Source organism: Cryptomeria japonica, chromosome 3 (assembly GCF_030272615.1).
Source record: "Cryptomeria japonica chromosome 3, Sugi_1.0, whole genome shotgun sequence".
Taxonomy (NCBI): domain Eukaryota; kingdom Viridiplantae; phylum Streptophyta; class Pinopsida; order Cupressales; family Cupressaceae; genus Cryptomeria; species Cryptomeria japonica.
This window is the reverse complement of record NC_081407.1, coordinates 344,254,724-344,326,812: the sequence shown is the minus strand read 5'-3', so window position 1 is coordinate 344,326,812 and position 72,089 is coordinate 344,254,724.

The window sequence follows — 72,089 nt, the reverse complement described above, 5'->3', positions numbered from 1 at the left end:
TGACTCTCCCTTCTCCCTCCTCGGAGTTGGGGAGGGGAGAACGACTAGGGTTCGATTTTTCCGCTTTACAGTGTCTATGCAAGTATAGTAGCAATGCTCAAAATGCTTCCTCCTTTGCTTGAGGAATGAGGCTCTATTTATAGGGAAAATAGAGGATTGGATGGTCAGGATCGAAAGGGCTTATGAAGGGTTAAGATTGAATGATTCATGATACATGTGATGGATTTCAACCCAATCCCATGATGACAAGTGTCACTATGAGATGGTTTGAGAGGAGAGGGAAAGAACATTTAAAGCCTGAGAAGACATGAGGGTAACCTCATGTGGGTTGGGTTATTGGATAAAGCTATTATCCAAGGGTAAGGTTATTATCCAATGGGTAAACTCTTGTGCAAAGTTTACCCATGGTTAAGCCTTGACCAAAGGGTCAAGACCCATGTGGGTTGGAGTGTTGGAGAAGGGAAGTATTTATGGCTCTGTAAGAGTCTTAAATGGGAGAGATGATGGGTTGAGGGTTAATCTTGGATTAGGATTTATGCAAATATTTAGAAGAGGGATTAGGCTAAATTAGAAGGGGTTAGAAGAGTCTAGAAGGGGTTTAGAGAAATCTAGAAGAATCTAGAAAGAGGTGGGTGTGGGTAAATAGGATTTTATTTAAATAAAAATCTATTTAAATGTGCAACTTGCACTTGTAGAAGATTGCAAGTGGATGAGTTGTTTTTAAATATTGATTTATTTAAAAAGGGGATTTGATTTTTAAATAAATGCTAAATTTATTTAAATAGGAAGAAGTGGGGGTGGGGGGTGAATTAAATAAATTATATATATTTAATAACTTGGGCTATAGTTAGTAATTAAATAAATTGATTAAATTTATTTAACTAGACTAACAAAATAGGCTAAGGTGAATTAATCAAATGTCAATTTAATTAACAGAGGAATATTTAGTCATTAAATAAATATTTAATATTCATTTAGTTAATAGACAAATTTATGTGTCTACATTTGCCCCTCTTTGAGACGATGTGGTTTATCGCACCATTTCAAAGAAAAACAAATAGGCACGAGAAAAATGCCCCAGAGATGTTAGTTTTGTGGGTTGGTATTCCCCCTCGAGAGATGGGCTGAAAATTTTGGAAAATCGGGCGATCTCTCGAAAAATAGAAAGAAATTATGGGATGATAGAGGAGATGAATTTGGAGTAAATGGTGAAAGAATGGATGAAAATGGGGTCAAAACGGAGAAATGGCAAGCCTCAGAAGTTCCTGAGGTCCACGACGGTTAGTGGGGCGAAGCAGGGGTAGGGTTGGGTAGGGTATATTTAGGTTAGAAGGGGTAAAATGGTCCTCATTTTCACACTCTCCTATAGCGTTCCAGAGCTCTTGACAGTGACATTTGCAACAGATTGGTTGAGCGAAAATGGTGTTCCCACTCCCAGATCATCGATTCGAGCAAATCTAGAGGTACCAACGGCTAGCCGACTACGGACCCCCAGTATGTCCAATTCTAACCTTTTCCTTTAAAGCTCATTTATCGCACTTAATAGCTAGGGGAAAAATTTAGACGACAAAGGTGTTTTAGCGCTTTTGTCGCCCAAAATAGCGCATGTGTGTCGCAATGGTGCTTTTGTGCATTTGTTTTAGCGCTATCGTCAAAGTGTTCTAGTGTTACTATTTTCAATGTTTTGGTGCTATTGTCTGGATAGGTTGAGTCATATAGTTTTAGCGCAATTCTAGTGCATTGTAGCACATGTGTGTTTTTGTAGCACTTGTTTATAGGTAAAGTAGTGCCATTGATGTGTTGTAGCGTTGTTGTAGTTCTTGCTTAGCACTATTGGTATTTTGTAGCGCTTATGTCATTGTTGTAGCACCTTTGAGTCTGCCAATAGGATAGTCAATGTTGATGCCCCAATCTGATTGGTAAGTTGATAGTTGATGTCAATGTGGTCGTTGCACGCATGTTTGTGACTGGTGTGAGACTTAGTGTAACTATTGAGACTAGGAAATTGATGTAAATGCTTGTTGTTAGTCTAGGTGTTTGTGAGTCATGTTACCTGATGAGACTTAGATACTTGAAAAATAATCTAATGAAGTCTAGGTAATAGTTGATTTTGCATAGCAAGGAGATTGACAGTGTTGTTTGATTGTGTTTGTAGGAGGATCACCTAGGTGTCCTGCAGATGTGAGAGAGGCATCCTACCACACAACGTCTGCGTGATCATTTGATAGACCTCAAGATTGATTGCATATGCACTGCAAGTTTATTTGATATGATGCATCTACCTATGATTCACACGAATCATGGATTACTGACTGCACTAGCCGAGCAGTGGCACAATGAGACATGCTCCTTCCACCTAGCGATGGGAGAGATGTCAGTGACACTAGAGGACGTTTCGAGGATTCTTCACATTCCCATCACTGGTGAGCTGGTTACCTATGACAGGGCGATGGGCGAGGCAACACTACGATGAGTGTTTCCCTATCCAAAGCTAGAGGTGTATGAGGGATCCATCCCATGGGAGGATATAGCCGATTTATATGAGCCACTATCGACAGTACTATCAAGCATCGTTGGAGGGCTCCTATGCTTTGATCAGAGGTCACATGGTCTTTTTGTTGGTTTGGGACAAGTTATTGAGCAGATGGCCAACGAGGGCACTCGGTATGCATGGGGACCATGTGTGTTGGCCCATTTATACAAGGATTTACATGAGGTGGTGTACTATGGTATTACCTCGTTGGGAGTAGGGATCACATTGCTACATATCAGGGAATGGGAGCACTTGCCCACCATGAGACATGTGTGTATGAGGTTTAGGGTGATTGACCAGCCCTATGTATATATGTATGGAGGTATGATGATATAGCCCCAACTGGGGAAGCTGGAGTACTAGCAATGGGTGTTGGATGATATAGATATAGTGATATGGCACCCCTACCCTAATTGTGAGCAGTGGGAGGATGATGCAGACGTGAAGCCCTATGTATATATAGTTTAGTTTCTCATTGGGCAGACATCTTATGTGATTGAGAGACATCTGCCAGGCCGAGTGATGAGGTAGTTTGGTCGAACACAGGGTATGCCATGAGGTTCCAGAGAGTATGCCCGAGTTGTTCTTACTTGCTTGCTCTCCACCAGAGGGTTTGTCCTTAGAAAATTTTAATGCTTTCGTACCCTTCGAATTTATCTCCTTCACATCTTCATCAGATTCAGTCTCTTCATCATCAGGAAAAATGATATACACCCTCGTGCCCTTATCTCTCTTCCTCTTCCCTTCTCTACTAGATGATTTGGCTTCAGATTTTACAAAGCTAGTTGGATTTTGAGAATCAGAGGAGGGTGCAGAGCTTCTGGATTGTCTTGATTTTGTGGAGGAGGCTTCCAGATTAGTTTTCTTAACCTTGACTGGCTCCTCTACAACTGGCATATTCATTTTCCTAGCCTCTCAAAGTGCTTCAACTGTAATGCCAATGCTTTGTGCATAATGTTGCCCTTCCTTCCTCACCTTCCTTACAATTTTTGGCTTCGTAAACTAAGCATGCAACTGTAAATCCTTCTCAGCAAAAGTGCCAAATCTCTCCTTAGAGGCATCAAGGGGCTTTCTCAATGAATGTTGAACATACATCTCCAAAATCTTCTCTACCTCATACCCCATGGGCATGATCCATACTATCCTAGGCTCAACTGCTTCCATTAAACATTGATCAATTTCAAACATGAAACAAATTGTATCTTGGTATTTCTCCACAACTGATTTAGGGATCCTTTCTCTAGCTCGCATCATACTTTGGAAATTCTTGAAGTATCCCCAAAGTGTAGTTCTTCGGGCCTTGCTATCTCCAATGCTATACACAAGATCTTTGATTTGAACTGCTACTGATCTGTCACTAGCCCATTGAACATTATCAATACCCAAAATCTCATTTATAAAATAGAAGAATAAGCATAAGATCAAAGTACCATATTTGAATGCATTTTTCTTATCCTTCTTGATTGAAGTGAGATTCTCCATCAGCTAGCTCCGGAGTAGCTCACACATATCATACTCCTTGTTCTCCTTCACCATTGGGTATGCATCATAGATTGCAGTACCATATATTGAATTCTCCCTGTTGGAGTGATAAACCTTGTACCCATTAACCATAGAAGCAAACATCACATTTATCTCAATAATATCATTGATTTCCATAGCCCTTTTGTCAAATTTGGAACCGGTTTCATCGGTAACCATTTGATTCTTCATAGACCAAAGTGCAAGCAAACCGCTAGATGAGCTAAAACCTATTACAGTTCTAATTACATCCTTAGTGATTTTGAATGGTTGATTCAACCACATGAATTCATCATGAATTTGGCTCAAAACATGTCGAACCCATTCATTCTTGTCAAACATTGGGAACCTAACGACCTGTGTAAAGTTTTTCTCCTTCAAAGCATTGAATTTGGGCTTGAGCTTGAAATTATCTCCCAAATTATGATTGGAGTACATATTTAGCAATTGGGATCCTTCCAACTCCTCAATATTTACATGAATATATACCCTAATATCCTCAACATGAAGAACACAATACATAACCGATGAAAATGCACCTAGCAGATCATCTTCTACCAATTTGTATGGGTGCTTCTTGAACTTCGGGTGGGATCTCTTAGTAATATCAACTACCAATAGAGTATCTATTTCCAAGTATATCAAATTCACAAGCTCTTTAGAAAAATACCTTACTTTGTTGGACTAGGGTTTCACACAGAAATCTTCTTCACACTTTGATCACTGGGAAATCTGCTTGTTATGCACTCTAAACCTCTTTCTCTTTGAATGCAAAGTGACATATGAGAGGGTTAAGTTTCTTTTTATCATTTGCATATCTAAATTTTTGGTGTAATAAATGTGCTTTCCCTAAACCTTCTGGATACACTGCTTTCACATACTTATCACAAAAATTCTCTTGCAGATCATCAATAACACTCAATCTCCCAAAAATTCTTTGAAAACATCTGCAATACCATTATACAACTACTGACAATCTGTCGATCTTTTGGCACCAACTGTTGAGAGAGGAGAATAAGGTTTTCTTGAAAACTCCCCCTAGGCTAGAGGCCTTAAACCAATTCCTAGAGGAATTTATAGCACCGGATTTAGGTGCGGATTCATTTCCTGCATTAGAATCACTCTTCTTTAGCCATGTCTTCTTCATTTGATCATTGATCTCATCCACTTTTGCTTTTCCTTTATCATTTGTTTACACATTTTTGTTCTTGTCCGTCGGACCATTCCTGTCTACAATCTTGCTTGTACAAAATCTTGTAATGTGACCGGATTTGTTGCAGTTATAACACACAATGTTTCTCTATCCTGATATGTTGTTTCCTTGATTTCCTCTTGATTTGCACTGATTTGCAATTTGACCAAACCTACCACATGCATCTAGCATTTAACATTCCTTTTAGTTGCATTTGAAACACTGATCAGAGAAAGATGGACCATTTTGATTCATTTTACTTCTACATTAACTAGCTTTATGAAAAAAAAATATTGCAAACAAAACAATTGCCATTTAACTTTTGAGCGTTAGGTTGCCTTACCAGAGACCTTTTAGTTTTGTTCTTTTGATTTTCTAACTTGGACTGCTTTGACTAGATCCAGAGCTTTCACCTTTCTCAAATCCAAGACCTCGCTTGTCATCCTCATTCTTTTGACTTTGCAGCATCACATCAAGTTTAGCTAAGCTAATCTTGAACTTTTCATTGTACTCATTTATAGTAGCAAGTTCATCCCTAAGAATGACAATATACCTTTCAAGCTCTTTGTCATCGTTTTTATATTGTTGCAGTTCAAGCTTCAACTGATCATTCTCACAATTTAGTCTACAACATTCATCAGATCTATCATTCAAGGATTGAGTAAGATTCTCTTCATTTTTATTTCTTCCCTCAATCTCCTTGGTCAACCCCATCACTATATATTCCATCTCATGCTTCAATAGTGCATTGTCTTTTGCAAATTTCTCACATTATTTTGTCTTCTCTTTCAAGGCTTGACTCAAGTGATCATCATCCATTCTTTTGTTGTCTTTTTGCTTTAGTTGATCATAGAGTTCCTTTCTCTTCTCCCTAAACTTGTTTAGTTTCTCTTTCAGTGACTGAGTGAAATTCTTAGCATCCTTAAGATTTGCTTTTAATTCTCAGACTTCAACTTTGGACTGATCAAGATAATCTAGTGCAACTAGAAGTTGTTGTTGAAGACCACCAAAATTCATTGAATCACTTTCTCGGATCCTCCTCAAGCTGTTAGACTTCTTCTGAGGAACTAGGCTCTGATACTAATTGTTGGAATCAAGGAATACTAAGAGGGGGGTTAATTAGTGTTCTGCAAACTTTAATTTTAACTTTGTTAATTTGTTCCTTCAACTATTTAATATATTAAATCAAAAGAAAGATGCAAGAACACAAAGCAATAAACTGGAACACCATAACAAAAAGATTTTATATGTGTAAAACCCGGTCAAGGGAAAAACCATGGTGGGAGTGAGACCCACAAATGAGTATACTCAATATAAAGTTTTACAATGAGAATGCACATGCATTTAGGCACATTGCCTAGAGCTCACTGCTCAAGAAAGAGAGGCTCGCTGCCTACAAATGAAATACAACAGATCATTGAGGTACATGAATTAAATAATAGCATCTACAAATGCCTAATTATAATTTCAGTTAAGCATATATTACAAACATTTCATACTCTGCCTTATACTACTCTAATTCATTGTTCTGCAATAATTTGGAGGACAAATCTCTAACTTGCGCACGTGAAACTGTGCACAAATGATCACCAACACCTTCTGCATATTGACCAATATCCAAAATTATCATAACAATCGATCTTATATATCCGCAACAAGAAATCATATCCATCACTAGTTGGCTCAAGAACACTTAAAACATTATTGAAATGTGTCCACATAGTCGGCTCAATCCGAACTCAAATACCAATGTGGACCAAAATAATTGTCCACATGCTATCACAACCCTTAGACAAAATACCTAGATCATAAAAACCATCACCAAAATCGATCCACATAATCCATATAGGATTATCAACACAAGATTGTCATTCTGCACTACCAAACTGAAAATCGATACATAGAGGTTTCTAACTCACAAACCAATCACTATCGGAGGCTAAAACTCTGGAATAGGGCAATCTAGACATCAATCTACCTTCCATGAAATCTACAATACAAAATGATAACCCAAAAATATGTACCAATAAAAATATTGAGCTTTGCCAGATACTCTATTCAAGCTTGCCGGACTTCAACCAATCTCCAATCTGACTTCCGATAGGATCAAATCACACAGTGCGGATGGGATAACTAACTTGGGTTGTCATCAATGACAACATCAGATGAACTATATAGTGTCTCTTACGAACTGTAATTAGATAATTAATTGTGTGAATATCCTAATTTACTCTAACATGATAAAGTATAGAGAAGTCAAAATATTATTTTTTGACATTGGAGAGATAGGACGACTCTAAACTAAGAGGTGTGATAGCCCTTAGACTTATGATGCTATCAATCCACAAAGCCTAGATAAAAATGGATCACACATGCATAAGACGTATATAGAAAAAGGGTACATAAACATAAACTAGAACATAAACATGGTTAGCAACATATATAAAAACCCATATACATGGGACATACAGGAAGCATACACTAAATATATATGGAGCATACACGAAAAACAAAAGCATACAAGGTATGACATATTTTAAACTACTAGGATCCTCATATACTAACTAGGATCCATATCCACAAAATACCTAAGGTATGACATCTTGGACTAGAAAGATGTGTAAATATTGAATAGGAACCCTATCCACAACAATGTCCCTAAGTCATAAGCTAGAAAAAACCACTATTTGCTAGGTGGCTAATGAACAAGTTAAGACATCATGGGCTAGAAAGCTTCATTATCCTATGTGATCTCCATAAATAGAAAATGAATTAACACAAAGTATTAAAATTTGTTGTTTACTAGGTGATTTCCATGCCGATTATATAAAAAAAAATCAAGCTAAGAAAAGTACATTCTTTATTGGATAACTTTGATAAAAGTGCTACAAAGATGATCAATAAGTGCTACAAGTACACAATCAACTTTGTGGTGTGTGGAAAAAGTGAAACACATAGGGAAAGTATGCCCGCACCTTAAATTAATTGCTAATGCCAACCATGAGCAATTACCTTTAAGGTAGAAAGACCAATATGAGCATGCCACACAAACAAGTTGCCCTCAAAATAGGAAAATCAAGGCAATGCAAAATACAATCAAACAAGATCACACAAGAGCACTTATTAATCATACAAAAGGGATCCAAAGATATAGGGTCAATATTAATATGTGATAATTAATGTATATCAATATGTTTGTTTTGAATCGACTTCATCTCTAAATACAGTGGAACTACGAGTATAAAGGAGGAATGATAGATAAAGAACAAAACTGACTTTTGGGTCAACATGACAGAGACCCAAATGTCGCAACATTTTGCATCATCCCAAAAAGATTAAAAAACACATTTACAAAAAATAAAGAATGAAGGTATACATAGAGGAATGTTATGACAAATATGTTCTCTTTGTATCCAACCACCAATAGAGCACCAAGGGTCATCTAAAGAGAAATAACAAGACAAAATACACACCAGGTGGAATATCACAATGAATAACATTACGTATAAGCATACAAAACACAAAGTGTACCATGCTTGTAATTTGGTCTATAGAAAACATCTAAATCACAATATTTTAATCAAAAAGAGTGGTCAAGATGCTAGAGGGACTATGACAAGTCTAGTACTAAGGGAATTGCCTAGTTCCATAATTCAAGGATCACTCACTAAAGAAAAATCATTGCACAAGCCCCCAAAAGCTAAATTTATAGATTTTGTAAGAACTATAGATAATTCTACATTATTATAAACTTTTTTCATTCATAACATCAAATCATTATCTGAATAAAGCATAAGAGGTAGTGCAATAGTTCTATTAGTGGTATCACAATCATTATTAACCATAGAAGGAGGATCTCTAGTAGGAGATACCTTTAGACTCAATGGAGGGAAGGGATACAAGCACTTAGGCTTTTGGATATAGGTTAGAAAACATAAGGCTCAAGCTTAGGAGAGGTGGACTTAGGGGTTGGGGAAGGCAATTATGGTTGAGGGGTTGACATAGGAGCTAATTGCATATGAGAAGTAAATCATTGGAGGAAAGTTTATTTGCTTTAACAAGTTGACAAGCTACAACACAATGTTGTATCTTGCGTTATTTTGCATTGAAATTTTGTCTAGTGTGGTAGGAAGTGTGTGAAGGAGAAACTAGGGTTTCTCCCAATCTTGACTTGTTTTCTTACTTTGTTACTAGAATAAATTGAGGAATAAAAGGAATCACCAAAGGTTAGAAAATAATGAGAGGTGAAGGTCCTTTAGAAATATGTTGATTTCCTCTAGGTTGTAATGAAAAAGGAGCAACAAAAGTAATCTTTAAAGTGCAAGGATGAGGTCTAGATTGTGTTGGGAATTTTCCTCATGGTCTTGCATAAGATGGCGAAGGTGGAAATAAAAAATAAATACTAGACATCGGGGGATGGGGAAGGACACCATCTTTGGACTATGTTTCATTTCTACCTGTGAGCTGGAGAAACTATTGGCATAGCCGTAGAAGAGAAGGAACCTTAGGGTAGTAGTTAGAGAGGGTATCAAGGAACTAGTTATATACAATTGGGAAATCTTACTAGCTTTGAATTTTTAGTAGGATAATAACAAATGGTATTCACGCTGCTTAGGAGGTTTGATTGGACACGACCAAAGGTAATCAATTGAAAATGCTCCATGATGAAACAAGGGTTGAAATATACTATGATGAGAAATGTACACTTCACCTTCAACTAAAAACTTTAAACACTTGTGGATCATAGAAGGGATTGACTTTATGGAAGTGAGCCAAGAATTACCCAACTTTCACATGGAATTGGTCTGAGGTATGAAATATGGGAAAGGGAGCATTGAGGAGCTTGGGTTTAACCTAGAGATGAAGGGTTATGACACCAAGGGTAGGACAAGTGGAGCCATCATGCATTCTAACCAAGACATGTGATTGCTCATATGTGTCTTGGTGTAATTCATGCATATAGAGGAGCTCTTCTATAATGAAATTCACCATAAAAAAGATCAAGGAGTACTTCTCTTGTTGGTTTATCAGTAACTTTGGTGGTACTGTGCAAAGGTACATTAGGTCATGAATAGACACATCTATGTAGGTAAAGCTAATGCCAAGTTTGGACTTGGATTGGTGAGGATGAGAATCTATCACATTAACTAGGTGCAACGTCCTAAATTGTACTCACTTACAACTTTGTCCTCACTTATGCCTCACTTTGGCATTTCGTCCTCTAAGGCCTGACTAAAGCATTGATTCTACTCACACCCTTCATTGATGTCACCTTTTCATCTTTTCACCACTTTGACCCTCTTGACTGAGATCTTGACTTTCAGGACCAAGGCATAGGACCATGGGGTCCATGCCCTAGGTCTAATCAAGAGTAGGGTGTATACACCTTGGGCTCCTCTATTGGGCCCCAAACTGACCCCTCTTAATGGTCACCTATTGAGAGAGAAATTAAATGATGTGTCGGCAGGTCAAAATTTTAATTAGATTTAGACAAACAAGTATAAAATGAGATCTACCCCTCTCATTTCAATGTTAATTCAAATCAAAAGTTAAGTCAAGATTCAAGCATTGGAGATGACATTCATGTTCTATGTTTTATGAAGACTATCTAAATGTAACCCTAATTCTTTTGTAGAGACAAACAAAACTTCATTAAAGATATATCATTAGTGTTTCATTCATTTTCAACCTTTCCCTCAAAAGGAAAGTATTTTACTGCAGTACTTCATTTACATTTTCAATTCAATTTCAAGGACCTTAATTCCAACATCGGGGTTTGACTTAAGGAAAACCCCTATTCCCAATAATTTCCCCATTTTCACTGTGTAGGAATAGGTACAAAGTTACGCTTAGGAGGATTAACAAGATTCGTAGAGATGAATAGGTTCAACTTTCTATCGCGAGAAATTTGGAGGAGCATGGAAAATTGATACTACATGGTCCTAAAAAATTTGGCCAAACTTCTGGGAATAGATCCGAATCATCTTCTTCTACTCAGATCCAATTTGGTGGCTCTATACGACATATGTAGCTCATTGATTCTATTAGATTGCTTCAATAATTCACTATCTTTCCCTAATCTTCAACAATTCAATTTCAATTCAATTGAAGGAGGATAGAGCCCCATCTAGGAGGTCTGGAATCTGATGAAAATCTAGATCTATCAAGGCTAGATCTATTAGATTCCTCTCTTCCTTAATGTAATGGTGAATTAGGCTTGTTAGTGGTTTTATTATCTTTATTTAACCCTAACCCTAATTTTTCCACCATTACATTTTGGTGAACCTGATTTCTTGCACCTTAATTTCTGATTATGATCTCAAATCTATTTGTTCATGCATTTCCAAATTCAAATTTAGACTTACAAGTTTTATTTTCAATTGAATTACATAAATTTAGAGGTTAATTTCATACAACCCTAATTTATAATTCTAAATTTGAACTTGTGGGTTGCATAATTTGGATCCATTGTCTTAGATCTGATTGTTTATGCATTTTAAAATACAAATTTGCACTCATAGATCTCATTTTAAATTGAATTACATAAATTTAGAGGTTAAATTTACAAAACCCTAATTTATAATTGTAAAATTCACTTATGGGTTACATAATTTTTCAAGTCGATTTTCAGATATGATCTTTATGACATGTTATGCTATGATTTAGAGACATTTCTTTCAAATTCACAAATCAAATTGCTTAATCAATCACTTACAAAATTTTGCATTGTTTAATCAGAATCTTCAATCTGTGTATTCAAATTTTCTTCCTTTGTGCATGAGTTTTGTTATTATTAGTCACACCTACAATATTCTTGTGAGAAGTAGTATAATTAAGGCTTCCCAAGGTTTAATTACTAAGGATATGGAGCCTAACCCAACAAATGATGTCATTTATACCCATCTTTTCATAATTCTCATGATGAGCATGAATCACTAACTAGGGTTACTGTTGACCAATTGGAGAAGATTGACAATGAATTTGAAAATATTCAACAATGGATGAGTTAGCAATAGCCAAAAAGTGAGGCAATCCCATTGATTGAAGGATTAAAAAGAATGGTGCAAAGTGATAAAATTGGTGTTGATTTGTTGTGCGACCTTTCTCATATTGTTGACACTAATATCATGCCTATCAAAAGTTGTGCCCAATTCCTTGGTTATTCTCAACCCACTAGTCAAGCTAACCATTCCATTCCTATGCCTACATCCTTGCATAGTGTGCCTACATTTACATCTTCTATTGTGACTACTTCCACACAAAATTTTAATCCTACACATGTTAGTCATGGGGGAAATCTCATTAATCAAATCTCTTATATACCTCCTTCTATGAGTCTTCCATTTGTATCTCAATCATCTCCCATACCCACATATCATAGTGTTCCACCTCCTTACTCTCAACTTCCACCTACATACTGTATGTTAGGAAATAGGAAATCATCACAAGACAAGATAAACATACTAATCATTAGCTCAATCACAAAAACTCATTGCAATGATCTATCCTAAACAACACTCAATAGAGACATGAAATAAAAACATTCAAAACTAGAAATTAAGCAAACCAAAGGTGTGATTTGAATGCTCCTTCATGCGGCTCCATTGTTCTTCTTTCCTCTTCAAATGGTTTGGTTGTGGATCTCACCTACAAGTGCACACACATAATTGAAAGCAAGTAGACAAGATTTTGATCAAGAGTACTCGAAATATGATTGACTAGAAATTCGATAATCTGATTACCAATTAGCTTTGATTGATGAAGATCATCCAATTTATAGAAGAATTGGAGAGATGACAAGATTAGCATGATTCAATTCAAATGGAAATTGCAAATCAATTATGTCAATTATGACAAATTATGCACTTTCTATGCAAAATTTGTTGATTGATAATTTATGACAAATTATGACAACTTCTATGTCAAAATTGATTGATTGTCAATTATGACAAATTTATGACAAATTGACATGTCATTCCATGAATTTAGGAGAGAAATAGGAGGAAATTTGAAATTAGGAATTAGAAAATTAGGAAATTAGAAAATGAGGAATTTAGGAATTAGGAAATTGATGAAAATTAGAAATTAGGTAAATTAATTAATAATTTGTCATTTATTAATTAATTCACAAAGAGGAATAATTAGCCAATTAAATGAACATTTAATTGTGACAAGAAGACTTAGGATAAATAAATAATTTATTAATCCTAAAGGAAGAAATGACACACAAGGTTAAATGATTAAATCACGAAACCTTAGAAGATGAATTAGGCCTTGATGAAAGATAATTGACTTGATCATGATTTGATTTTGGATTGATAAATGACCAATGTGATAAATGATTTGATTGATAAATGCGCCAATTGACGAGGAACAATGACAAATTGATCCAAATTGACATAATTGAGACAAACAACGATCGATGACAAATCGATCGCAAAATGACAAGATTGACAAGAGGACAAGAATCGATGACAAAATAGATTGCAAAACGACAATATTGAAAATGACCATGATCAATGACGAATCGATCGCAAAATGACAAGATCGAAAATGACAACGACTGATGACAAATCAATCGTTAAAACGACAAGATTGAAAATGATAAGGATTGATGATAAATCGACAAGATTAATAAGAGTACAACGATCAATGACAAATCGATCGCAAGATTGACAGGAGGACAAAACCCTAATTAGGATTGACGATGTCCAAAATGATGACAAATAAGCACGCATATTGATGCAATAGGATAAGATCGATTAAAATCATGACTGGATAGTGTTTTTGACAAGACCAAATTCGAGAGCAAGACGAATGAAGAATGTAGAAGAATGACTCGATGTTCACAAATGATAAAAACCAAGTACGAATCATAGGAGAAATGTTAATGCGACGCAAAAACCTAAAATGAGGCAATGCGCAAAAGTTAAAGTATGACTCTGCAAGCGTTGACCATTTTTAGGTGTCTACACATACAATGATGTTACTCCTCTATCACTGTCCAATATGTCCAATTTCAATCCATCCACCAAAGCAACCATAAACAACATTTCCCAAACTATTCAATCCCTACAAAAACAATTGGCTTCCATTACCCAATCCAAGTTTAATGTGCCCATATTTGATGTAATAATCCCATTATCTGATGACATTGTTTATGTTGTCCCTCCTAAACATATGGAAGTCCCTTAATTTGAGCTTTACAATGGAAAAGGTGACCCCTTGACTCAAGTGAAAACATTTCAAATTTTGTGTAGAGACTTTGCTCATGATCAAAGACTTATGGTTAAATTGTTTACTCGAACCTTTATAGATAAACCTTTCCAATGGTATTGTTCCTTGGCTCCTTATTCTATTACAACATTTCAACAATTAGGTAATGGTGTTATTCAATAGTTTCACAATAATATTTGTCATAAAATTACTTTGACTGATTTGAATCATTGTAAGAAAGGAGTTAAGAGAAGGTGACTTATTTCATTGGTAGATATAAACATTTTAATTCTCAGATTTCTTATCCTATGGTTGATCAAGATGTTCAAAGAATTTTTATTGCTAATTTACAAAAAGACATTAGGGACAAGCTTCTCTTTTTTTATTTTACTTCCTTTACGTTGTTGTGTGCAATGCTTCATAGTTATCAGCTTCAAGTGAGTCAATTTGAATCATCTCCTTCAATGACTCTAGTTGATAAGAATGAGAGTGCTAAACACTATTTTGTGAAGTTTAAGACCAACAAGGGATACATCAAGATAAATGAGTATATCAATAATCAAGTGGCAACCACGACATTAGGTGTGGCCTCTTTATCCAGATACTTTAGAAACCAATTTACTCCTCTTTTTGAGTCTCTACATAGTATATGTTGAGATTGATAAATAATAATGTGTTGAAACTTCCTCCCATCAACCCAATTGATATCTCCAAACCTTTTGCATCTTATGATGATCCCAAATCCTTTTGCCAATATCACTGTCAACCCAATCATGATATTGAGAAGTGGTATACCTTAAGGAGTAAGGTTCAAGATTTTATTAATAACAATACCATATCTATAGTTGGTGTGAATGATAGAGGAAATAAATTCATAGCTCCTCCTAATTGAAATCACCAAATCTTCACCAATCCTTTGCCTTCTCACTCTACTAATGTGATTGAGTCTAAGCCTCTTCCATATTCTCCCAATGACCTTGGCCTTGAGTCTAATAATGTTGTGAATTTTGTTGACAAACCTACACCTCCTAAGGACCTACGTATTACCTTTGATCCTAGTGAGACTGATTGATGAATAATGATGAACTACTAAGGTCCTAACTGGTATTGAGAGGGGGGGGGGGGGGGGTGAATCAGTACACACAAAAACTGCTTCAACACTTTGTCATATCAAAACACAGCTGACCAATAGTCTTCACCACTGAACTTAACCATAGCTATATTGGTTAAACAAAAATACTTCAGACAACATTCATTAGATCTCAAACCTTGATAACTACTAGTTCACTGATATAATCATGCATGAGTTGTACCAATAATACCACAACCATTTAACAATGCATGCATATCTAACTTAATCAAAACCACACAATCATCACATGAAAATCTCACAACCCATAACATAGATTTTTCACGTGGAAACCCAAATGGGAAAAACCACTGTGGGAATGAATACCCACAAGCGATTGTGACCTCTTTTGAAGTCCACTCTATTAGGAGCCTAGTCCGGTTAAAGACTTTACAATAAAGGTCCTGTTAGGAACCGATCCTGTTAGGGATCACCCGGTTAAGGGATGGCTATATACCCTATTAAAGGTTGAAACCCTGTTAGGAGTTACCTCACTAGAGGATTTAAATAACTCAATAACCTTGAGCCACCTAGTTAGAGGATTTACAACAAAGCCTGTTAAAGCTACCTGGTCAAGGGATTTACCTTATGTTGAAATGGTTAGAAGACAATAGGTAAAACATTGATCTGATAACAACACTTCTTGCTAAGGTAGATCCTTTTTAGTTCCTCTCTTCTGCAATCACACTTAGTAGATTCCTCACTCTTGTTCGGCAAGTATCAAATCTCCAACATGCGGACACAAATACAACTTTTGCCAACCACTGCAATAACAAAACTCATCTAACTTATATAGAACAACTAAGTTGGTAGCATAAACCCCTAAACCCTAAATATTTCAAGTTTACACTTACAAGCGGTCCAATCCTAACCGTCCAAACACATTACATAGAATGAAATGATCTAAAACAGATCTGGAGACATTCTACATCGTCCAATCTTCACCACATCTGAAAATCAATAACCCATCACATGCTCTTCACACACCGCTAAAAAAAATGCTCATTCCTGAGGTAGGCATTCAATGCATTCAATCTTCACATGCAAGAACCACAAAGAAATACTTCACGTGCACATAGCTGATGTGGTATCTTGATCCTTATCCTTATTCCTTACCTAACTGATCACAAAACATCATCGGTTGCACCACACAAGCCAAATCAGTAACCCTAGAGCTAAACTGAGACTAACAAATAGTAGTCACACTTAGTGAACCCTGACATCAGTCCAATCTATCCCAGTTGACCATAACAACTTTTGATCTTCATACCGGTTCATACTGGTTCACCTACTTGAGCACTTATTGACAACTTATTGACATCAATGACAACATACATTATCACTGCTTCATCATATGCTAACAATCTCCCCCTTTGGAATTGATGGCAATGCTTAGTGTATCATTGCTTAGTATCTGCACCATTCTCAATAACATATACCGGTTCAACTTAAAAGATCACCACCACCACATGGACTGGTTAGTGTGCACTTTTCTCAGTCACTTCTCACACCACTTATTTCATCTCCCCTTTGCATATTGACCTTCAAACATTCTCCCCTTTGCATATTGACCTTCAAACATATATCTTCTCCCCCTTTGACAGCAATGCCAAAGTGGAGGCACAAGCTTCCAGGATCCACTATGCTACTCCCCCTATGGAGTAGCATCATTCAACACATCAATCCTGTAAGATTTGACATGGTAGTACCTAACTGATGTGGAGCACACATCTTTAATTTACTTCATGAAGGGGCAAAATGCCTAATGCACCTCTCAAATAGGTAAATGTAGTCTTCGGTAAGGGCTTAGTGAATATGTCTGCTAGCTGCTCCTTACTGGAAACATGTTCTAACACAACCTCTTTATTTTGAACCTTTTCTCTCAATAAATGATACTTAAGCTCAATATGCTTGGTCCTAGCATGCAATACCGGATTTTTGGAAATATTTATTGCAGTGGTATTATCACAAAATATACTCACCGGTTCAAATATAATCACTTTGAAGCCATTCAGTACATGCTTCATCCAGATTGCTTGAGTGTAGTTCATAAATGCTACCACATACTTTGCTTCAGCTGTAGACTAGGAAATACAACTTTGCTTCTTGCTCATCCACGAGACTAGTCTTCCACCAAGTAAGAACGCTCCTCCGGTTGTGCTCTTTCAGTCGTCCACATTACCTACCCAATCTGCATGGGTAAACACTTTGTGATCAAAGTTGTCCTTGTATGGATACCACAATCCATAATCAACTGTCCCTTTCAGATATCTAAGAATCCTCTTTACCACTACCAAGTGGGATTCTCTTGGACGCTTCTAAAAATGGGCCATTATGCCCATTGCATGAGCAATATCCGGTCTATTGTGCACCACATAGTGCAGCTTACCGATCATTGACTGGTACTCCTTCTCATCCACCAACGTTGTATCATCCTCCTTTGTTAGTTTACAGTTGGTCACCATCAGTGTTCCAACCAGTTTGCTCTCCTCCATGCCAAAGGTCTTCAATACCTCTTTGATATACTTGGACTGGGTAATGAAGATACCCTCTTTCATCTGCTAGATCTGTAGACCAATGAATTTTTTTATCTCTCCAATCAGAGACATCTCATACTCCTTTTTCATCTCATCCGCAAATGCATGACTCATATCATCATCTCCATCGAAAATTATATCATCTACAAATACTTCACATATTAGAATCTGATCACCTTCAGATTTCAGGTAGATTTTGTTGTCCTCACTTGTTCTCTGAAATCCTATCTTCACAAGATGAGAGTGTAACCATTCGTACCATGCCCTTGGTGCCTGTTTTAATCCATACAGGGCCTTGTGTAATCTGCATACCATGTCACTATCTTTTGACAAAGAAAACCCATTTGGTTGCTTAATATACACTTCTTCCTCCAGGATTCCATTCAAGAAAGCAGACTTCACATCCATCTGGTATACATTAAATCCCTTGAATGTTGCAAATGCAAGGAGCATTCAGACACCTTCCAGTCTAGCCACTGGGGCAAAGGTTTCTCCATAGTCTTCTCCTTCTTCCTGAGCATATCCCTTGCATACAAGTCTTGCCTTGTTCCTCACCATTGTGCTTTCTTCATTCAGTTTATTCCTGAAGACCCATTTGGTATGTATGACATTCTTGTGTTTCGGTCTGGGTACCAAGGACCATGTTGCATTCTTCTCTATCTGGTCCAACTCTTCTTCCATTTCCTTTATCCAGTCGTCATTGGTAAGTGCCTCTCTAGCAGTCTTAGGCTCAAATTCTAAAATCATGCAAGAATTTTCTTTCACCTTTCTCCTTGTAAGGATTCCCGCATCTTTGTCTCCTATGATCTTCTTCGAATCATGATGCAGTCTTACATACCTAGGAATGACCGTAGCTGGTTCAACTTGCTTTCCTCTTCTTTTTCGGCTTCATCTTCTTCTTCACCCACTGAAGCTTCTACCGGTATAGAAATAGTGAGGTCTTTGCAGTGTTTGTCACTTGTTTCTTTCTTAACTGGTTCCTAGAAGGCTAAACCTGGTTCATCTTCTGTTTGCTTGCCGCCAGTTTCCTCAAGCTTCTCAGGGGATTCATCAACCCTGACATTGATACTCTTAACAATCTTCTGAGTCCTACTGTTGTAGCACTTGAGAGCTTTGCTTTTAGTGGAATATCCCAATAATATTCCTTCATCACACTTAGCATCAAAATTACTCAGGTGCTCACCTCTCCTGATATAGCATTTACTCCCAAACACTTTGAAATAACTCACATTGGGAGTTCTCCCGTTCCAGTACTCATAGGGGGTTTTGTCTTTACCTTTCTTAATGAGTACCTGGTTCATGCTATAGACTGCAGTGCTCACCACTTCTCTTCAAAATGTGTAAGCGACATTTCCTTGGATCAACATAGTTTTGGCCGCTTCAACCACAGTCCTGTTGTTTCTTTTTGCTATGTCGTTCTGCTGTGGTGTCCTTGGGGCAGACAATTGCCTATTAATCCTGTTCTCCTCGCAGTACTTATTGAATTCATTAGAAGTAAATTCACCTCCCTAATTGGTCCTAAGGCATTTTATCCTTCTACCGCTCTCCTTCTCCACCAATGCCCTAAAGGCTTTGAACTTTCCGAATTCCTCAGATTTTTCTTTCAAGAATGTGACCCACATCATTCTTGAGCAATCGTCGGTAAGAATCATGAAGTACCGATCTCCCTGAATGATTCTAGTTTTCATCGGACCACACAGGTCGGTGTGCACTAGATCAAGTAAGTTCTTTGCGGAAAAAGAATTACCTTTGAATGTTGAGGAAGACATATTCCCAAGTTGGCATTCTCTGCACAAGGCATTTTCTGGTTTTTTCAGCAAAGGCAATCCTCCTACTACCTTGATCTTACCTGCCTTGATCTTACTAGCCTTTACAATATTGTCAAAATTTATATGACAACGTCTCCTATGCCATATCCAACTATCATCAAATTTTTCCTTCAGGCACTGACTAATCTTGGCATTTAGCTGAAATAGGTTTCCTCTAGTCTACTTACCAGTGGCAATAAGTTCACCACTCTTTCCAATTATTCTACAGACTCCACCTTTGAATTCCAGTATGAGTCCTTTGTCATTTAGTTGAGCAACACTCAAAAGATTATGTTTCAGGCCTTCCACCCAGTAGACATCATCCGCACTGCTCTTTCCATTTAGTGAGATGGATCCTTTTCCTTTCACCATGCAAGGTGCAACGTTGCCAAACCAGACAACACCACCATCATATTCTTCAAGAGACAGAAACTTTCTCCGGTCACCGGTCATATGGTGAGAACACCCGTTATCAATGATCCACTTGTTAGAGTTGTCAATATATGAGACAAGGGCTTTCTAGTCAGACAACTCTTCTTGATAGCCACAAACACTATGTCCTTATTCTCTTCATCCTCTGACTCCTCATCGGTAACACCTCCATCCATTGCAACAAGACAATTTCTCCTACCTACTCCTTTATACTTCCTAAACCTCTCTGGTTTATCTTTATTGTCATTGTTAGGACAATTAATAGCTATATGTCCTATCTTATTACAGGAAAAATACTTCAGAGGAAGCTTACCTCTGTATTTTTCAATGCCTTTTGGAAGTCTCTTGGCAAGAAGAGCTTCAAACTCCATCAGAATCTCCTCATCGTCCATATCTTTGCTTGGGCTAGATTCATAACTAGTACTGACCTCTTTTCCTTTCCTGGTCGGTGCAGAGGAAGCAAATGCTCTAAAGGTTGACTCGGTCTTCTGAACACTACCATCATAGCCATTCAATTCATATGCAGTCAACTTTGCAATAATAGAGTCTAAAGATATGTTGGTTTTGTCGATAGACCTTAGCTCTTGAATAACGGCAACCCTGATTGCATAGACCAGTAAAAGTGATCTCAGAACTTTACTGACAACAGTGTCATCATCAATTGTTCCACCAGTGCTCTTGATCTCTCCAACCACTATCTTGATTCTTATGCCATACTGCTGAATGGTCTCTCCTTCAACCATCCTCATATCTTCAAACTTTCCTCTAAGGCTTTCTTCCTTATCCTGCTTGACATGTTCATCACCTCCATAAATGGATTCCTGTTTGTCCCATACTTCTTTTGGATTGTCCTTATCTTGTACATCAACGAACTCTACATCGGACAAGCTACTAATAAGGGCTTCCATGACTTGCCCATTTTCTTGTATCTCTCTTTTCTGATCATCGGTTAGAGTGCCAGAGGGGATTACATAGGCATTGTCAACATAGTTCCAGTGTTGTGCTCCCAAACTCTTGATATATATCTTCATCCCGTCCTTCAATATTTTAATGTTGTCCCTGTTGAACTTAGGACCTTCCCTCTTCATCATTGAAACATGATCTTTTGCCTCAAGTGGTTAAGCTTATATCACCAAGGAATTGAATGAGCTTTGATACCAATTGATGAATAATGATGAACTACTAAGGTCCTAACCAGTACTGAGAGGGGGGTGGGGGGGTGAATTAGTACACACAAAAATTGCTTCAACACTTTGTCATATCAAAACACAGCTGATCGGTAGTCTTCACCACTGAACTTAACCATAACTATACCGGTTAAACAAAAATACTTTAGACAACATTCAATAGATCTCAAACCTTGATAACTACTTCACTGATATAATCATGTATGATCTATACCAATAATACCACAACCATTTAACAATGCATGCATATATAACTTAATCAAAACCACACAATCATCACATGAAAATCTCACAACCCATAACACATAGATTTTTCACGTGGAAACCCAAATGGGAAAAACCATGGTGGGAATGAATACCCACAAGTTGATTGTGAACTCTTTTGAAGTCCTCTCTGTTAGGAGCCTGGTCGGGTTAAAGACTTTACAATAAAGGTCCTGTTAGGAATCGATCCTGTTAGGGATCACCCGGTTAAGGGATGGCTATATACCCTGTTAAAGGTTGAAACCTTGTTAGGAGCTACCTCACTAGAGGATTTAAATAACTCAATAACCTTGAGCCACCTGGTTAGAGGATTTACAACAAATCCTGTTAAAGCTACCTGGTCAAGGGATTTACCTTCTGTTGAAATGGTTAGAAGACAACATGTAAAACCTCGATGTGATAACAACACTTCTTGCTAAGGCAGATCCTTTTCATTTCCTCTCTTCTGCAATCACACTCTAGTTCAGCAAGTATCAAATCTCCAACACGTGGACACAAATACAACTTTTGCCAACCATTGCAATAACAAAACTCATCGACCTTATAGACAACAAATAGGTCGGTAGCATAAACCCCTGAACCCTAAATATTTCAAGTTTACACTTACAAGCGGTCCAATCTTGACCGTCCAAACACATTACATAGAATAAAATGATCTAAATCAGATCTCAAGACATTCTGCATCATCCAATCTTCACCGCATCTGAAAATCAATAACCCATCACGCGCTCTTCACACACCACTAAGAAAAACGCCCATTCCTAAGGTAGGAATTCAATGCATTCAATCTTCACATGCAAGAAACACAAAGAAATCCTTCACGTGCACACAACTGATGGGTATCTTGATCCTTATCCTTATTCCTTACCTAACTGGTCACAAAACATCATCAGTTGCACCACACAAGCCAAACTGGTAACCCTAGAGATGAATTGAGACTACCGACTGGTAGTCACACTTAGTGAACCCTGACATCGGTCCACTCTATCCTAGTTGACCATAACCAATTCCGATCTTCATACCAGTTCATACCGGTTCACTTGCTTGAGCACTTATTGACATATTCTTGACATCAATGACAACATACATTATCACCGCTTCATCATATGCCAACATAGACTATTAATGCACTTGATGGCCCATTGTATATCACTAGGAAGATCAAATATAAACTCTCATGAGGAGTGCTCATTGATCTAGTGTGTATGGTGAATGTTATCACTAAAGAATATCTCTATACTTTATGATTGCATCAAGTAGCATATGATAAATCTGATGTTATGGTCAAGGTGCATGATGGTTTTTCTTGCCTTAATATTGGCTCTAACACTCTTCCCATTGAGGCTGGTACTAAGTGATAAGATGTGACTTTTTCTATCATTCATATATTGGATCAATTTCATGTGAAGTCGGGATATCCTTGGCTCTCTTCCATGAAAGAAATCCCTTGTATTCATAAATATCTAAAATTATTTTATAATGACACTATCATAACAATTAATCATAACATGTACCAACCCACAATGAGGCATAGAAATTTAACCCTTGATTACTTTTGGCATAAACAACTTGAGCCTCTCAAGCCTCAAAGTGAAGCTCTTTTTCTATCTTATCAAAAGTGAAAGAATGAGATGATCTTATCATTGAGTAAACCTAGAGACCATAGACCTATTCCTCCTCCTCATGATGGATCTGATATCTTTCCTACAGGTTCTATTCCTCCCATATATCCCATAGTCCCACCTCCTACATCTTACAAAGGAAAGCACTTGACATCTTCTATTTCTCAACCTAGTAGACCTTCCATTCCTTCTCGTTCAAAGGAAGGAAAACAACCTATGTCCATTGATCGTCAACCTTCACAACCTTCAGCTAAAACTAAAAGAAACCATTGTGCAGGAGAACATCAACAAAGACGTCGTGATAAGGCTCGTGAACTTGTTTTCCAAACCATCTCCTCCCCAAAGACAACAAATGTTGATTTGGTTCCATTTATCCAACCTTCACCTAACCCTAGAGAGGAAGTTCAACCTAAATCACCAAGATTAAAAATGCTTAATAAAAATGATGGTTCATGCTCTTTTTGTATCAGAGATCCTATTTTTACTAATCTTGGTGATGAAGTGGATGATGATGATGTTGATACTAATAATGTTGATTCTAATGATTTTGGTGATATGTATGAGCTTGTTGATGTTGATAATAATCTATCTAAACATTTTTCAAAATCATTAATCATGACTCTGTTGGATATTGTTGGTTATTTATGCTCCTAGGATATGTTGTTGTCGTTGATGTTAACATATTCATGTGATTTTCTATGGTGATTGTTGAATGGGAAGATCTTATGATCTGGTTTGTAGTGTTGTTTTGTTGATCACTATTTTACAGAGCTTGGTATTTCCTCTGGTACATTCTGGTGTGATAAGATCTTGTACTGATATTTTGGGATATTTCTTGGGATGGTCTTTTGTATCTTCATTTAAGATAGTTTGTGATTTGGTTCTTCACAAGTTATCTTTCTTCGTGACAGTTGCTGATTGGTTGTATTCCTGAGTTTCAGATGTTGATCGATGAAGATTTGATAAGTGGTGTTGTTGTACCTCTTATTAATGATTCTAACGTGCTTTTTTGTGTTTCCTTTTTGTGTCCTATTTGTTCTAGTGATCCGCATTGATCGGTGTGTGAGTTTTTGGTGGTTTCTATGAATCGGTGATTATTTTCATGTTATGTAGTATTTCTGGTGGTGTAGTGTGTTGCAGTTGATCTTGGCATGATTTTCGATGGAGTTCAGCATTTGGGAATTTGATTTAGGTCTATGTTATGTCATGCAAACCATTATATTGGTCCGTTGATTGATCTTTGTATTGTGTGATGTAATTTTGTAATTGAGTGTTGAGGGTTTAGTCGACCTTGTTGTCAAGGTTGATGATTTGTATATATAGGTGATATATTCAAGTAATTTAGGTGTTGATGTTTTGCCTGCATTATTAGAGAGTGGTGTAAGTGTGAACAAGTGATTTATCCTCCAGTGTTGTGATTGTGTGGAGATTGGTTTTGTCGGGTAGACAATTGTGCTTAACCATAACTGTAATCAGGAATTTGGAGATGTTATTCCTTCAGTTCATTTCATCCGGATTGTAGTTTGAATCATGTTGTAAGTCAGTGAGACTTCCCTAAGGGTTGTAGCCTTCCAGGCCATTATCTTTTGAGTAGTGATCTCTAGGAAGTGTGCCTAAGTGCATGTATATTCCCCATTATAATATTTCACATACTACTATAGAGTATCATCTTATTGTGGGTAGGTTCCTACCATAGTTTTTCCCTTAAGTGGGTTTTCCATGTCAAAATCTTGGTGTTGTGTGTTGTGTGTTGTGTTGTTAATTATCTTATCTTTATCATTGCTATAGTTTATTGGATCTATTTTTGTGATTAAGTTTGTAGATTGAGTGAAGACCGATTCACCCCCCCTCTCATTCTTGCTCCTCTTTGTTGCTAACAATTGGTATCAAAGCCAAGTTCTCTAGTAGAAGCTTGACCGCTTGAGGTGATCTAGGATGGCAGCTCAAGGTGTTATCTTTAGGAAGGACAGTTTGAGGTTTTATGGAAGTAACTATGCTATATGGAAGGACTAGATGGAAGTGCACTTGAAATTTCTTGGTGAAGATTACTGGAAGCTTACAAAGAATGCTTATTTTGCTCCTCTAAATGGACCGACTACTCCTGATGAGATCAAGGAAGCTGAACATAATATTAGAGAAAAGGAAGCATTTCTTAGTACCCTGACTGATTCTGAGATGAAAAATATAATGGGCCTTTAGACTGCATAAGAGATTTGGGAGAAGTTTGAGATTCTATATGAAGGTGATAAATAGGTGAAAGTTGCTAAGTAGCAGAGTTTGAAAGGAAAGTATGAGATATTGAAGATGGGAGATGATGAGAACATACACTCCTTCATGGGTAAGGTGAATTACATTGTCCTAGGTATCAAATGTGTCGGTGGAACCATTAAAGAAGATGAAATTATTGCTAAGGTGTTGAGATGTTTTCCTCCTACTTATAAACATAAGGTTGCTACTATTGATGAGATCTGAAGTGTGACTACAGTGACAAGAGATATGTCAGTTGGAAAGATTGTTGCTTTTGAGCTGAGCAAATTTGGAGAATCACATGGAAAGTCTGAGACAACATTTAGAGCATCAACATCTGTATCCAGTAAGCAGAAGTATGATCTTGATGAGTGCATAATATCTAGATATGAAAGAGAGAGAAGAGAGATCGAAGAGAAATAAAAGGAGTTGGATGAGCTTGAAGCATTGATTTCCCCGAGATTGCCTAAACGAGTCGGTAAGTATGATGGGAAATTGCCTCTAAAATGTTTCTCTTATAATAAGATAGGACATTTTACTTCTAGATGCCTAGAGAGAATGGGTAAGTATGACAAACATGATAAATTTGATAAGCAAGATAGGAATGATAGATACGAGAAGCATGAGAAGTATGATAAGCCCTACAAGCCTAAACGAAAGTATAGAAATTAGAAGAACTATTATTATGATGTTGATGAAGGTATTACATATGAAGAATCAAAAGGAGATGAAGTTGTATTTCTTGTCATTAAGGAAGATGGACCCATACCTATTAATTCCACAAGCTGCTCTATTGAGGAGAAGGATTGAGTTGCTAAGGTTGAGGAGAATGATGAATGGGTGATTGACAATGGTTGTTCACATCATATCACTAGTGATAAAAGCAAATTTATGAGTATGGAAACGTACGATGGTGGAATAGATAGATTTGGAGATGACAAAGCCTGTGTGATTCATGGAAGAGGTTCTATTTCTTTTTATGGAAGCATAACACTGATGATGTCTTGTATGTTGAAGGTTTGAGGCATAATCTTTTGAGTGTTGGAAAGATGGTTGATAAAGGTTATGATCTATAATTCAAGGATGGAAAATGCAAGATCCTAAATGCCTCTAGTATAGAGATTGCATCTGGGACTAAGACTGAAGGTAATATTTTTTATTTGAATGTCGGTGAGAAAAGTTGTTTGATTGCTCAGATTGATGAAAGTTGGTTGTGGCATAGGAGAATTGTCATGTAAATTTTAATTCAATGATTAAGATCAGTTCTACACAAGATGCTAGAGATTTGCCTAAGATTGTTAAGCCTGCTAATCCGGTATGTAAGGAATGTCAGTTGGGTAAGAAAACAAGAATTTCTTTCAAGAGAAAGCAGTATGCATATGATGGATTGCTAGATCTTGTGCATACTGACCTATGTGGACCTACAAATGTTAGATGTGTGCAGGGTGATAGATATTTCATGTTGCTAATTGATGATTATTCCAGGATGATATAGGTTGTATTTTTGAAGGAGAAACCAGAAGCATTGGAAAAATTTAAGATATTCAAAGATAAGGTGGAGACTAAGTCTAGTTTGAAGGTAAAGTGTCTGAGATCTGATAGAGGTGGAGAATTTTGTTCCGGTGAATTTAATTCCATCTGTGAGAAGCATGGAATAAGAAGACAATTATCTACTCCTAGAACCCCTTAGCATAATGGAGTTGTTGAAAGGAAGAACATAACTGTCTTGGATGCTGCAAGGACTATGCTGATTGAAGGGAATGTTCTGAAGGTCTACTGGAGAGAAGCTATTAGCAATGCTATTTACACATTCAACAAAGTTCACATCAAAGGTGATACCGGTAAGACCCCTTATGGGTTATGGTTTGGTCATGTTCCTACTGTGAGGTATTTCAGAGTATTTGGTAGCAAATGTTATATCAAAAGAGATGAGGATATAGGAAAGTTTGATGTTAGAAGTGATGAAGGAATTTTCTTGGGATATTCTACAAAGAGAAAATCCTACCGGTGCTACGATAAGAGACTGAGAAAGATAGTGGAAAGTGAAAATGTGAAGGTGGATGAGAACCTTGGGAAAGAGATAAAACAATATGGTTATGATGATTAACAACATATTGTTTTAGCCCCTATTCAGACTGAAGAGCCTAAGAAGAATGATATGGTAGAGATAGTTAACTCGAATGTTGTTGTTGTCGGTGAAGAGGTGCAGGAACCTGATAATCAGAATAAGAATACTCTGAGGTATGTAAGATTGAATCATTTTGAAAATCAGATTGTTGGTGATAAGAATAAAGATGTAATGACTAGAACAAGGTTAGTTGTCGAAGAAGTATGTTTGATTTCTAAAGTTGAACCTAAAGATGTTGCTGAATCTTGTAAAGATAAAAATTGGATGAGAGTTATGGAAGAAGAACTAGATCAGATTGAAAAGAATATCACTTGCGAACTTTTGCCTAGACCTAAGGATAAGAATGTTATTGGTACTAAATGGGTATTCAGGAACAAATTGAATGAAGCCAGAGAAGTTGTTAGAAACAAAGCTAGACTGGTTTGCAAAGGGTATTCTCAGAAAGAAGGAATTGATTATGAGGAGACTTTTGCTCTGGTGGCCAGAATTGAAGCTGTTAGAATGTTGCTTGCATATGTTGCTTATAAATTTTTTAAAGTATATCAGATGGATGCCAAATATGCCTTTTTGAATGGTGAGCTAGAGGAAGAAGTCTACATTGAGAAACCTGATGGATTTTCATTATCAGATGATGGAGACATGGTATGTAAATTGAAGAAAGCCCTTTATGGACTGAAACAAGCTCCTAGAGCTTGGTATGCTAGACTAGATAAGTATTTGTTGAAATTGGGATTTAGTAAAGGTGTTGCTAACAATAATTTGTACGTTAAGATAGAGAATGATAATATCTTGATTGTTGAAGTCTTTGTTGATGATATTATCTTTGGAGGTGATGATGACTTGAGTATGAAGTTTTCCGGTGATATGCAGAAAGAATTTGAGATGTCTATGATTGGTGAGATGAATTTTTTCTTAGGTTTGCATGTTTCACAGACTCGAAAATGTATATTTATATCTCAAACTAAGTATGTGAAAGAATTGTTGAAGAAGTTTGGGTTAGATGACTCCAAACCGGTTGGAACTCCTATGGTGATTGGCTATAAATTATCTAAGAATGACGAATCTCCAAAAGCTAATCAGAGTTCTTATAGATCTATGGTTGGTGGACTACTATATCTTACTCAGACTAGGTAAGACATTATGCATGTTGTGTGAATGGCTTCTAGATATCAAGTTGATCCAAAAGAGAGTCATGTCATTACTGTTACGAGGATATTTAGATACCTGAAAGGGAGTATGGATTATGGTTTGTGGTATCTGAGGAATTATGATTTCATGCTATGTGCCTACACTAATGCAGATTGGACTGGTGATGTTGATGACTGGAAGAGCACTGCCAGTGGATCATTCTTTTTGGGAAAGAAATTGGTTTCATGGGCTAGTAAGAAACAAGATTCAGTGTCCTTATCTACTGATGAAGCTGAGAACATTGTTGCTGCTAGTAATTGCACTTAGGTAGTCTGGATGAAGCAAATGTTGAAGGATATCATAATTATTTATGATGATCCTACTATCATTTACTGTGATAATTCCAGTGCTATTAACATGTTAAATAATTTGGTGCAACATTCAAAGACTAAGCATGTTGCAATCAAATATCATTTCTTGAGAGACCAAGTCAATGAAGAGAAGGTGAAGCTGGAGTATGTATCCACAAAGGAACAAATAGTTGATATTTTTACTAAGAATTTGCTTGCAAATACATTTGTCTATTTGAGAGACAAGTTAGGGGTATCTAACCCTCCTGATGAGAACTAGATGCATTGATTTTCCTCAATCCGATGGAATTTAGAGCTATATTTTTTTATATGGATTGGTGAGTCGGTGTTGCTCCTCTGGTGGAGTAGTTTGTGTTTTAGAGAGATTCCTGAGATTCATTTTTTTGGGGGGGAGAGAGGTTTTGGTTTTCTATTTTGAGGTCTTTGGCATTACTATCAAAGGGGGAGAGAGATCATGTGAAAAACTTTCTTATATGTCTTGATCTTAGGGGGAGTTTGTTGGAGACATCTTCTTTCTTTGCATTGACTATTTTTCACATTCATATGTTGCCATCAATGCTAAAGGGAGAGATTGTTGGTTATTGCTACTACTAGGATATGTTTTTGTCATTGATCTCAACATATTCCTATGATTTTCTCAGGTGATTGTTGATTGGGAAGATCTTGTGATTCGGTTTGCAGTGTTGTTTTGTTGATCATTATTATGCAGAGCTTGGTATTACCTATGGTATATTCCGGTGTGATCAGATCTTGTGCTGAGATTTTGGGATATTGCTTGGGATGGTTTTGTGTATCTTCATTATAGATAGTTCATGATTTGGTGCTCTACAAGTTATCTTTCTTCGTGACAGTTGTTGATTGGTTGTATTCCCGAGTTTTAGATGTTGATCGATGAAGATTTGATAAGTGGTGTTGGTGTAACTGTTAATGATGATTCTAATGTGCTTGTTGGTGTTTCCTAGTTGTGTCCTATTTGTTATGGTGATCCACATTGATCGTTGTGAGGTTTTTTGGTAGTTTCAATGAATTGGTGATTATTTTCATGTTGTGTTGTATTTCTGGTGGTGTAGCATGTTGTGGTTGATCTTGGCGTGATTTATGGTGGAGTTGAGCATTTGGGAATTTGATTTAGGTCCATGTTATGTCATGTAAATCATTATATTGGTCCGGTGGTTGATCTTTGTATCATGTGATGTAATTTTGTAATTGAGGGTTGAGGGTTTAGCCGACCTTGTTGTCAAGGTTGATGATTTGTACATATAGGTGATATATTCAAGTAATTTAGGTGTTGATGTTGTGTCTGCATTATCAGAGAGTGGTGTAAGTGCAAGCAAGTGATTTATCCTTTAGTGTTGTGATTGTGTGTAGACTGGTTTTGCTGGGTAGACAACTATGCTTAACCGAAACTGTAATCAGGCATTTGGAGATGCTATTCCTTCAGTTCATTTCATTCGGATTGTATTCTGAGTCTTGTTGTAAGCCAATGAGAATTCCCCAAGGGTTGTATCCTTTCAAGCTATTATCTTTTGAGTAGTGAGCTTTAGGCAGTGCGCCTGAATGCATGTGCATTTCCCATTGTAATATTTCACATAATACTGCAGAGTATCATCTTACTGTGGGTAGGTTCCCACCGTGGTTTTTACCTTAATCGGGTTTTCCACGTCAAAATCTTGGTGTTGTGTGTTGTGTTGTTAATTAGCTTATCTTAATCATTGTTGTAGTTTATCAGATCTATTTTTGTGATTTTGTTTGTAGATCCAATGAAGATTGATTCACCCCCCCCTAGTCTTCCTCCTCTTTGTTGCTAACAGACTCCTAGTGACAAACAAAGTGACTGATCATTCGAGCATGGTCCTTGTTTGAAACTTGCAGTAGCTCCATGTACCATGCTCAAAGTTCCTCTTTCATATTTTCCACCTTCCCAAAACAATGTTTAGCGAGATTGAAAGTTGAATGATTTGTTTGATTAGCTTCATTCGTGCCATAGATTATCTCTTCTCTCTTGCTTGTCTGTAATGTGTTTTCCCTATTATGTGTTATGTTAGGTTTTCTTTAGATGACCCTTGTCAAGCCATTGATGCAAGGTAATAAAGAGGCCAAATCCATTGTGACATTCTTCTATTTGTATCTCCATTCTTCTATTTGTTGTCCCTTGTGTTGTCTACTTGGGGATGATGCAAAGCGTTGAGATATCTTTTGGTCTCTTCCATGTTGACTCAAAAACCAATGTTCCCTTCTTCCATTGTGCTTGTGGTTCCACTACCTTTAGGGGATGAGGTCAATTCAATACAAATATTCATGATATACATTATTTATCATAAGAACATATTGACCCCAGATTTAGTGGATCCCTTATGTATTTTTGTGTTTTGTGACCATTATCCTTTGATTTGTCCTTTCTTTGAGGCATATCATTGTGGTAACGTGCTTGTATTTTTTATGCATGCTACCTTAAAGCAATTTCTCCAAATAAGGCATATGCAATTTCTTTAATGTGGGGGAATACACTCCGCTCAATGTTTCACTTTATGCACCGACTATGACATGTTTTGATACTCATGTTACTTTGCAAACTGAGCCTTTTGCTTTGTAATTTGGTATTTTTGTTTTCATGACTCATAGTAAGAAAACCTCACTAGGCTAGTATTCATGATTCTCTCTTTCTTTCCTCTTTCTCATAATGTCCCTTTTATCTTGATATTGGAGTATTAAGATCCTAAAGTCCCCAGGGGCTTAGTGTGTCTTGTCTCTTTGATGTCTTGATGAATTTTTTCAATGCAAACCTTTGTACTTTACCGTGAGTATGTTTAGTCTTGTACTCCAACTAAAGTGGGGGCTAAATGTAGCATCTTAAATTATACTCTCTTACATTTTTGTCCTCACTTAGGCCCCACTTTGGTGTTTCATTCTCTAAGGCCTAACTGAAGCATTGATTCTGCTCACACATTTCATTCATGTCACATTTTCATCTTTTCACTAGTTTGACCCTCTTGACCGATATCCTGACTAGGGCACATGACCATGTTGCCCATGTCTTGGGCCTAATCAAGACTAGCGTATCTACACCCTAGGCTTCTCAATTGGGCTCCAAACTAGCCCCGCACTAGCCCCTCTTAATAGTCACCTAACGAGAGTGGGAAATTATATCCTGTGTCTACTTAGGTCAGAAATTTAATTAGATTTTAGATAAGCAAGTATAAAAGGAGGTCTGCCCCTCTCATTTCAATGCTAATTCGAATTCATAATCAAATCAAGAGAGAAAAATTTAGATCCTACATCTAAGTGAGAAAGAAATCAATCTTCTATCAAGCATTGGAGATGACATTGGCATTTTATGTTTTATGAAGACTATCGACATGAAACCCTAATTCCTTTGTGGAGACAAATAATACTTCATTAAAGGTATATGATTAGTGTTTCATTCATTTTCAATCTTTCCCTGAAAAGGAAATTATTTTACTATAATACTTCATTTACATTTTCAATTCAATTCCATGGTTAATTCCAAAACCGAGGTTTGACCTAAGGCAAACCCCTATTCCTAACAATTTCTCACTTTTCACCATGTGCAAGAATAGGTACAAATTTTTGTTCGGGGGGATAAACAACATTCATAGAGACGAACATGTTTAGCTTTCGACCATGATAAATTTTAAGGACCATGGTGAATAGATACTACTTGGTCCCAAAAAATTAGGCCGAATTTTTGAAAATAGATCGGAATCATCTTCTTCTTCTCAGATCTAGGTTGGTGGCTCCATACGACATTTGTAGCTCACTATTTCTATTGTATTACTTCATTAACTCACTATCTTGCCCTAATATTCAACAATTCAATTTAAATTCAATTAAAGGAGGACAAAGCCCCATCTAGAAGCCTAGAATCTAATAGAAATCTAGATCTATCAAGGTGAGATCTAATAGATTCTTCTCTTCCTTAATGTAATGGCTAATTAGGCATGTTAGTGGTTTTTTTTGTTACCTCAAGTATCCCCAATCCTTACAACCCCGACCCAATGTTTCCACTCAAGGACAATCCAAGGAGTGAGACTAGTTCCTCAGGGGCGAATCCACAACCTGCAAGAAGTCCCCCCTCTTAAACCTTGGAAGGGAATTGAGCTTGAGACCGATGAGGAGCAAATCCACCACCCAAGCCAACTCACCTACTCATTTGGGCTGCATGTTAGTGGTTTTATTATCTTAATTTAACCCTAACCCTAATTTTTCCACCATTACACTAGGTTTACAGGAGAGTAATCTTGAGGATTGGTATAGTTTAAATGAAAGGCTCAACAAGGCTAGATGAATGCAATGGTAAAGGGTTGGTAAAAATTTACCAATTCTAGTTTGTAGGACGTATGTATTTAGTCCCTTTGTCATTGCATGAGCTACTTGAATAATGCTAGTCAATGAAGTCTCCACTCTAGATAATATCCATGATCACGATGATATTGACAAAAGGATTTCACATTAATTATTATTAAGAAACTACAACATAATGGAATTGATGGAATCAGAAAGTTGGGAAAACTATTGAATCCTTAGCCTAGAATGAGAAAGGGGCACAATAAAAGGTGTTGCAATCACAAACTAAGTTTGAATATGATTAGAAGAAGAATTTATTTTGATAAAATTCTTGTTTTTATTTTTAAATGATTGGGAGTTAAGAGGAGCAACCTCAAATTGATTAATAGGACTAATAAGGAAGAGCCCTCATACTAGCTAACCAATAATTGGTAAACATAGATAGCTATGCATACGTGTGTAAACTAAGGATATTCATCAAATTATTTTCTCATAGATATGTGGTTACAAGTTTCCAATAAAAATCCGTTAAACATCTATAAGGGGATAAGAGATTTGAGAGAAAAGGTCTTGATAACACCCTATGAACCGAGTCGCTTTCTCTTTCACTCCTTGCCTGCACTGAACCAAATCAGTCAAGTAGACTTGAGGTCCAATGTTAGCTTCAAAGTATTGAATAAATTGTTTGACAAGTTGTGAAAAGAGTGGATTTTAAGTTATTAGGTAAAGAACAAAACCATTCTAAGGAAGTGTCTTTCAAGAACCTAGGAAAGAGTTTTGCAAGAAGAGAATCTCCAAGTATGAAATCATTGCATAGAATGATAAAGGTTCACACGTGTATATTAGGGTCTCTTTCCCATTATACTTCTTAATATGATGTGTCTCAATGTTTGTAGGCATGGGAGTATGTAGGATGGTATATGCGAATGAACTACAAGTGCAATATGGTGGAGGATTAGGTTGAAATTGGTTTTGGTTCAAACTGGCTAATTGTTGTTGTAAGGATGTGATATTTTACAAAAGCTAGTTTATGACTAGACCACTATGTGAATTGGAGGAATAAGATTGACTAGAGATAACTATACAATGTTTTGTGTTTTGGTAAGTCAAAGGTTTAGGTGAGGGACTAAAAGGGTGTTGTGAAACTAGTGAATGGTTTCTTTGAGAAGTAAATATATGGTAGATGAAGGTATAATGAAGTTATATTGATTTATAGGATTTCCGCATGTAACCCCAAAGCTAGTGTGAACTCTACTACTTGAATATGAAACAATAGGGATAATAGGAGAAGTGAAGGTATGAATAGAATATGTCAACATGGGTATTGAAACGTATGTACATTTTTGGTTTTGAGGAGACATTGTTTATATTTTCTGCACAACTAGCTAACAACATAACGTTCATGTCTACAATGTGAGCTAGGCTACACAGAATTTCCATACTAAGTTAATCATTTAATTTTTTTCCTTAGACTAGATATATAAGAGTGGAAACCTCTTTAGCTAAGGTTTTTTTATCTCAAGAGATTTTGAAACCTAGCAAACTCATTGTCTAGCTATTGAATTTGAGCTTCGAGAACTTGTAGTGCAAATTGGTCTATCTCTAGGGAACCATGAAGTGATTTCAAATTAGAGATTATAAATAAGGTACGATTAGAATTAAAGAAATATTATATTCTTGGAGTTCGTAATACAAAGGTTCTAACAAAATCAGGCTCATCACCAGAGGTGCTTAAAGCACGAGACGCCATTATTTAATAACTTCTTCTAACAAGAGTCTTAGATTTAGAGCATCAAGTCATAAAACTCATAAGGAAGTATAAGTATCATAACACACTTATGTTCCTATAAGGCAAGGAAACAAAAGAAATTGATGAAAATATGGATCACATGTAGATGTAATGTTAGAAGAAAGTGTTTCAAAGTTTTTATTTTCTAAACTAAACACAATGCTTTTAATAATTTGCTATTTAAGATGCTCGAAGAAACCAAGTAATTAATTAATTAAGTGTGTGTCAAAGTTTTTATTTTCTAAACTAAACACAACGCTTTTAATAATTTGCTATTTAAGATGCTCAAAGAAATCAAGTAATCAATCAATTAATTAATTAAGTACAATAATGTATGCAAGGAAAATAAGACCTTATATTTTAAAATAAAAAAAGATATGCAAGTACAAGATATGCCAGGTTCATCAAAATGAAATGGTGAAAATGTGAGCTTAGGTTAATATGTGCATCAACCTAGAATAAATCTCCCTTTTTACCATAAATCATCAGAAGAGGTGTAAATAAGTTTGACTTCAACCTTCAAGGGAGAGCCAAACTATCCAGGATCACACCTAATATGTCATGTGTTGTTGTGATTAGGGATTGGTTGAAGGTGTATAGTAAAGTAGGCTAAAGAAGGAAATTATGAACAAGATTAATAAATACATAAAATCTTGAACATAAATGCACAACAACAAAAAAAATTATTTGGAAATGAATCATAGAGAAGAACCTGTGATAGAAACTAGGAAAAAACTATACTAGGTGGGGGTGCTCGAGTTGAGGAGCATGATGATATAGAAGATAGTGCTCAAAACAAGATCAAAAGGTCACTAAGTTACTAACATCAAGTTTTGAGGCAAAACTAAGGGGGCATAAGATCATAATGCTAGTGTTTGAGGGTTTTTCATTGTTCAAAATTTATAATTTTTCATTGATGTCTACTTTGGCCACCTATAACTTTTGATTGTCATGAATCTTCATATCTAAAGCCACACACAAAAAGAATGAAAAAATGTTGTGTTGTATAGAGGCTTGCCTAAGTCAAACCTCATAGTTGAGTTCCCACCCTACAACAATAGTGATGAATGATAAAAATTGGCACATGCTCCCTCATGAGAAAAGACAAATAACTAAAACAAACGACAATGATTACCTCATGTGTGAAACCCTTGCTTAGATCTGATGAAGTCTTGTGATCTGACCAAAAAACCATGAAAGATGTTTCAATATCTTGATGGTGGTCATCAGATTTCTTTATTCATAGATATGTAGTCCTATGATAATTAACTTGAATGGTTTGTTTGAGATTAGATTGATTGTTGGAGAAACCCATTAGGTTGTTATGGATTTCAAAGTGAGAAAGGGGGTCACATTTATATGTGTCTTGCACCTTATCATGAACAAATTTTTGGGAGAGGTTGACAATAGGGTACAACTATTAAGAGCCCTTATCATACATTCAAATATTTGAATTTGGAGGCAAATAGGAAAGACACTAGTATTGGGTGATTGTGTTGAACCTTTTTTGGATACATAGAGGGTTAATCACTAGTCAGGCTGATCCACATTGCAAATCTAGACTCTAGACAAACATATTCAAATAGGTTTAGGTACAACCACCAAAATAGGTGTTAAAACTGACATGAAATTATCAAGGGTATGCAATTGATGATGTTATACAAGAATATTGTCGAGTATTTTTGATATTGCATGCATGCATAATTAATAGATAAAGACTATGATTTGAAGCAAGATCATGTGATCAAATAGTGAGACAATGCATACACCTAGTTTACTAAAGGAACTCTACAATACAACTAGATAAAGTTACAAAGTGTAATAGGGCTTACTTGTAATCTATGAGACTAGTTTACATATCACATAATGATGTGTAGCTATATAAATAAGTTATAAAATAAGCTTTCCATAATGTGTTAATAAGTTTCATGCATGTAGGATGTGGTTTAAATTTGGCTAGAATCATCCTTGTTTTTGGATCCATTTGGTGCTAGTTGGTTGGCATAGCCATATGAAATAAGTGTAGTTATGTGCTGGATACATATAGAACCAAATTAAATATATTATGTAGATGCATAATTCACACACATTGTAATAATTAACAATATTATTGTACAAAAGTGTAGACTCCTAAAGTTACATGATGTGATTGAAGAGTTCACACATGTTTTTCGTATCTTGCATAAAATTATTAGAAATTATGTTTGGATTGATGTATTTGAAGTCATTCTCAAAGGCCTTTATCTAGATGCATTGCATTTTAACGTGTAATATGCACACAAGCGACATGTTGCACAATATGAAAAGCATTGAAGTCGAGTAATTGATGTTTAATTTTCCACATAAAGCTTGAAAGTAAAATAACATAATCATTAATAGGCTCATAATTTTTTGGGTGTACATTTTCTCAAACATTTCACAATTATATTCTAGCCCATATTGATGTGGAAATACTTTGAAAAAATAGTGACTAAGTGATGAACAAAACATATGCTAGATGTAAAGAATAAAAGCATTGAATAAACTAATATCATAAGGTCCAAAGGAATATCTTTGCTAAGGTCTTATCATCATATAAAATATACATAAATATATAACCAAAAAATCTTGTAAATGAACATTTAATGTAATTAGATATACGGTATTATGGTGTATTAGGTAGTAAATAGATAAAGGTGTGGGTGCATATGCCTTGTAAGTAACCCCACTACTTAATTAGAATAAAATTATTAATCTCACATGCATGTGCTAGTAGTCGAGTTTTCAACAAGACTACATATTGTAAGGGTCCACCACATGTAAAGCAATTGTCTTAAATATTGTAATTTGGAATTTATGTTCTTTTATTAGAGTCGCCCTTGCAAATTGGGGTATGAAGTTCAAGTATTTCCCCCTCAAAGTGGCTATTATATGGCACTACCTCTCAAGAGTTTATTTCATTGTGATTCTATTGGTTTATGATTTAGAATTTCCATTATTTATCAAGTTATTATAGCATCTAACATTATAGATCTTTCCATGTTAAGTTGTGAGAAATTTATTACAATTTTTCTGTTTGGGGCTAAATTTCTTGTAGAGAGTCATGCTCGTCACATGGGTCTTAAAAACATGACTATATATTTGCTAAAAAAATGACTTCGGGAGATTTTTGAAAATAAATTTATTACATTTTTTCTATTTGGGGTTAAATTCCTTGTAGAGAGTCATGCTCGTCACATGGATCTTAAAAACATGACTTCGAGAGATTTTTGAAAAGTGGCAACATTAAAGATATATAGGAATATGAAAAGAGATACATGACAATTTGAAGTTGATCTTGTGATTTAGATTTTAACAAATTTTGATGCGTGGCTTTTGGATGATTTGAATATCTTACAAATTTTGTGAGGAAATCAAATGTTTTTTTTTTTGTAAATGGAAATAAATGACTTTCTACAATATTTCCTTTTGAAATTTGCACTAGAGTAGGTCATCTATTTTTTTTTAAAATTAGAAATCTTCGTTTTCATGGCAATTTCTTAATTTTATTATAAACAACCTTTTGAAATTAAAGAAGGTTGTTGTGGAAAAGATAAATGCACTTACTGTTATTTTTCATAAATTTAAGGTCGTTGTGGTTAAATCTTATCCTAATCCTTATGCAAAAGAATGATATAAAAACTAAATAGACAAACAAATGAATTTGGAGGATAACTACATAGTATGATATGAGGATTTCTTTCATTTTGATGAGATGAATTTATTTGAGCTTTTATTCAAATAATATCCTCTACATGAAATTAAACATTATTTTCAGCTTAGTTTGGATTATTAACAATTATTAAAAGAGGTTCTTCTATTTCTTATCAATGATTTTCTTCCTCATAGCTAGCATTATATAGTTTTGACCACTTTGATGATATATTATTAGTTGGACTATACAAAGCTACATATGATTTCCTTGAGGATCACAATTTCTAAATTCATTACATTTATCACAATGGACTCTTCTCAAATATTCTATCAATTCAAGTTGTTGTACGTGCTCATTTCAAAATATAAAAAAAACCAAATTATAGGAACAAGAAAATACATTGACAAGCTTTAATTTGGTCTTCAAGATTTGGGAACATTATTTATATGTAATGCAAATGATCTATTTTATTATAAAGCTCATATTTTTTTATGTGCTATGTAGTTACTAATTAGGTATTTCATCTCATGTTTCAAGGATAAATCATGCTAATGGGGATATCATGCATGCAGAGATATGTTATTATAGTGCATTATGCAAAAAATTAAATAAAGTTATGCTTGTATATAATTTGTAACTTATCTTGGTAGTTAATTAGAATAAAATAATTTAGTTCATATGCATGAAATAGTAGTGGTTTCCTATAAAAAAAGTTTTTATTCTAAGATCTTACCAAATGTAAATTATTAATGTTGAATCTTGTAATTAGAGTTTGTACTCTTGTGAGGATTGTCTGTTAAAGTGGCATTAGAAGGATATCACCCTTGAAGTGACTATTGCATAGTGACACCCTGCCTCAAGGGTTGAATTTATTATGAATATATTGGTCTATGATCTAGGGTATTTCCATTATTTAAGAAAGGTTCATACTCCTTTTCCATGATATAAATCAAATATAAGAATTATAAGTATCATAAAAAATGATAAGTAACAACTTGAAATACTATTGACATGCGATTTTGAAGATTATATATGATGTAATCCTTCTTATTATCATTTATCTATCTTTCAAGATTAAACATTTCTTGTAACAATGTATCCAAGGTAGAAGGAGGGTCAAGGCTACTATTAGATGCAATTGAATAAATACAAGAGGTATTGTGAGGGTGTGAGATAAGGGTGACTACAAATCCATAGAGGAATGGACTACATTATAAAATACGTTGTTTATAATCTAAATGAAGGAATAGTGTGAACCATTGGTTGGAAAGGAGGTATGGTATGAGATAGATGGTTGAAAGGATGGGATGTAGGTGAGACAATCTACAAAGGATGACAACACTATATGTATGCATGGTGGAGAGAGTATAAACGACAGATAAGTTGAATAGTGAAAATGTGTAAGGGAATCTATAGAGGGAACAAAGGAGGTAGAAGTAGGAATGACATAAGTAAGCGACATGCTAGGTGTAACAAAATAGGTAGTAGAGGTGATGGAAGTGATAATGGTGACACTAGTTTCAAAATAATAGGATGGATGCGATGGCATGTCATTAGAAGAAGAAAATAAAGAACAACAATCATGGAGCATATTTATGCCGAGTGAGTAAGATTCTAATTTCTTATATGGAACATTTTAGTAGATTGACAAGGAGTTTCAACTTTAGTGGATGCATTGATAAGTAATTTCAAGATGGCTGATATCATGTATTGCTTTACCACCTGTGCATCATAATCAAACTCCTTATGTTAACCCATCCGGTTCACAACATGAGCATGTAGATATATTTCAATATCAAATTTGAATGGGTGGCCATACTAAGGATGAGAAAAACACTCTTTCTCAAAAGAATACTAGGGTCCTTGGTTAGAATAGTATGTCCATGAGAGATGGAAAGGGTAGATGTTGGTGTAATTAAGGTATTTTACCTTGTTTATTTCTCACCAAGGATAGGTGTTGGTGTTATTAAGGTATTTTAACTTGGTTATTTCTCACATAGGTCATAAGTACATGTCACTTAAGCTTACTTGGGGAAGTACATAGGAGTTGTTGGAGTATTTCCACTTTAGGTGGACTTATCATGTTATTTATCATATCCACCTTTCATGGTTTGCACCTTTCCTCCTTTGTTGGGTGATCCACCTTTAGTGGTGTTATCATGTGATTACTTTTCCACTTTAGGTGGGATGATAGATTTTCAATTTTTGTCTCATGTCATAATATTATGACACATATCATAATCATATGCACTCCTATATTCTCACCTTTTCTATATAACCAAAGGTCTCCTATGTAATAATCATCTAGTTGATCCATTTGTATTGCATCATTGATAGGGATACAATTTATCCTTCTCATATTCTATCTCTCTTGTTATTGTGCTTTCCATTTGGTCTCTAGATATTGGGTGGCTACCTTCATAGCCAATTCTTACATGATAATAGAGATTATTTCTATTGGTCTTCCATTAGAGATTTTTTCTGAGTAATTTTGGAGTTTTGGAATCATGGTTTTGTTTGTTACAGGTCAAAATTGGAGCTTGTTGGGTCAGATTTAAGGCCACCATTGGGTTCAAGAGGTTTTAAAAAGTTACAATCACCTTTTGTTTTGTCCAAATTCAACTTCAAAGGCCAAATCGAGAGCCATTTGAAGTTTGGAGATGAAGCGATGATTCAAGAGTCATAATTACACAAACAATTTCCAAACAACGATATCTCAGTCATGCAGACTCCATTTTTTTGAGATTTTTTTTTTAGTTTGGGACATAATTTTGAGCTATTCATAGTGGTGTAGGATTTTTCTAATTTTCATACACAATTTTTTTAGAAAATTGTAAAACCCCTATTTTTTTCAACTTTTGATGCTTCGTTCAGGCTCACACCAACTCCATTTTAGGTGTCATTTTTTTTGAAAGTGCATGATTTTTTGTCAACTTCACATTTATTCTATCATCTTGTAGTGATTGTGAGTATAAATTATAATTTCAACATATGGTCTTTTTTGGCCTATTTTGACAAATATAATGCTTAGATCTTAGTTTGGTCAATTGTATTTATGATTTGAGTTTTCTATAGCCTGATTAAGGTAGTTGTAAGAAACGAAATCTAAAGTCCACTTAGCCTTGTTTTTCAAGTGGTCATTGTACACACACTAAGTATAAAATGCCAAAATACCATTTATTTTTTTCGGGGGGAGGGGGGGGGGGGGAGTTGGGTTTTTTGATTGAGTAAATTGGGGGGGTTTCTTGTGTTCATGTGGCTCTCTCTCTCTCTCTTTGGTTCTTTTTTTATTTTTAGTTATGGTTTTTCCTAAATTTAACTTTTAATTTCACATAATTATGAAACTTGAAAAGAATGCATGGAGTAAACTAATGGGAAAATGTTTAAGTCATTATGTTGATAGAACAATTTTAGAGCCCTCAAATCCTAATGTTGATGCTAATCTAAAAATGTATTGTCTCATGAAAAGTTCTATGGCTCTTGGAACATTGAGAAAGTATATATCACCTGATCTTATCTTTAGTATTGAAGTGTAAGACAATCAAGGAAGCTTGGGATAAACCTGGTCAATTGTATGATCAAGTTGATGGGATTAGATAATACACACTTGAAAGTGATCACCTAAAATTTGGATCCTAATGATTTTGATACAATCTAAGACTGTGCCAGGAAGGAAAATGAGCTAAGAGCACAACTCAGGGATTATGACATTGACAAGAAGAATGCACAATTACTCTTCAATTTGTTGGGTAAGATTCCTTTCACATAGTAGATTTTATTTCTAGTTTCCACACTCATCAATTGACAATGGGGAGTTCCTATACTACACCATCCTTTGATTCATTCACTGAGAAGTTGATTCTTGGACAAGAAAAGTTGAATACAATAGGTATTATCAAGTCATCTAAGTCACATTCTATGGTGGCTAATCATGAGAAAGGCTCCAACAAGAAGTACATCCTTCAACAAGAAGTAGTCAAAGCCAAAGCCACAAATGGATAGAGCACATTCTTCCTCTCTTCAACAAAGAGATTCTACATCCTCTCCTAATGGGAAATACTCTAAGAAGGAGCTTACTTGTGAGTATTGCAAGAAGTTAGGACATCAAGAACACCCTTGTTACAAGAAGGATATTGATGAATTGAAGAATCTTCTTAAGAAAAATAGAATTATTTTGCCTTATAGAATGTCTACTTCAACTTCTTCCAAAGAAAAATAATTTAATATGGGAAAGAGTAAAAATTTTGGGACAAGTAAAGGACAAGCTCTTTGTGTTACTTCAAGTCATAATTCAATGAGATGGCTTTTATATTTAGGAGATTCTCATCATATGGAATCTATTGGCATATGTGCAGAATATTTTGACATGATGATATTGTGTTGTCATTGATATCAATATGCTAAAAGAATGAAACAGTAATATGCTCAAGAGAGAACCGGTAATATGCTGAAAGAGAACGGGTAATATGCTGAAGAGTGAACCAGTAATATGATGAAGAGTGAACAAGTTTATTGAAGTTAAGTAATTGGCAAAGTGAATCGGTAGAATGATAAGAACCAGTATATGTGCTAAAGGTGAAGCGGTTTAATATGGTATGACTACCGGTTGGTATTCTCAGCTTCAGGGTTTTCGGTTGAAGTGTTTTGAGCCTGTGTGATTCAACCGATGGCATTGTGTGATGAGTTAGCAGTGTAATGAAGATCAGATCATGTTGCCACGTCAGGCTCATGCGCATGAAGGATCTTGCATGAAGGGGATTGATCCTATCTACCTCGGGAATGAGTGAAGTCCCTGTAAATGGTGGAGAACGTGTGATGGGTTATCGCCTCCAAGAAGTGGTGAAGAACGAACGATGGAGAATGTCTTGAGATCTATTCAAGACCGTTGTATTCAAATTTAAAGTGTTCAATGGTCAAGATTGAACTGACTGAATTGCTCAACCTAAATGTTTAGGGTTTAGGGTTTATGTTACCAACCTATCTGTTTCCTATAAGGTCGATGTTGTGTTTCATGTTGAAATTGTTAGAAAATGTTGTGTGTGTATCTAAGTGCAAAGATATGTGATTCTTGCTAGTCCAAATAAGAGGGTTGATACCTGCAGAGTGTGTATGCAAAAGAAATGGACTAAAGCGGATCTGCATTGCCATTGAAGTGCTATTACCAGATCATTGTAATACCTATTGATCTCTAACCACTTCAACAGTTGGAAAATCCCTTAACAGGGTAGCTTTAACTAGCTTGCTGTAAATCCTTTAACAGGGTGACTCAAAGCCATTGGGTTCATGAAATCTTCTAACAAGGTAACCTCTAACAGGGTTTAACCCTTAACTGGGTATTCTAGCCATCTCTTAATCAGGTGATCCCTAAAAGGATCGGTTCTTAATAGAACCTGTTGTAATAGTCTTTAACCGAACAAGGCTCCTAACAGAGCGGACTTCTAAAGAGTTGAAAAATAGCTTGTGGGTTTTCATCCCCACCATGGTTTTTCCCAGTTGGGTTTCCATGTGAAAAATGTGTGTGTCATGTGTGATGTCCTTTCCATGTGATGCTTTGTTGTTTTCTATCAAGCGGTGAATCATGTTGATCTAGCATGTTATTTTTTTTTTATGATAGATTACCTGTTTATGCACAAGGATAATGTGGAAATGAGGGTATAGGTTGTGTGGTAAGATAAGTGTTTCCGGTTTATATATTTTACAATCTCATTGTGCTTAACCGGTAGTAATTTGGTTTATGACCAGTGTTAGTGATTGCCAGTCAAGTTCACTATTTGCAGTCAAACCGGTTTAGGAAATTTTTTTATATATATACTGATTGACCCCCCCCCTCAGTACCGGTTTGGTACTCACTGTTCATCATTGTGTTATCAAGTGGTATCAGAGTGTCCTCTAGGTCCTCTGTGTTGTAAGCTTAACCACTTGAGGGAAAGATCCTATTGTAATGATGAAGAGGGAAGGTCCAAAGTTCAATAGAGATAATTTCAAAATATGGAAGGACAGAATGAAGATATACATCAGAAGCATGGGTGCTCAACACTGGAGCTATGTTGAGAATGCTTATGTTATTCCTACCGGTACTCTCACCGATGATCAAAAGAGAGAGATCCAGGAGAATGGGCAAGTCATGGAAGCCCTAATCAGTAGCTTATCTGACATTGAGTTTATTGATGTCTAGGATAAAGAAAATCCCAAGGAAGTATGGGATACTCTTGAGAATATCTATGGCGGTGATGAGCATGTAAAACAAGCTAAGGAAGAAAGCCTTAGGGGAAAGTTTGAAGACATGCAGATGGTTGAAGGAGAGACCATTCAACAATATGGAATAAGAATCAAAATTGTTGTTGGAGATATCAAGAGTGTAGGTGGTAAAATGGAAGATTCCACTGTTGTTAGCAAAGTTTTGAGATCCTTATTACCGGTCTATGCAATAAGGGTTGCTGCTATTCAGGAGTTGAGGTCAATAGACAAGACTAAGGTATCCCTAGACTCCATCATTGCAAAGTTGACAACCTATGAGCTAAATAGTTTTGATGGCAGTGTTCAGAAGCTCGAATCGCCTTTTAGAGCATCTACTGCACCAAGCTAGTACCAGTGGTGAACCAAGACAGAGCAGAGAAATGGATAATGAGGAGATCTTGATGGAATTTGAAGCTCTTCTTGCCAAGAGACTTCCTAAGGGAACCGGTAAATACAGAGGTAAGCTTCCTTTGAAATGCTTCTCTTGTAACCGGATACAACACATTGCTGTAAACTGTCCTAATGGTGATAGCAAGGACAAACTGGAAAAGTTCAAGAAGTTCAAAGGAGGAAATTGGAGAAACTGTTTTGTAGCAGTTGATGAAGGTGTCACTGATGAGGAATCAAAAGATGAAGAAAATGAGGATATTGTGTTTATAGCAGTCAAGGAAGATGTGTTAGACAAGAAGGCTCTTGTCTCCCACTTTGATAATTCCAATGAGTGGATTATTGATTGTGGTTGTTCTCACCATATGACTGGTGACCGGAGTAAGTTTCTTTCTCTAGAAGAATATGATGGTGGTGTGGTTCATTTTGGTAATGATGCACCATGTATGGTCAAAGGAAGAGGGTCCATCTCTCTGAATGGAAAGAGCAGTGCTGACAATGTGTATTGGGTGGAAGGTCTCAGACACAACCTATTGAGTGTTGCCCAGCTGAATGATAGTGGACTCACTCTAGAATTCAGAAATAGAATGTTCAAAATCAAAGGAAAGACTGGTGAACTGATGGCCACTAGTATGCAGACCAAAGGTAACCTATTTTAGCTGAATGCAAGTATAAGTACGTGTCTTATGGCTAGGTTTGATGATAGCTGGATATGGCATAGGAGACTCTGCCATGTAAACTTTGATAACATTGTGAAGGCCAGTAAGATCAAGGCAGTAAGAGGATTGCTGGTGCTGAGAAAATTGGAAAATCTTCTGTGCAGAGAGTATCAACTGGGGAAAATGTCTTCCTCAACCTTCAAAGGTAAATCTTTCACTACAGATAATTTACTTGATCTTGTGCATACTAATTTGTGTGGTCCTATGAAAACTAGGAGTGTGCAGGGAGATAGGTATTTTATGATTCTTACAGATGATTGCTCAAGAATGATGTGGGTCAAATTCTTGAAGGATAAGTTTGAAGCCTTTGGAAAGTTCAAAGCTTTCAGAGCACTGGTAGAAAAGGAAAGTGTTGAAATGTGGTGACTGATCGACAAAGTACTATACACTCAGCACGTATCCTCGCTGGGGTCCGGGGTTAGGCCAGGCCCTGGGCAGGGGTTCGGGGGTGGTAGCCCCCGAGAAAAGTGGGGGTTCGGGGGCGGTAGCCCCCGAGAATTTTTTTTTTGCCGTTTTTGTTGATGAAAACTGACATTGTAATAAAACCCTAAAAAGGCCGACTTTGTTTGTTTCCCTAAAAATGCATGTTATAAGTGGCTGGGATGCTTAAGGCATTGTAAGGTTGATGTACTATTTTTGCTGGATAATAAGAAAGATTGGATGGCTGTGTATGGTGGACGTAACCCATTCTGGGTGAACCACGTTAAATCTCTGTGTTATCTGTGTCCTATTTTATTTCTTTATCTTTTTGTATTTAAATCTGCATATAATTGTTAGTTCATATTTGCTTCGGATCTGCTTGAAACCCTAACAGAAAGTGGTAGAAGAATCAAATGCCTTAGAACTGATCAAGGAGGAGAATTCACTTCCGGTGAATTCAACAAATATTGTGAAGAGAATGGCATCAAGAGGCAATTGTCTGCCCCTAGGACTCCACAACAGAATGGCTTAGCAGAGAGGAACAACCGAACTATGGTTGAAGTGGCTAGAACCATGCTAATCCAAGGAAAGGTTGCTCACACCTTTTGGAGAGAAGCGGTGAGCATTGTAGTCTACACAATGAACCGGGTACTCATCAAGAAAGGAAAGGATAAGACTCCTTATAAGTACTGGAGCGGTAAGACACCAGTGGTAAGCTACTTCAGAGTATTTGGAAGTAAATGTTATATCAAGAGGAGTGAACATCAGAGCAATTTTGATGCTAAATGTGATGAGGGAATATTCCTAGGGTATTCCACAAAGAGCGAAGCTCTCAAATGTTTCAACAATAGGACTTAGAAAATTGTTGAAAGCATCAATGTTAGGGTTGATGAAAACTTTGAGAAACCTAAGGAAATTGACAGAGAGCATGTAGGAGATGAACCGGTTGCAAATCGGCCCAATACCAATAATTGTGCTTCTACACCAGTGGATGCTAATGCTGATAAAGATGAGGATGAAGAAGAAAAGCAAGAGGAATCTGTTAAGAATATACCTAGGTATGTCAAACTCAATCATGATCCAAAGCAGATCATAGGAGACAAAGATGCAGGAATTCTTACAAGAAGAAAGGTTAGAGAAAGCTCATGTATGATCTCTGAATTTGAGCCTAAATCATTCAAAGAGGCACATAAAGATGAAGACTGGATCAAGGCAATGGAAGAAGAACTTGACTAGATAGAGAAGAATGGTACATGGTCTTTGGTACCTAGACCAGAGCATAAAAATGTCATTGGAACCAAATGGGTCTTTAGAAATAAGTTGAATGAGGATGGCACAGTGGTAAGGAACAAGGCTAGACTAGTGTGTAAAGGATATGCCTAAGAAGAAGGGGAAGACTATGGAGAAACCTTTCCTCCAGTAGCAAGATTGGAAAGAGTTCATATGCTTCTTGCATATGTAGCTTTTAAAGGTTTCAAGGTATACCAAATGGATGTAAAATCTGCATTCCTAAATGGAATACTTGAAGAGGAGGTATATATAGAGCAACCAGATGGGTTTTCCCTATCAGGAGACAGTGACATGGTGTGTAAGCTACATAAAGCCTTGTATGGACTAAAGTAGGCACCTAGAGCATGGTATGAATGCTTGCACTCCCATCTTGTGAAGATTGGATTTGAAAGAACAAGTGAAGATATCAATATCTACTTGAAATTAGAAGGAGATCAGATTTTGATATGTGAAGTATTTGTTGATGACATAATCTTTGGGGGAGATGACAAGATGAGTCATGAATTTGCAGATGAGATGAAAAAGGAGTTTGAGATGTCACTCATAGGGAAGATTAAGTTCTTCATTGGACTGCAGATTCAACAAATGAAAGATGGAATCTTTATTACTCAGTCCAAGTATGTGAAAGAGGTGTTGAAGACCTTTGGCACGGAAGATAGCAAATCGGTTGGTACACCAATGGTGACCAGTTGTAAACTATCAAAAGAGGATGACTCAGCATTGGTAAATGAGAAGGAATACCGATCAATGATTGGTATGTTGCATTATGTAGTACATAGCAAATCGGACATTGCACATGTAGTGGGTATTACCGCTCAGTTTCAGCAAAGCCCAAGAGAATCCCACTTGGTAGCAGTCAAGCGGATTCTTAGATATCTGAAGAGAACTATTGACTATAGATTATGGTATCCATACAATGATGATTTCAATTTGAAAGTGTTCACAGATGCTGATTGGGCTGGTAATGTGGATGACCGGAAGAGCACAACCGGTGATGCATTTTTTCTCGGTGGTAGAATGGTCTCATGGATGAGTAAAAAGCAGAGTTGTATCTCTCAGTCTACAGCAGAGGTGGAGTATGTTGCAACTTTTATGAACTGCACCTAGACTATTTGGATGAAGCATGTACTGAATGGCTTCAAAGTTCCTGTATCTAAACCAGTAAGTATATTTTGTGACAATATAAGTGCAATTAACATTTCCAAGAATCCAGTTTTACATGCTAGAACCAAGCACTTTGAACTCAAGTATCATTTGTTGAGGGAAAAGGTTCAGAACAAAGAAGTAGTATTGGAACATGTTTCTAGTAAGGAGCAGTTAGCAAACATATTCACCAAGCCTCTACCGAAGGCTACTTTTACCTATTTGAGAGGTGAATTAGGGGTGCTACTCCTTCAAGAGGTAAACTAAAGTTTTGTGCTCCACATCAGTCAGTTCTTACTTTGTTATATCTTTTCAGGATTGATGTGTTGAAGGACGCTACTCCTTAGGGGGAGCAGTATAGTGGAATAGGGAAATTTGTGCCTCCACTTTGGCATTGCTATCAAAGGGGGAGAAGATGTGAAGCGAAGAAGATATCTACAGTATTAAGGAGAAGAAGTGATGTAGAAAGAGAGATATCTTTGTATTCTTTGTATATTGCCATCAATGCCAAAGGGGGAGATTGTTGGCATATGTGCAGAATATGTTGACATGATGATATTGTGTTGTCATTGATGTCAATATGCTGAAAGAATGAACCGGTAATATGCTCAAGAGAGAACTGGTAATATGTTGAAAGAGAACCAGTAATATGCTGAAGAGTGAACTGGTAATATGATGAAGAGTGAATAGGTTTATTGAAGTTAAGCAACTGGTAAAGTGAACCAGTAGAATGATGAGAACTGGTATATGTGCTAAAGGTGAAGCGGTTTAATATGGTATGACTACCGGTTGGTAGTCTCAGCTTCAGGGTTTCTGATTGAAGTGTTTTGAGCCTGTGTGATTCAACTGATGGCATTGTGTGATGATTTAGCAGTGTAATGGAGATTAGATCATGTTACCACGTCAACCTCGTGTGCATGAAGGATCTTGCATGAAGGGGATTGATCCTATCTACCTCGGGAATGAGTGAAGTCCCTATAAACGGTGGAGAACGCGTGATGGGTTATCACCTCCAAGAAGAGGTGAAGAACGAATGATGGAGAATGTCTTGAGATCTGTTCAAGACCGTTGTATTCAAATGCAAAGTGTTCAATGGTCAGGATTGAACTAATTGAATTGCTCAACCTAAATGTTTAGGGTTTAGGGTTTGTTACTGACCTATCTATTTCCCATAAGGTCGATGTTGTGTTTCATGTTGAAATTGTTAGTAAATGTTGTGTGTGTATCTAAGTGCAAAGATACGTGATTCTTGCCAGACCAAATAAGAGGGTTGATACCTGCAGAGTGTGTATGCAAAAGAAAGGAACTAAAATGGATTTGCTTTGGCATTGAAGTGCTATTACCAGATCATTGTAATACCTGCTGATCTCTAGCCACTTCAACAGTTGGAAAATCCCTTAATAGGGTAGCTTTAACCAGCTTGCTATAAATCCTTTAACAGGGTGACTCAAAGCCATTGGGTTCATGAAATCTTCTAACAAGGTAACCTCTAACAGGGTTTAACCCTTAACTGGGTATTCTAGTCATCCCTTAACCAGGTGATCCCTAAAAAGATCGGTTCTTAACAGAACCTATTGTAACAGTCTTTAATCGGACTAGGCTCCTAACAGAGCAGATTTCTAAAGAGTTCAAAAATAGCTTGTGGGTATTCATCCCCACCATGGTTTTTCCCAGTTGGGTTTCCATGTGAAAAATATGTGTGTCATGTGTGATGTCCTTTTCATGTGATGCTTTGTTGTTTTCTGTCAAGCGGTGAATCATGTTGATCTAGCATGTTATTTTTTTTTATGATAGATTACCTATTTATGCACAAAGATAATGTGGAAATGAGGGTGTAGGTTGCGTGGTAAGATAAGTGTTTTCGGTTTATATCTTTCACAATCTCATTGTGCTTAATCGGTAGTAATTTGGTGTAAAGTGGAAAAATCGAACCCTAGTTGTTCTCCCCTCCCCAACTCCAAGGAGAGAGAAGGGAGACTCACTAGGGTTGATGGTTTTCACTTAGGGAAGACTTTACATTCAAAAGAGGGGTTGAAACCCACAAGATCCAATCCCATGCAATGCAAGATTGGATTCTAAATGAGTTTCAAGGGTTAAGACATCAAGGATACCCTCTTTTGTAAAGAATGTGGATAGAATGATTGAACTAGGAATGCATGTAAAGTGGGAAAGATTCACTTATAAACAAAGATAGGGATACGGGATGAAGCTGCGGACTTGGAATTAGCAGTAAAATGTCGAGACGGTGCTGTTCTGCAAATTTGAGCGAAAGTTGACGGGACGATAGCCCCCGGCGTGCACACGGTCCTCCGAAAAATCCGCAAAACGAAGGGGGATTTGTTCGTCTCTGCACAAGGATTCCAGATCTTCAATTACAGCCGCGTACCTGCAACCTACACATAGAAAAGAGAGGATGATTGGGGGGTTAGGGATGAGGGGTTTGCCTTTAGGTCAAACCCCGGTTTTGGAATTAACCAAGAAATGAGAATGCTGTAAATGTAAATGTTTGTAATGTAAACAAGTACTGATACCTTGTTGTAAGAATGTTTGTATTCTTACATGCGAAGGTGTAATGTATGTAGTATGTTGTATGTTGTATGTGATCTCCTCTTCAATTGTTGAATCCTTGTCTTGAATGCAACACTTAGCCTTGAATGGAGACTTAGAATGCTCAATTGCTTGAAGGAATGCTTGAATGCTTGAATGTTTCAATGTTTGAATATCACTTCCGTGTCTTGCTCTTGCTTATTTTCTCTTTTTCTCCTCTTTCAAATGGGAGAGGAAATGTAGTTTATATACTTGTCAATTAGGGCTGATAGACTGATTTTCCCGACCTTAGGCCGACCAAGAAACATTATTTTCCAATTTGCAAACTTAAAGACCTAATGCCCAAAAGAGACCGGGCCCAAAAGAGGGCTAGGGACCAGGGCGCTGGGCGCCATGGTCCTGGGGGACCAGGGCACAGGGTGCCATGGTCCTGGGGGACCAGGGCACTGGGCGCCCTGGTCCAACCTCCCGGGACAGCAGGGTGCAAGGAGGGATCAGGCCAGTGTGTAGAAAAATGCAGTTTTTGATGTTGTAAACAGGTTTCGGGGTCTCCATTCAGGTTCAATGTTGCGCCGCCATCGTGAAGACCCAAATGCAGTCAAAATTGCAAGTGTCACAATTTTAGGATGCTACATTTAGCCCCCACTTTAGCGGGAGTATAAGCGTATGCTCATACTTGCGGTAAAGTACAAGGAAACAACATTGAAAAACTTTCACCACGTCAAGGAGGCAAGATACACCAAGCCCCCAGTGGACTAAGGATCTTACGAATTCGATTGACAAAGTAAAAGGGAAGATCATGAGGGAGAACCATGACTATCAGTAGTAAGGTTCCCTCACTATGAGTCATGCAAGAAAGATATCAAAAATTTACATGGCAAAGCTAAATTTGTCAAGAAATTTTCAAGTATCTTGAAAAGATATGGACGGGATGTATGCCCCCTACGTTAAAGCGATCGTACACGCCTCACCGAGGGTGATTGCTTTAAGGTAGTGATACATATAAGAAATGAGAAAGGAGCACGTTATCACAAGGATTTAGCCCCCAAGTGTGAGATAAGCCCAAGGATGATAGACACAAAACACAAAGCACAAGGTGACTTCGCTTTCCTCGGGGTCAGTATGCTGTATGATAATTCATGTATATCATATGTATGTATGCATAATTGTTCTTCATTCCCCAATCAAGGAAGGTCACCTAGAAGAAGGGAACACATGTGTCTTTTGAGTCAACATGAGAGAGACCAAAAGAGATCTCAATGTTTTGCATCGTCCTCAAGTAGACAACACTAAGGACAACAAATAGAAGAATGAGAATAACACATAGAAGAAGTCACAAAAGAGAGGAGGAGAGAGTCTGCTATGCTAATGAACTAGTCTAGCACGTCATCTACCCCCCGATCTTGCTGATCAATATTTCGGGAAGGTAGAAAACACGCTAGAGGAGGAACATCCAACACAGTAGATGGAGCTATCACAAGATACAAACAAGGGCTATGTTCATACCCCAAGCCACGGTGCTCTTGTCTAGGAGCTAGGATAAGTGCTTTAGAAAATTCGTTAGATAGATGGTTATCAACATCAACATATTCATATTCACTATCAGAATGAACAGGAGTAACATTTTCATCATGAATAACATTTTCATCTATATCATCATCAAGATTTATAAAAATAGAATCTTTAACTCGCACAAGATCAAGACCATCATGCATCTTATGTTCAGGAGATTTCGTCTCAATTGTCAGCTGAGGAGAAAATGGAATAATATTAGTTGAAGGTGTTTTTGGGGATTGCAAAGTTTGAGAAGCAGCTGCCTGAGCTCTAAGACGATGCTATCATCGGCGTTCATGTGCAGAACGATTTCGTCTAGTCTTAGTAGGAAGTTGCGAAGATTGAGGAGGAGGAATGTTCTCATCCTTATCACTTGGGTGTTTAGCTTGTGGTCTCTTAGGTTGAACAATAGGAGAAGAGGAAGGTCTCTTCTCTCCATAAGGGGAAGGAGGAGGAACTGCTCCATATAAGGGAGGAATATTTGGTTTAGGAAGGAGACCAAGTCCATCATGACGAGGAGGGATAGGTCTACTTTTAGGAAGTTTATTAATCATAGGCATAGTCACATCCATAGGGATGGGTAGGGAATCTTCTTGAGGAAAGACATTAGTTTTCTCTTTAAAAGGAAGAAATTCCTTCTCAAGAACGATAGGAATGTCAAGTTTGGGTGTTCTAGGTTCACTTAGAGATAGGATCATATCTTTTTTCCATTTTTGATAAGATTTGAAAAGATGATCACTTCGCGGAGGAAGAGATTGGAATTGTTTAGGCCAAAAGTAATCAATAGGAACGCTAGAAATTCTTTCAGTAGGTTTAAAGAGACTATGATTGACAGTAACAACTTCACCATTATGGGGAAATTTCAAACACTTGTGAATAGGAGAAGCAATAGCTTTCATGGAAGATAGCCAAGGATAGCCTAGCTTCACACGAAATTGTTCAGATGATGGAATAATAGCAAAGTCCACATCAAGGGATTTATTATGGACCTCAATAGGTAATGTAATAGAACCAATTGCAGGAGAAGAAAATGCATCAAATAGTTTCACAACCACATTTGTTCCATCATAGATCACTTGATTCAATTGCAAAGTAAAAAGAAATTCTTCAGTAATGATATTAACCATACAAGAAGGATCAATAAGCACTCCACGGCAAGGTGTATTCTTGACTTTTGCAACTATATATAAAGGACCATCAGGTGCCCTGATAATTTCACTAGAATCAAAGGTGATGGAAGGTTCTTTAGGGATCTTCTGCTGCTCTACAAAGTTAATCACATTCGGAGTCATAGACACAAGATCATCAGGTGAGACAGAGGAATCAGTAGTATCAATCGCATTAGAGGTATGAGAAGGCAATGGATCAGTAAAAATCTGAAGATTTTGGTTAGGAGGAACTACAGATGTGTTGCCTTTATCATTCACACCAAAAACAGAAATAGTATTATTATCTATCAAATCTTGAATTTTACCCTTTAAAGCAAAACATTTTTCAGTATCATGCCTAGGATGACGATGAAATTGACAAAAAGATTTGTTATCAAAATAGGGTGAGTTAATCTTTGCAGGATCTATTTGCTTTATAGGAGGAAGAGTAAGCACGTTTTGTTCCAATAACTTATTCATAATACTATGCAATGATTCATTCAAAGGAGTAAACTTTCTTTCTTTCTTGAAAAACTTAGAAATAGGAGGCACACCTAATGCTGCATTCACATTGTTGTTGATGATGTTTTCATTGAATTTAATGGACTCTCTATTCTGTTTAAACTTCCCAAATGGTTATTGACTACTATCACCCTTATCACTCGGAGCCATAGGATTTGCTTGTTCCATTTGACTCACAGTCAGTTGATAATTGTGAAGAGTTGCGCACAGTTGTTGGAAAGAAGTAAACTCAGAAAACAAAAGTTTTTCTCTAATATCTTTTTGTAATTTAGAAATAAATATTCTTTGAATATCATTGTCAGGTACTGGAAAAGAAATTTGAGCATACAAATGCTTATATCTACCAATGAAATCAGTCACTTTTTCTTTAACACCTTGTTTACAATGCATTAAATCAATCAAAGTAACTTTAGGACTTATAATGTTTTGAAATTGTTGAATAAAAGCATTTTCAAGTTGTTCGAAAGAAGTAATAGAATAAGAAGGCAACGAGCAATACCATTGTAGGGCTTTATCTCTTAATGTTCTAGTAAACAGTTTTGCAAGCAACCTTTGGTCATAAGCAAAATCAGTACATATTGTTTGAAAGGTCTTAACATGTTTTAGAGGATCACCCTTACCATTATAAAGCTCCAAATGCGGAATTTCAACATGTTTAGGGGGAATAGCTCGAACAATGTCAAGAGAAAGTGGGCTCACAACATCAAATGTGGGCACACTAAACTTAGATTGATTCATAGAGGCAATTTGTTGCTGTAAAGAAGAGACAGTTTGTGCAAGATTGTTAATGGTCGCTTCAGTCGAAGAGTTCATATTAGACGTGTTAGATTGTGATGGAGGTATTATGTTATTGAAAGAAGGTAGAGAGTAGGGTGGTGGGACACTATGATATTTAGCCATAGGAGATGATTGGAAAGGAGGAACACTACAAGGAGGAATGGAAGGGTTAAATGAATTGCCCCCTTGTGTCATGTTTATTTGTGGAGATATAATAGGAACACTCATTGAAGGAATGAATGAAGAAGTTGGATTGAATGAAGGAAGAGGGTTGATTGAAGAAGAGGGATTTCCCCCATGACTGGTGATCATAGGAGGAATGTCTTGTATTGAAGTAGTCATTATGTTTGATGTAAAAGTAGGTATACTAGCAATAGGAGTCGTCAAAGGAATAGAATGATTAACTTGAGTAGGAGGTTGTGTATAGCCTAAGGTTTCGGCACAAATTTTCATAGGCATCACATTCGAATCCACAATGTGTGCAATACCATGCAAAGTATCAATTCCATTCTTATCACTTTGAACCATACCTTTTAGACCCTCAATTAATGAAAGAGCTTCACTATCGGGGTATTCTTGAGACATCCATTGTCGAAAATCATGAAATTGGTTATCCAATTTTTAAAGTTGTTCTACAGAAACCTCATGGAGAGCTTCTTCATCATTAAGAGGATTAGAGGAATTACCCATGTCCTCGTTAAAAAGGCCATTCAAATTAAGTTCCATCTCCTCGGTAATTACGCCTTGGAAAGACTTAATTCTAAGGCTTCGTCTAACGGGAATAGTGTAAGTAGGACTTATTGTTGTAAAACTCATGCACTAAAGAAAGAGAGAAGATTTTGAATTTTAGAGGTAGCAAATTTCAATAAAATCAGCCAATCTCCTAGACTTAAGCTATTAAATGCAATTAGGACAATCTCTCAAAATTTCGGAAAAAATGTTCGGGACCGTTGCGAACGGAGTGCACACGGTCCTCGCAACTTTTTTCGAAATTTTCAGGGATGAAAGTTATGATGATTTTAAAGCTAATCTGAAAAAATTGAGTGATTTTACGATTTGTAGATAGGCCAAATTAAAGTTGCAATCTCAAAATTAAACCCTACCAAGATTGTTGAAAAATGCAAAATTTGAATTTTGAAAAAGAGGGGGAAACTGAAATTTTGAATTTTATGATTTTAGAGGGAATACTGAAAGCAATGCAGGCTTTGAAATTTAAAAGTTGACTCGATTTCATGCAAATTTTGAATTTGAAAGTGGAAATCAAGGTTGTTGCAATTAAACACTTAATTTCAAAAGTCACAAACTGCAAAAATTTGAATAAAGCACTGAAATTTCGAATGAATGCCAACACACTTTTCAGATTTAGGACTATAAGAAACACAATTTTGATATGAATTTTAATTTCAACAATTTTTGAATGATTAGAAGCCTCAATCCAAGCAATCACTAGACCAACTTTGACTTTAATTTTGAGAGTGTTAAAATTGATAAAATCAGCCAAAATTCTGGATTTTAGCAGAAAAATACAGTAAGATCTAGCTCCCAAAATTTCAGAAAAAATGTCGGGGATGAGGGCGCTCGGGGTGCACACGGTCCTCGCAAATTTTTTCCAAATTTTCAAGGATGAAAGATATTGTGATTTTATTGCGGAATCCAAAGTTACAGCTGATTTGGAGGTGTTTTGATTAGTGAAATTATCAGTCAAAGGTTGAATCAAGAAGGTCTTAAAAATTAGGGTTTTGACATTTAACCACTTAATTTTCAGAATTAAAGCACAAATATGAATTGACAATTTGCAATAGAAGGGTAGATCTGAAACAAGCATTAACAATTAATCATTTCACAAGTTTAATTACTAAAAAGAAAATTTTAGGGTTTTTATGCAATTAGCCTCTAAAATTTGCAAAAGATCAAACATGGAAATGTAATTAAGGAAACAAAATTTCCAGATCTAACCATGAATAATCAAAATGAGGATGTTCACGTTGGGTTCACCAAAATGTAAAGCGGAAAAATCGAACCCTAGTTGTTCTCCCCTCCCCAACTCCAAGGAGAGAGAAGGGAGACTCACTAGGGTTGATGGTTTTCACTTAGGGAAGACTTTACATTCAAAAGAGGGGTTGAAACCCACAAGATCCAATCCCATGCAATGCAAGATTGGATTCTAAATGAGTTTCAAGGTTTAAGACATCAAGGATACCCTCTTTTGTAAAGAATGTGGATAGAATGATTGAACTAGGAATGCATGTAAAGTGGGAAAGATTCACTTATAAACAAAGATAAGGATACGGGATGAAGCTACGGACCTGGAATTAGCAGTAAAATGTCGAGACGGTGCTGTTCTGCAAATTTGAGCGAAAGTTGACGGGACAATGGCGCCCGGCGTGCACACGGTCCTCCGAAAAATCCGCGAAACAAAGGGGGATCTGTTCGTCTTTGCACAAGGATTCCAGATCTTCAATTACAGCCGCGTACCTACAAACTACACACAGAAAAGAGAGGACGATTGGGGGGTTAGGGATGAGGGGTTTGCCTTTAGGTCAAATCCCAGTTTTGGAATGTTTGAATATCGCTTCTGCGTCTTGCTCTTGCTTATTTTCTCTTTTTCTCCTCTTTCAAATGGGAGAGGAAATGTAGTTTATATACTTGTCAATTAGGGCTGATAGACTGATTTTCCCGACCTTAGGTCAACTAGGAAACATTATTTTCCAATTTGCAAACTTAAAGACCCGATGCCCAAAAGAGACCGGGCCCAAAATAGGGCCAGGGACCAGGGCGCTGGGCGCCCTGGTCCCACCTCCCAGGACAGCAGGGTGCAAGGAGGGATTAGGCCAGGGTGTAGAAAAATGCAGTTTTTGATTTTGTAAATAGGTTTCAGGGTCTCCATTCAGGTTCAACGTTGCGCCGCCATCGTGAAGACCCAAATGTAGTCGAAATTGCAAGTGTCGCAATTTTAGGACGCTACATTTGGTTTATGACCGGTGTTAGTGATTGCCAGTCAAGTTCACTATTTGCAGTCAAACTGGTTCAGGAAAAGTTTTTATATTTGTCCTGATTCAACCCCCCCTCTCAGTACCGGTTTGGTACTCAATGTTCATCATTGTGCTATCAGAATCTCTATGTTATATGTTCTCTTAATGTGAGCCTTTGCAACATGTCACCAATTTAAATGGGAAATCATACATATATGAATGTAATTGGGAAGGGATCTATTGAAATTGGGGATGAAACCTTCAATTATGTGTTGTTTGTACCTCACTTGACAAAAAATCTTCTTCCCATCTATCAAATCACTCATCGTAAAACAAGGAAGATTGTGGAGTTCACTCTTGATTTAGTTATAATTAGAGGCTTGGAGAATAGAGCTATCATTTCTATTAGGGTGGTGGGTCATGCATCTTGGTTGTATTTCTTTTTAGACTCTATGCCTATTGATGACTTTGATTCTTCCAATGATGATCATACCACGATCATACTTATAGTGTGAATTTTGATATTGAGGAGAACTTTGGTTACTTGAACTTGGGTGTTCTCACATGCGATCCAGTTCTTAAGCCTTGCGTTTCATATCCTCTTATTGATATAGCACATCTACTACTACTGATGATGCTTGTGATGCTACATTTTTGGCTTCTTGTGATTCAATGCAATATGATATACTTTGTCTTCCAAATATAGTTCCTTGGGATAATTACTTGATAAACACTATTGGTTTATTTGCAGAGTCCTACATTGCAACATTTGGGAGACATCATTGATGATATTCATCTTCTCTTTGATGGAGATGGTTCTTCATCATTTATTGCAAGTGAGCACTCTAACCCTCTTGTTCATTCTCTACATGATAATGCTTTGGATTTTGACATGATTGTGGATACTTATACACAACATTTGGAGGAGGCCTCTTTATCTTTATATGAGACACTTGAGTCTTTAGATCACGTTCTAGATTCTTATTCACTAGATCTTATATTGTCTTTTTATCAGTGTGACTTACTACACCTAATGTGGAAGGGGACACTTTTAGCATCGACATGAGGACACTTGAGTAGCTTTCAGAGATTCCATACATCTTGAGTTTTCTTCCTACATCTTCCTTTCAATATTAGGGAGACTTCATACATAGACCCTTGTTTTTGTTTCTTCGTAAGGAGAGGAACATTGTTTGACCCTTGTGGAGCAGCTTCTCCATCTAGTTTAGAGCATCTACCATTGATGTATATTCTACATTAAAGGGAGGCTACTTAGTATCTCTTCTTCTCTCTTATGGGGGACTTTTTCCTCACATGGATTTTTGTCCTTCTCATTCTTCTTTGAGAGTTATTTTTTTTCCGTCTCTCTTTTATGGAGGAGTTTTCTCCCGTTGGGTTTTCTCCCTTTCTCCATTTGTGAGAGATTACATTTGCATATTGTTCATGGGTACCTAACATGTCATAGTTGTCAGGACCCTTTTTTGCATATTTATTATTTGTGTACATTCTTCATAAGTTTCACTCAAGGAGGGGTGTTGGCGTAAATAAGATAGTTTATGTTGAACACACACCAGATGCTAAGAGGGGGGGTGAATAAGCATAAACCAAAATTTAGGACCTCAAACCATCAGTTAGAAACTTTTTTCTAGATGACAAATTTTCATAAACAATCATAAAATCATTCACATCATTTGGACAAGAACACCTGAATTTATACGTGGAAAACCCAAATTGGGAAAAAACAAGGTGAGCACGAACTCGCAAAATCAATCCACTATATAAGAATTTTTTTTCAAAAGAGGGATCTCATTGCTCTGAACTTGTAGACCAAGGCTAACTACTCTTGGGGAAAGATACAAAAGAGGAATTACAAACCTGAAGCTAACTACAACAAGGAAAGATACAAAATTAAAACTTTCAGAAAAAAAATTGCATGAATAAAAGCATCTCAATATGCTGATTACAGTCACTATTATAGCATAATCTTTGACCTTACTGAAATATGCAGATCACTAGATCTTCTAGATCATTGCAACTACATCAACTATCACTTCAATATTACAATACAACAACTTGATTCACATTGAGATCCTTACATCAAGTTGCTTACACACTTATCAATGAACATTTCATGCATACGACTGTATCACTAAATATCATACACTTTGCTTCATTTATCACCAAAATCTATATTCGCATCTTTGTCTCTCTATTTTTTTCAACAAATCATCACATATATATACCAACTCAAAATAAAGCATCCTCATCTAGTCAGCCAAAAGAAATATTGTAACTTGTATGCACATTTCCGACCCAAGATATACCACTAGACCAGAATATGAAACACATAGAACATAAACCAAAATTAAAACAACAATCAAAATGCAACAGCGAACCAAAATAATACTTCACACACAATCACCAGGCCAACAAATATATGATACATCTAACTTCGATATCATGACATAATGCATGAACCAATTATATCACAAATGAAAGAGTTTAGACCAAAACAAGCAACACTTGGACCACACAAACAAAGCTTCCAACTTTCCTAACAATAAAAAACAAGCTAACATCAATTAGATCAACTGCCAATGCAACCTATCTACATAAAACCAATCATAGAGACCTCTAGTCAAAAGCATAACAACAAATACTTCAACACAATATCCAACTCAATTGATGTCTGGACCAGAACATATCTGGACCACACTGTTTGACATCAATGACAACAAAGCACCCATATGTAACATTTTACCTTGGTTATTTATCATCTAGGTCCTAATTACGTCACTTAATTTTATTTAGGTAACTACATAAGAGCTTTTGGAGCATTTTTACTTAAGGTGGACTTATCATGTTATCCCTTTATCATATCCAACTTTCATAGTTGCACCTTTCAACCTTTGGTGGGTGATCCACTTTTAGTGGTGTTATCATGTGACGACTTTTCAACTTTAGGTGGGATGATAGATTTTCACTTTTTGTCTCATGTCATAAGATTATGACACTTGTCATAAGCTTATGCATTCATATGTTCTCACCTTTGCTATATAACCAAGGGGACTACTATATAATAATCATCCAGTTGATCCATTTGTACTGCTTCTGTATACGGTGAAAAATGATGATAAACTATTGTAAAACCACAAAAATCCAACCACAAAAAACCCTAGTCCTACAACCAAACATTCACCATACACCAATGAAGATACCTAAGAACATGCAAATAAACAATTGAACAATATACCATTCACATGCCAAGTAGGGTTTGAATCTCCATTGTCTCCTATCTCCATTGATCTTGTTTGATATATTTGCTCTCAGATTTTGTATGTGCACAAGAGATCAACAAAGATTGCATTGCGGTTGTGAAGTCGCTTGATCGCAAGAAGACTTGATTGCATAAGTGTTGATTAGGATTGATAATGATGAAAGAATCCTCTTATATAGAAGATGCTTTAGAAAATGGAGGGATAAGATTAAGAGGTCAAATAAATAAATGGTCGGCTAAGATTAAAGGGTAGGTAGAAGAAACAATAGAATAATGAAGGGGGTAGGTAGAGGAAAATTAAGAGATAAATGACATGGGCCATATTGGAAAAAGCTAATGAATTAGTTAAATAAAGAAAGATTTATTTAATTAATAGAGGAAGTGAGACCAATTAAATAAATAATTTAGTATTTATTTAGTTTAGGGAGAAAGATAATTTAAATAAATAAAAATATTTATTTAAATGAGAAAAAGGGTCAGAAGAGGATAAATGAATTAATTAAATAAATAAAGATTTATTTAATTAATAGAAGACTTAAGTTAAATAATTAAATAAATAAAAATATTTATTTAATTAAAGAGGATAATTTTAGGTGTCTACATTTTGCCCCTCTTTGAGGCAATGCAGCTTGTTACATTGGGTCAAAAAAGATATGATAAACTGATACAAATTTTCTCCAAGACGGGAATGATATGCCCCCTCGAGAGATTGGATGTAAAAAGTGCAGACAATCGCTCGATAAGAAAGAAATGATAGAAAGACTAATAGGATAGAGTGACAAGGTCACACAGGAAAAAGAGACAGACATGGGATGAGAAGGCTGACATGATAGACTATAGCTAAGAAGCCTATATGTACAAGACACAAGGAAAACAATCTCATTTGCATACACAACATTCAGGAGATCAGAGCATCTAGAGCTTAGAGAATAGTCAACAAAGTAGGAGAGATGGAAGAAACGATTCACCAATTCGATCGCGCCCGACGGTTCTAGAGACCAGATGACATGGGTGAGCTGGTTTATACCTGAACCTTGCTTTGTACATTGTTTCATTTATTGCTTCATTTAATACATTTTAGAGGAGTTTAGCAAAAACATAGAATCGACAAATTAGGTCTTAATGCGTCTAGGTCAAGTTTGCTTGCGTCCATGATAAAGAGTCGCGTCTAGGTCTACTTAGGGCATGTATATGCAAATAATCACGTCTATGCATGGATTTGGGCGCATCTGTGATGAACAAGTGCATCTGTGATAGGAAAGCGCGTATAGGTCAAATAGAATTGCATCTATGATGAACAAGTGTGTCTACGTTGCAAAAGTGTGTATGGATAGGTTGAAACCGTAACTGCGTAGTAGAAACACATTTATGTTTGATTAGGCTGAAATCAACATTTCTGATGAACATATGTTGTCAATTGGATAAGATGCCAAGAGGAAAAACTCAAATAGGTGCCCTAGGAAGACAAATGAAAAGATAGGCTAGAATTGACAATTCTGTGATAAACATGCGTTGCCAATTGGATAAGCCGCTAAGAGGACTCACTCAACAGGTGCCCTAAATAGGTAGGTTTTACAAAGTTGAATATAGGATAAGCCATCGAATTGATAAAATCCAACGAGTGCTCTAGCAAAATAGGATCAAGTGCAATGTGATAAACATATACATTGATAGGATGCAACGCCATGCGATAAACATAAGCACTAGGATAGGAGTAGCACTATGTGATGAACATGAGTATCATTAGGATTGACACGATTGGTTTGACTGGATGCAGGAGTACTTACCCTAGCTAGAGTCACGAGAGAGATTTCCAATGACTCAGTGATTATGACCAGAGTTGTCCTTCGAGGAGAATGTGTGATATTGACGTGATGGGCTTGAGACATGTGTTGTATATGCCAAAGATCAGGACAAACACATGACTACTAACTACACTTGTAGAGAGATGGCACTCAGAGACTTGCATGTTTCATTTACCGACTGGCGAGATGTCAGTCACATTAGAGGATTCCTAAAGGATACTATGGGTGTCGATCCATGGGGATCTCATAGTATATGACCAGGAGGGAGACAGTGATGCACTCAGATGAGTCTTTGCAGACCCAGATCTAGAGTTGAGAACAAGACATCTAAGTTGGGAGGTTATGTACTCCAGCGGATGAAGACTAGCAACTATGGTGGGAGCGGTTATTAGCGGGTTCTTATGCCTCGATAGGGCTACACGGGGTTTGGCTATTAGATGGGGGAGGACATTGGAGATCCTTCTCACTGAGAGGAGGAGATTCACATGGGGACCATGCATTCTAGCACATCTATACCATGAATTGTACCAGTTTGTTTACCTTGGTGGTTGTGGGTTAGGATGTGGGGTTACACTTCTATAGGTGTGGGTTTATGAGCACATTGTTGTGACTAGATAGATACATTTCAAGTTTAGAGGAGATGGGCATTCATATGTACATTTATATAGCATGATCACTTCCTCGCTATAGATTGGGAAGGTATTGGTGGCGTGTTATTGATGACATAGACAATGTGACATGGAGGCCTTATCTTGACTATGAGGCCTAGGAGGAGGATGATAGGGAGTTACTGTACTATTTTAGGAGAAGATATCTGATTGGTTGGAATCCATACATTCTGGATAGACATTTGATCGATAGGGTATGTAGGCAGTGTAGCGTCGTAAATTGTATGCACTTGCTAGGGTGGTACAATTTCACACCTAGTTTAGCACCCGCTTTGGCGCATTTTGCATTTTGCATTGCATTTCCCCTTTAGCACTTAATTAATTAAATTAATTGGGTCTAAGGTTCTATTTTATCATCTCCCATAACATAAAGTTGGTCCCTTTTCATTGAAGTGTGCCCCTTTCATTTTATTCTTCCAATACATCATTTAATCTAAAACCCTAATTAGGTCCTATTTTGAACTTTAAGGCCTGATTTCGGGGGTCAAAACATCTTGAAATCAGCTGTAACTTTGGGATTCTCTCTAAAATCATCATATCCGATGACCTTGAAAATTTGGTGAAAAGTTGTCAGGACCATGGTGCCTAGAGAGGACCATGGCGCCTGGAGTGCACACGGTCCCGAACATTTTTCCTGAAATTTTAGGAGCGCAATCCAATCATAAAATAAAGCTTAACCCCAAGAAATTGGTGGGAGATTCAATCTCTAAATCGGCCTAAAGTGAAATTAAAACCTAGGGTTTCCTATATAAAGACTCTCTTTTCTCAATTGAAGGCATAAGAGACATATAAGGAAGAATCAGGAATGGAGACAACAACAACAAGCAACAAGAAGGAAGGCATTGTAGCAAAAGAGAAAGTCTTGTGGGATCTTCAACAACACTCAACATCCATTAATCAAGCATTCAATTTCATTCATCAACTTAGGGCTTTGAAGACATAGAAGAACAATAAGAGATCACCGACTGAAGATTGGCTTGTACCCCTCCCTTGGGGTTGGGTATTGTTTATGGTGAAAATGGATAACAATAATAACAATATTGAAAGGCTAAATGAATTCAACCACCAAACCCTAGCCTAACAATCAACAAAGATCCACCATAACATATGAAGATTACCTAAGACAATGCAAATCAAATGAAATCACAAAGATTATACCATCACATGCCCAATAGGGTTTTGATCTCCATTCTTCCTATCTCCATTGATCTTGCTTGATATATTTGCTCTCAGATTTTATATGCACAAGAGCTCAACAAAGAACGAAATGTGGTTGCAAGTAGGATCGTAGTGTAGCCAAGTCTTCAAGATTAGGTCATTAGGATGATTGATTAGAATGCATAGAATGATTAGGGTTTGATAATGAAGGAGGCATCTTCTTAAATAGAAGACACAATATGAAATGGAGGGATAAGATTGAGAGGTGTAAAAGGAGGTCAGCTATGATTAGAGGGTAGGTAAAAGAAATACCAAAATAATGAAAGAGGTAGGTAGTGTCATGTGTAGAAAAAGCTAATGAATTGATTAAATAAATAAATATTTATTTAATTAATAGAAGAAGTAGGATAATTAAATAAATAAAATATTTATTTAATTTAGGAAAGGGATAATTTAAATAAATAAATGTATTTATTTAAATGAGAAATAAGGCTAGAAGAGGATAAATGAATTAATTAAATAAATAAAGATTTATTTAATTAATAGAAGAATTAGGCTTAGATAATTAAATAAATAAAATATTTATTTAATTAGACTGAACAATTTTAGGTGTCTACATTTTGCCCCTCTTTGAGACAATGCGGCTTGTCGCGTTGTTTCAAAGAAGATAAGATGAACTGATACAGAGTTACCCCAAGATGGGAATAATATGCCCCCTCGAGAGATTGGATGAAAATGTCTGAAAAGATTGCAGACAATCTCTTGATAAGAAAGAAAGGCTAGAATGGATAGACCGGATAAAGTGACAGAGTCACGGGATGAAGAAGACTGACTCGGGAAATGAAGGCGAGGGCTAGGGTAGGCTATAAGATATACCACGGGCAAAAGACATCCTCATTGTCATCTACACCTTCACGAGATCATAGTGCAGAGCAAGAAAAAGAGCAGCAGTAGTCAGCAGCGATGGCTTTCGTACATAGATTCGACCGCGTTCGCCGATTTCAGAGACCAGCAGAGGCAGGAGAGCCGGTAAGTACCACCAAACCTCCTCGTACTTTGACGCATTCAATTTTGTCATTAATGCATGCTAGTTAGCAATAAATCCGCTTAGGAATAGGGCACAAAAAAGTGTAAAAATGTGCAACCGCGTCTACGTCGGTGCCAGGCGCGTCTGTGTCCAATAGGCGCGTCTGTGTCGGTGCCAGGCACGTCTGTGTCTGGAACCGCGTTTGTGCTTGATACGGGCGCGTCTACGTCCTGAAGGGGCGTTTGTGTGCCAAAGTCGCGTTTGTGAATGATTTAGGCACGTTTTTGTCAAACAGGCGCATCTGTGTTGTTTAGGCACGCTTGTGCAGTCAATAGGCGCGTTTGTGAGGTAGAAACGCATTTGTGAGTTAAAAGCACGTATATGTCAAAAAATGCAAGGTTTTGGTCTTCTAGGTCAAATCGGCAGTTCTGTGATGAACATACGCTGCCGATTGGATAAGCTACTGAGAGGATACACTCAAGCAGGTCCTCGAGGAAGACTAGGATAGATCAAGGCACTTTGTGATGAACAGGGAGCACCAAGATAGAGTACTTTGTGATGAACAGGGAGTACCCAAAGTATGAGCAGCACTTTGTGATGAACAGGGAGTGCAAAATGTGAGTAACACTTTGTGATGAACAGGGAGTGTCACACACGTAGTACTTTGTGATGAAGAGGGAGCACTACTAGGATAGAAGCAACACTTTGTAATGAACAGCGAGTGTCACTAGAATAGATAACCATATGCATTTAGATAGCGAGTAGCATTTTGTGATGAACAGTGAATGCCACCCTAACTGACATGATTGATTTGCTTGACTGCAGGAGTATTTGCCTATGTTGGAGTCACGGGAGAGATTCCCATCCACACAGAGGTTGCGACCAGAGTTTTCATTTTAGGATAGAGCTGCCATTGAGGAGATGGGATTGAGACATGTGCTGTATGTGCCTGAGTTTCGGGCAAACATGGGTTTGCTGACTGTGCTGGCCGAGAGATGGCATTCAGAGACATGCACATTTCATTTGCCGATGGGTGAGATGACAGTCACCCTTGAGGATGTTTATAGGATTCTGCACATACCGATCGATGGAGTGCTGATTCCATACGATCACGATGGAGATAGAGAGGCTTTGAGATGGGTGTTTCAGGATCCCGGCCTAGAGATGAGAGCAGGACATGTGGCATGGGACACCATGACCGTGACAGGATTAGCTTTGCCAGCTGTGATCAGAGGAGCTATCAGTGGGTTCCTATGTCCGGACAGGGTGACACGGGGGTTGGCAGTGGGTTGGGGAGGAGCACTGGAGATATTGGTGACTTAGCACACCAGATATGCGTGGGGTCCATGTGTGTTGGCCCACCTATATTATGAGCTTCACTAGTTCGTCTACCATGGATCAGTGGGACTGGGCTGTGGAGTGACACTTTTGCAGGTTTGGGCATAAGAGCATCTGCCTATCACACGGCCGATACATTTTAGAGGCAGGGGTCACGGACGGAGCTTTGTGCATTTATATGACATGATCACTTCGCAGCCTCGGATTGGCAGGTTAGAGCATTGGAGGCGAGTGATAGATGACATTGACGTAGTCATCTGGAGGCCATATCTGGGATGTGAGGAGTGGGAGGATGACACAGTGGAGCTACCTTATACCTTCAGGAGCAGATATCTGATTGGGCGGATGCCCTATATATTGGAGAGGCAGCTGGTAGACAGAGTATGCAGGCAGTATGGTAGGATCCAGAGGATGCCACGAGGCTCGGGTATGTATGCCCGTACAGTGAGGGATCAGGCGCAGTTCGGGCCATTGTTGTCATATGATCAGGTAGTTACACAGCTGGCAGAGATGATGCCCCTACTCTGGGATATGTGGCCAGAGATTGAGGATGCAGGCATGGATGTAGAGTATACAACATATTGGGCAAAGCATCCGTTCCCGTGATTGACAGATCGAGGGGAGCTACTGGAGGGAGAGGTAGGAGGAGATGACGATGATGATGGTGGAGGCGATGGGGGCAGAGGCCGACGAAGGTGGAGGGGAGTAGTTGGGGAGTGGAGGGTGGCACCTCGGAGGGAGGGTGGACAGGAGGGACAGGCCCAGGTGGTGAGGGGTCGCGATGGAGTGCCCCTGCAGGTACTTGCAGCACAGGGTCCTAGGGCACAGGGACAGAGACAGGGATAGGTGCAGGGACAGGTGCCAGTATAGGCACAGGGACAGAGATAGGAACAGGGACCTAGACATGTACCGAGATAGGTACAGGGACAGGTACAGGAGCAGGCACCCGCAGAGGGAGAGCCACAGGCAGAGGTAGAGGGTGGGGATCCAGAGGAGGATGAGCTAATTGAGCTCAGGGAGATCTGCCAGGGCCAGACAGATGAGATCTAGGAGTTGGAGAGGGAGAGGGATCGGCTTAGGACCCAGCTCAGGGATACTGAGCGAGAGAGGGATCAGGCGATTCAGCACTACACTGAGGCTGAGACAGCGCTGAGGGCAGGGAGGCAGGCGACGGAGGACACGGGAGCAGGCTATGTATATGTCCTGCGAGCCAGAGAGGAGATTGCCTACTGGAGGGACCTGTATTATGGTGCCGTGCCAGCAGATCAGCGGGCGAGGAGCTTCCATAGACCATCGCGGACAACGACGGCTACGGGAGGGAGCCGAAGGAGACAGGCATCGAGTGGTGGGGTCATGGGTCCTCCAGCACCACCAGATAGGGGGGACAGGCAGGATGATCCTGGAGCGGGTCCTTCTAGGGCTCAGATTCCATCGAGGCCAGGCGGCTCCGAGGGAGGGAGTTCATCATAGCCATAGAGGGCTCCCTTGTATCAGTATTTGTACCATTTTTTTGTATTATAGACACTTGCGGGTGATTTTGTAGCCATATGATTCTTTTGACATCATTGTATCATGACACATTTGATTATATATGAGAGATGATTCATTTTTGCGGCAGCTATATGTATGTGTACCTATGTGATGAGATGTTCTTAGAATGTATGCTTATGATATGGATGCAAATATGTATATGATACAATGCAATATTTTTGTTCTTTTATGTTTTATATGTGATGCATGACGCAAATGTGAATGTATGTAATGCAGATGAATATGATAATGCAAATGTAAATTGTGCTAACAAGTGTTGTGTGCAGGATGTGATACAATTGTGATATCTATATGTATGTGTGAAATGCTTATATGTGGTAATGCTGGTGCAGCTACATGAAATGCAAATGTTTTTGGTGTGTCATTATACTCAGTCATGTGATAGCAGGCTATGCAGATTCAAGAAGGATGATGGAAGTCAATCAAGAAAGGGGGATGGAAGACAGAAGATATGAACGTGAAAGAGCTTCTTGTGCGTTATCATCATTGAGCTTTATTATGGCAAGATAGGTTATGACAATCGAGGCATATGTTCGACCCAGAAAGTCATTGTACCTATTTGCATGGAGATAAGACAGTCACAAACAAGGAATGCCCCAGTTCACACTAGACTCATAGTGTCCTCATATCCTTGGACAAGTCATAGCATTACTAAGAGACAATCCACAGACAGCAAATACAAATAGGTGACGATACCCCATCCTCACCTTTCTAGTCAAAGACATCCTGGAGATAGAGTCTCTAGTCAGAGACATCCTGGAAAAGCTAAAAGACATGTCACCAAAAAAGATGAAATCAAAAGAAAACCAAGACTCGATACCAACATCACTGTAGTCCTCAAGTTTAGTGTCTCTTGTCACTTGTATAAGTCTTATTTGATTGTGGTCACAATGTTCACTTTCACAAAAAGGATAGATAGCACTGAACCATATGTTGTCTGAGTCTGTTGAAAGATTTGATTTTGTTGAAGCCCATTGTTGCTGCTGTGTCTCATCTGAAACTGACTGAATCCATGAAACTAATACTTTATTGCAGAGAAGATGAAACTTTATGGTGGGTTTGCGATGCAAATGTTGCTTTATTGCGGATTGTGTGCGAATAGACTGAAGGAAGCTGGAAGAAACTGTACTCCTCAGAATGTGTGATGTTCTTAGTTCCACACCCATCACTAGACGTAGGATTTTGCCTTAGCCATAGATAGGATCTGATTTATTATGAATGGAAAGGGAGGTTTATTATGAACGGCTAACCAATCTTGGGTAGATCAATAACAAGCCATGATGGGAATGGGTAAGTTTATTGTGGACGAATAGGTCGTGAGTGTGTGCAAAGTGAAGGATGAAAGTGAATCTTGAAGGAGGGAGGAGCAATGTCTCTACTCATGGCGCTGGTGACCCAGTTTTCACCATAGTACTTGCCCAGGGCGCCACCGAAGTGGTTTTCACCGTTGGACGAAATTATTTCTCTTTACTTTTTTTTTTGATTTTTTGATTTTTCAATGTTTTTTGTGTCACAAGGCGCCTGTTTGCCAGGTTTTCACCAAGTAACGATTTTTTATGTTTTATAATTTTTTTTTGTATTTTTGAAATTTTTTGATTTTTTTTGTATTTTGAAATTAGGATATTCCGAAGAGCTATGTGTAGAACCTGTGAAGATGCATGCTGTTGATAGGATCCTCCAAAGGTTCACCCTCTGTAGTAGAGAGCTGATATGCCCCAGATCCATAGACTGCTGTAACGATGTAAGGACCCAGCCAGTTTGGTTCAAACTTGCCCCTCTTCTCTCTGTCTTGTTGATTTTTAGGATTTTCTCTGAGAACCAAATCACCTACCTCAAACGTGCGAGGCTTGACTTTGTGATTGTAGCTGCGACTCATTCATTGTTGGTAAGCCTTGAGATGATTAAAAGCAATTTGTCTCCGTTCATCCAACAGTTCTAGTTCTTGTAAGCGAGAGACCCTGTAATCTTCATCACTGATGATGTTTTGCAAAGAGACCCGTAAAGAAGGTAACTCGACCTCAATAGGCAAGATGGCTTCAGCGCCGTAGACAAGTGAGTAGGGTGTAGCTCCTGTAGGTGTGCGGACACTTGTGCGGTAGGCCCAAAGTGCAGGATTGAGTTGGATATGCCAGTTACGGCCAGCGTCGTCGACTGTCTTTTTGAGGATTTTAAGAATTTTTTTATTAGATGCCTCAGCTTGGCCATTACCTTGGGGGTAATATGGTGTGGAGAAACGATGGGAAATATGGATGCAGTCACAGAGTTCACGAACATCCTGATTTTTGAAGGGACGCCCGTTATCAGTAATAATGGATTTAGGAATACCATATCGGCAAATGATATAGTTAAGGATGAAAGTAGCAATTTGTTTCCCAGTGACTTGTGTGAGAGGCACAACCTCAATCCACTTTGGGAAATACTCTATGGCTGTGATAATGAATTTATGACCATTGGAAGAAGGAGGGTG